Genomic DNA, 72,089 nt, shown 5'->3' on the forward strand with positions numbered 1-72,089 from the left:
GACATTTTAGGGCCTTATAAATGAATAAACAGCCACAATCTGAAATCTCAGGTCAGGTCAATGTACTAACATTTTTCAAAGTCCTTGTGAACATGTGACTTTATAAATTAACTGCACCCAGCATCATCCTCCTTATTTTGATCATTTGGAAATTAGATTTGTTATCTCAGGTGACAGTGCATGGACCAAAGACCCTTTCCTTCATGGCATAAAGACACATAGGCTTCTCCTTGGAATAAAATGCCACTACATGAAAGAAAAATGGATAAATCCTGAAAGATGAGGAATTTACCAAAAAAGAGACTGCATTGACCCTATGTATGATTATTTTAAAATAGAAAAACTAAGATCGTGTTAATGGGCAAGTTTAAATTCCCTGTTTTACTTCCAGCCAATTAGCCAGAGGGTTGAGACATGGAAAACATTACCTTAGTTACAGAAGATTAGAATTTATTATTCCTTTCACATGTCTGACTTTAATGCATGTGTAGTTGACCCTATGGCACCACCACTGAGTAAATACATCCATACTATTACATGCAAGAGATAACTTGGGTATAAATCAAGCTCTGCACTGTGGAGACTGTATTTGTATGACTTTTGATTTAGGGTCATTCTTCACGTTTCTACATATGTTTGGTATGTTTTTCTCAATTGGGGATCAGAGCTTCCTGGATGGGGAACTGAACCTTCCTAGATCTCCTCCCAAGACCCCTTATGGAGCTCGTGTATTAGGTCAAGCTGTCTAAAGCACAAGCTCCAAATTTGAGACAATCCATCTAGCCAAATTTCTTGATGTGGTAGCATGCAACGTGTACTTGTACGTATACAAAGCGTTTCCTCAATGTCATGCAGCACAATGCCTGGTTATCGGAAAAGCTTGATAAATATTTGTGGAAGGAAATTCTTGAAGAAATTATAAAATTTAACATACATGAATAAATGGTATTACATTAAGTATGGTATTATATAATGTTCGTTTTATTTTTTTTTAATGTTTTTTTTAACATTTATTTATTTTTGAGACAGAGAGAGACAGAGCATGAACGGGGGAGGGGCAGAGAGAGAGGGAGACACAGAATCGGAAGCAGGCTCCAGGCTCTGAGCCATCAGCCCAGAGCCCGAGGCGGGGCTCGAACTCACGGACCACGAGATCGTGACCTGAGCTGAAGTCGGACGCTTAACCGACTGAGCCACCCAGGCGCCCCTATAATGTTCGTTTTAAAACAGACTGATCTACATTCAGATTCATGCTCGCTTACTTAAGAGCTTTATAACTAGGATAAAGTAATAGCAGTAGTAGTCGAAGTATAGTAGTATAAAAACCTTTCTATAGCATTTGCTAAGTGTCAGACACTTTTCTAATTATTATATATACATTAGCACATTAATTCTCATAACCCTAAGAGTATGTATTATCATTTTCCCCATTTACAGTTAAGAAAGCCAGGGCACAGAGAGGTTAAGCAAATTGTCCAATGACACACAGAGAAGGCTTGCTACTTCTCTAAGGATATGTTGCTTAACTTTCCTGAGCCTCCATTTCTGTACTGTGGGATATTATGATAGTAGCCTCACATGGTTTTTGTAAAAAAAAAATAACCTAATAACAGAAGCAAAATGCTTGAAAGTATTGGCACAGAATAGGGACTCAATGCATAAGACTTCCTTTTCTCCTTTTTTGGTGGCTCCACCACCAGACAGCTCGGTGAACATTTAGAAACACCAATCAACAACTCCCAGAGACTAATTCCCTCTAGGCTAAACGGCCTTTGGTCCTCTAAAAATTCGTCATAAAAAGAGTCAAAGGAAAGCTTTCTCAAAGATTAATAAACATTTCAATTTCGTATATTGCATAAGTGTGTTAAGGGATAAGAATTTAAGGTACCTTGGCATCACCACCCTGTTTCATCAACAGCATCACCATCCTGACCCTCCTCCCACCCCAACACACACTCTTTTGGGACCACTGCCCTATGACATGAGTGCCACACATTGGCTTGAGGCATGACTAACACAGCTGCATGCAGAATCAGAGGCAAGTTCTTGGCTTTACCTCCAAGTAAGTTCTTGTAACTCATAGCAGGAGTCATTATGAAAGCCAAGGATTCTAATTCAGATCGGGGTATTTTGAAACACAAAAGACTAATCTCTAGAGAAGAACAAATCTAACAAAAAATTTATATCACTCAATCAATAGACTGAAAAGAAAAAAAATATGAAGAGCTGCATAACCTTACCCCTGCAAACAAGATAAAGTTGGTCTGGGATTGGAGGGAGCTCTGTGGAGGATGAAAGATAGCTCAAAAATCTCCAAAGTCCTGAGAGGGGCCTGATACCCTGCACCCTTAGGCTGCATATGACAGATTGGGGGTGGAAGACAACTTTGGATAATCCAGTCAGCCATGTTGGAGGCTACCTGAGGGGACAGGTGAAGTCCAAGGAGATAACAAACACTTTCCAGATGCCATCTGCCCTAGTGTGCACAGCAGCCATTGGTTAGGAATGACCTGTGAACCTCTGACAGTTTTCTGAAATCCCTCGGGTTAGCTAGAAGGGGTTGAGAGTGAACTAATGATACCAGATGGGTCTGGTATACAGGGGGGAAAGGCAGAGCGAGGAAGATTTATAAACCTGATGGTAGGGCCCACAGGACTGCAACAACTCAGTGAATTCAGGGGAAGTATATCCACAAACACACAAGATGATTTCCATCTCAGCCCATGCCAGCACCTGTCAGGGTACAGCTGAAGCCCAAAGGCACCCTCCCTATAGAAGCCTAGATGTCATGTGTGTACCTGAATCCCCAGAGTAGGATGCTGGGTTCTTCTTTGACTAAGTTAAATTCCTGACATGAAAGAAGTCACTACACGGATCAAATTTACTTGAAGATAACTAAAGTTTTCTACCATCAGGTTGAAAGGAGACTTACACTAGAAAGATACCCCATTTACAGGGGCGCCTGGGTGGCGCAGTCGGTTAAGCGTCCGACTTCAGCCAGGTCATGATCTCGCGGTCTGTGAGTTCGAGCCCCGCGTCAGGCTCTGGGCTGATGGCTCGGAGCCTGGAGCCTGTTTCCGATTCTGTGTCTCCCTCTCTCTCTGCCCCTCCCCTGTTCATGCTCTGTCTCTCTCTGTCCCAAAAATAAATAAATAAATAAATAAATAAATAAATAAATAAATAAATAAAAAGATACCCCATTTACAGAAAAATTAATTTTGTAGAAATAAACTATGACCTGTGAAAATATCATACACAGTGCATATGTCTTCTGATATAAAGGTGACAGAGGTGGCAAATGCATTTGTGAAAAGTAGCTACAATTGATTAGCACACAATGATATTGGGAAAGAATTTCTTCTGTCTTCTATCTTCATTCCCTGATACCATCAGCTTATTAATTCTTAGTGACTGTAAACTGCTGCCTCTGGGATCACAAATAACTTCCAAACACTCACACTCACTGCCTACAGGCATCTGCTTCTGCTCTCTGTGGCACTCAGCCCTCTTGACCAGCTCCTTCTCCACTCTTCACTTGTCTCCCATGATGTTCTGCTGACCACTGGCATCCCCTTAACCACTCCCAGATGGCATCTCATCCTCCTCCCACTGGCTTAGTGGAGCTGAGGACTTCAGTCCTCAAGGAACTGAATTCTGCCAACAATCAATGAGCTTAGAAGAGGACCCCGAGCCCCAGATGAAATTCCAGCTCTAGCCAATGCCTTCATTGTGCCCATGTGCAACACTGCGAAGACCCAGCCAAGCCATGCTTGGACTCTGAGGCCATGGAAACTGTGAGATAATAATCTCCTGTTGCTTTAAGGTGATGAGTTTGTGATAATTTGTTATATAGCATTAGGAAACTAATACATGTCTTAACACACTATTCTTTTGTATAAATTATGTGCCTTGGTTCAGTTTCTATATAAATGTTTTACTTTTTACTTGACCTTTAGTAGGTAGCCTAGGTCACCACCTTTGCTAAATGAAAATTTCATATTTTACCGTGCCAGCAGGAACAAATAAAATGGCTTCAACTTCCTGGAAAATTGAACTATTTATCTGTCTCTTGATGCAATCTCTAAAGTCATTTCCTAATCCCAAATATAAACTGACTTAAATGATGCCAAATTGTCTTCCCTGAAAAACTTAAGTGTTAATTCTATTATTTTTACTCGTGGGGAAAAAAACTGAGACATTCCAAAGGGCTTTCTTTGAAAAAAAAAAAATTCTCTCCTGAAGCCACAGTGATTTCAAACTAAATTTCTGAGAATTAACACCACCCATTTTACCAAAAAGAAAAGCTATGCCTTAGGCCAGGCTGCAGTCATTCATTCTTCTACAGAATTCTGAGGTTGACAAGGCTTCTTTATTTTTATTTTTTTAATATATTCAAAAAATTTTGTTAATGTTTATTTTTGAGAGACAGAGAGAGAGAGAGAGAGAGAATGAGAGAGAGTTGGGGGGAGGGGCAGACAGAGAGAGGGAGACACAGAATTCTAAGCAGGATCCAGGCTCCAAGTTGTCAGCACAGAGCACCCCCCCCACCCCCCAGGGCTCAAACTCAGGAAATGTAAGATCATGACCTTTGAGCCGAAGTCGGAGGCTTAACCAACTGAGCCACCCAGGTGTCCCAACAAGGCTTTTTTAAAATGTGGGTTACAGTGCTCTAATTTTTATAAGATTTTCTCACATTTCTCATAACATCCTAAATAAAAAGTTTAGGTCAATTCTTTCATTAAAGCAGAAAGAGAGAGGCCATGCTTAGAACCACAAGGCTGTACAGAATCATAGACTTGACTCAAGAAATACCATGATCCTGGGGCGCCTGAGTGGCTCAGTTGGATGAGCAACCGACTTCAGCTCAGGTCATGATCTCACAGTCTGTGAGTTTGAGCCCCGCGTCGGGCTCTGTGCTGACAGCTCAGAGCCTAGAGCCTACCTCAGATTCTGTGTCTCCCTCTCCCTCTGCCCCTCCCCTGCTCACACTCTATGTCTCTCTGTCTCTCAATAATAAATAAATGTTAAAGAAAAAAAGAAAAGAAATACCACGATCCTAAGGATTTCATCTCTGAAGTATCTGTTCAAATGTTCCTGTTGGCAGAGAATTCACTGCTCTCTGTCAGGCAATCTCTTCTGGCTTTAGACAGCAAATATGAATGTTACTTAAAATTATTCTTTTAAAACTGCTCAGTCTTTCTAATTAAAAACAGTCCCATATTTAGTGAGTACGCATAATGATGGCAAAAATAAGGCATAGAAACTCATTGTCTTATCTATTTCCACAGAAAAAGAGAGTGAAATGTTCAGACTTTTCAAACGCCGCTCCCATCTCCGTTTTCCTACTTAGCATGATGCTCAGACCTTGTGTTGGCCAGTCCCATGCCCACAATGGGAAAATCTAGGAATAGAGTAAACTAATAAGTCATCTAGTAATGTAGCAGACTACTAGTCCAATAGTGGGGTAATTAAGGTCTTTCCCAAGAATCAGTCCAATGGAAGATACATCATCAAGTGCAGGTGTTAACTAATATTTCTAAATTCTGTGATGAAAGCCCTACACAGAATGAAAACATGGGTCACTGAAGGCTACTTTCCATATACCAGCCAACCTAATTTTTTAAAAGATGGTCTAAAACAAGAGGCAAGAGTATTTCTGCCACAATCTCTTGATACGACAATCACTCAAGCAAAAAACACCTATCGAAAATCTATTGTGCTCAGGGGAATATGCTTGGCATCTTACAGAATGTAAGCACTTACAGGCTACATGGGGAGACAGAGGGTGATTACAGAAAATGTTTTATGAAGGCAAAATTGATTTACCAATCAGCACAAGACAGCATTATGGAAAAGGTCACTGTGAGTACATGATTATTTCATTCATTCCACTAATGTTTATTGGGTGCCCACTGTGTCATGCTGACTCCCTCTCTGAGGGGGTTTAAAGATGTCCAAGGCAGTTCAGGTAACATGGTGCAACTCCTGTCATCAGCATTCAGTGGTGCATGTTCCTTCCAGGTAACTCCTTAGCAATGTCTACATGTTATTTTGTATGGCATTCATTTGAGTATGTATCACCTCTCACCTCTCACAATAAAACTGCCCCTACTTTTCTTTTTGGCAGTTTCATTTCTACTATTTGTGAGAGCAAAGGCACTTCTGATTAGCTGGTTTTATTATCATAAACTGAGCTATATATCCCCATTATGTTCAAATTAAGCACATAGCTACTATTTATTGAGTGCCGAACACTTGACACTTATAATATTTATTTCTTACAACAACTCTGAGAGGTGAATATTATGATTCCCATTTTACAGATGCAGAAATAGAAGTTCAGAAAGAGAAATTACCTACCCAAGCATAGGAAAAAGCACTGAATTTGGAACCAGATCCTCTGAGTGAAAGCTGAGCAACTGTGAACAAATGACTTACCTTATCTTTATCTCAATGTCCTCTTACTCGAAAAGGAGATTAAAAGTAGCTATTTAGTTGGGTTGTTATCTGGATGAAATGACACATAGACATGTAATTCTAAAGCATCAATCCAAATGTATGTATGGCTGCTGTAACTTCTAGCACATTCGATTTTTAAATCTATATGATGTATGTTATTTTAAATAACAAGGTTAAAACTATCTCAGTAGCACTTGCAGTGGGCTTAGTACAATGTATAGAGATGTTGAATCATGATGTCGTACACTTGAAACTAATGTAACATTGTGTGTCAACTATATTCAAATAGTTTTTTTAAGGGGTGAAAATCTGAAACTTGCTATAACATGGATGAACCTTAAAAACACTGTGCTAATTTAAGTAAGTCAGATAAAAAAGATAACTATTGTATGATGTCACTTATATAAGATACCTAAATAGGCAAATTCACATAGAGACAGAAAATAGAATACAGGTTACCAGGGGATAGGAGCAGGGAGAGAAATGGGAGCTACTGTTTAATGGGTACAAACTTTTTGTTTAGAAAAATGAAAATAAAAATTGAAAATGAATAATGGTGTTGGTTGTACAACATTGTGAATGTACTTAATGCCACTTAATTGCACACTTAAAAATGGTCAAAATGATAAATTTTAATGCTATGTATATTTTACCACAATAAAAAATTAAATTTAAAAAAAATCAGTACCAACACAGCATTATCCTGTTGAAATTTTAATATATATTTAACCTAATGCTTTAGCTCAATTTACATCTGTGGCTCAAAAAGATAAAAATGGAACAACCTTGTCATAATATTCTATTAGCTGCAAAACAAAAGGAATTGACGTGTTCCTAGAAACAAACAAAAACAACTGACATCTAAATCCAGAATCTTTTGTTTGTATATCTCCTTGCTCTGCCTCAAAGATATAATGGAACTAAGATATATGCAAAAAAGAATATTAAACTTCCACAAACACACATTCAGTGTTTACTATATACAAACACTGAGATAAATAAGGCAGAGTCCCTGACCTTAAGTAGTTTCTAGCTAGAAATAGCCTGCTATCTGAAAGAATGAATATCTGACTGATAAGTCTCAATATACAGTAAGAATAAGAAAATAAGAACATTGGCATTCTGGCTTCTACGCCCACAAGATGATTGTATTATGAGTCGACTTTATGCAATGAATCTTAATTTATAGGATTTATTTCCCTGGTTGGCTATACTTTTTGAAAAATAAACATCACAATAAAAGATGTTAGGCAACTCATAAATAATAAATGAGAATTGGCCCAATAACAGAAAGTAAAACATGTTAGCATAAATCATTTAGCCTTTGAGTGTATTTAGTCATGGAATTTATTCAGGCTCTTCTCCAGGCCCCAGTTCTATTGTCAGTGACAGAACATTGTCCTGGCCAAACTAAAAGAATAGTGATTCTTTTGACTGTATATTAAGTCATCTTTAAAAAAAATGTATATTATCTTTAATCATGAGAGATATTAAAGCGGTTAGATAAAATATTCCTTATCATTCCAAAATTAAAGAGAAGTAGAAAAAGATCCAAAAGTCTTTCTGTATTAAATAGCTTTCCAAAAATATGTCACAAAATAACAGGGCAATAAAGAAGTCATATGGTAAGTGGTATAATTGCCTCTACCTAACACCTGGAGGTACAGGTAGTGTTGAACAAGCTGGGGGTAGAAGGTAAAGGTTAACGGTGGTATATCCTACAAAACAAAAACAGATTTGTTAAGAATTTGCAGAGTGTCTGGGTGGCTCAGTTGGTTAAGCGTCCGACTTTGGCTCAGGTCATGATCTCATGGTTCATGGGTTCAAGCCCCACATTGGGCTCTGTGCTGACAGCTCAGAGCCTAGGGCCTGCTTTGGGCCCCCTCTCTCTCTACCTCTCCTTGCTTGCACTCTGTTTCTCTCTCTCTCAAAAATAAATAAACATTGAATTTTTTTTTAAAAAAAGAAGAGAGTATTTGCATCATGAACTTGCACTTGTAAGCTGCTATCTCTTTGAATGTTACTTTGGCCAATTCTTGGACAGGGCTAGATACTTCCTATGATCAACAGTTTGAACCACTACAATTCCAGGGGGCACCATTTATATACATAGATTCTTATATAAATGTCACCCTCTAGAGTTGCATAACCTAGTAGCCCGATTCTACATGTAAGGGAGTGGGGAAGGGATGAGACGGGGAAGGATTAGGGAGGAAGTCCAGGTGGTGTATGAGGGGAGGAAGGCCAGTAGACACACATGATCCACCACCCCTGACCTGAGCAACTAATCTGGAAATAAACCAGGTGTTTACATATATTCTCTACTAGGGATTCAGAAGTACATGTAAATACCTGGTACAATTTTCAAACATATACTCTCAAATGCCATACTATCATTTTATGTCATTTTCCATTACATTGCATTAGCATCATTTTAAAACCATTTAAAACTGAAGGATTTGATCTTAACATTTCGATTTCTTAGATTCAAATGAATTTGAAAATGTATTTTTCTATATTTTCTATGAAATGTAGAACATATTCAGAAAGTTCTCCAGATGCAGACTGAAAATTCTGTGTTAATGCTGTTCTACTTAGCTTCTGTAACAAATTTTAGGAAGGTTTTTGGCTTTAAAGAAATCTGTCATGCTGGTAATCACACTACATTTATTATATTAGATCATATATGTGTATTTGTGGAAATTCCAAGTATTAAATCAAACACACCTTACTTAAACGAGTCAACAATACCAGTCCCATCTTGACAAGGACATGTATCTGTTGGTTTACTCACAACACACACATGCATACACACACACACGAGTCTTTTCTTTTTTAATAATTTTTTCAATGTTTATTTATTTTTGAGAGACAGAGTATGAGCAGAGGAGGAGCAGAGAGAGATGAAGACAGAATCTGAAGCAGGCTCCAGGCTCTGAGCTGTCAGCACAGAGTCTGACACAGGGCTCAAACTCATGAACTGTAAGATCATGACCTGCGCTGAGGTCAGATGCTTAACCCACTGAGCCAACCAAGCGCCCCCAATGCGAGTCTTAAATTCTATAAAGTAATATGCTATTCTATACAAATAGAATTTGTACAAATTCAAATGAAGAATGCTCAGTTAACAACAGAAGTAAATTATATCATGTATCTATCACATATTTATATGGCTTTTCAATAACAGAAGTGTTCCTTTGTAAATACATGCACATAATCAGCATGAATGGCACCTAGTATATTCATTCAGAACATGACATTCAGTGGTGAAAAAATTAAATTGGTAGCATTATAAATAGAGGTAAAAGTACTCACTGAAAAAAGAATATTTAAATTAATAATGATAGCAAAAATTAAATTAATTATGAATAATTACAATAGCTACTATTTTTAGGCACCTACAACTACTGCTGTGCTTGGCACTTTATCATGCATTATTGCTCATTTATATTTTGACACTGTAAAAATAACGTCAGCTCAGAATGATTAAACAAAATTTCAAGATATTATATCTTGGAGTCAAACCCAAATTATCTAAATCCAAAGCTCTCAAATCTGTACTTTACTGTTTATGGAAAGAACAAAAACTATTTTCTTTTAAAATGTAGTGGTTATAAGACATAAAACCACTTTTGTTTTTTTTTTGTTTTGTTTTGTTTACTTTTCTACATTACATTTGCCTGAAAAATAGTTTTCAGTGCCAGTTCACCTGGATTTAGGAGCCCATTCTAGTCAATATTTAATTTTAAATGGAATTTTATGATAGGAAGCATTTTAGATGGAACTTCACAAGATGCCAGGTTCAATATAAATGCGTTTGTACACTGGAGCCTTGCTACTGTCAACATCTGGATAAGGAAGACACAAAAAAATCATCTTTTAGTTGCTTCAATTTTCCTCTTAGCTTATCACTAAATTAATATTCCTTACAAAGAAAGTTATTTAAATTACAGAAGTCTTTTCCTATTTTAGTATCATAGGTCACTGGGAACAATAGCCAAAGTCAGACACCATTATTAATGTACTTGTTATCTACAAACGAATTCACTCCCCAGATCCCTGATTCACCATCACCACCCCCCACCCCCATACACACAATCATTTAACCTCTGTGGGGTTTAGTTTTATCATCTGGAAAATGGGAATAATGATTTTGGTTTAGGATATTAAAAGTAATTCTTTCAGGGGCACCTGGGTGGCTCAGTCAATTAAGCATCCAACTCTTGATTTGGGCTCAGGTCATGATCTTGCAGTTCGTGAGCTTGAGCCCTGCATCAGGCTCTGTACTGACAGCATGGAGCTTGCTTCGGATTCTCTCTCTCCCTCTCTGTCTGCCCTTTGCCTGCTCATGGTCTCTCTCTGTCTCTCAAAATAAATAATCTTAATGTGGTTTTTTTAATGTTTTATTCATTTTTGAGAGAGACAGACAGAGAATGAGTGGGGGAGGGGCAGAGAGAGAGAGGGAGACACAGAATCCGAAACAGGCTCCAAGCTCTGAGCTGTCAGCACAGAGCCGGAAGCGGGTCTCGAACTCGTGAACCGCGAGATCATGACCTGAGCCAAAGTCAGACGCTTAACCAGCTGAGCCACCCAGGCACCCCTAAACAGATAAACTTAAAAAAAAAAGTAAATCCTACAATAACCTATAATAACTGAGAAAATATCATACTTATGTCAAGTTTTAGGTAATGGAAAGAGAAACTGATGATATGTCTTTATTGTATGAAGCATTTATTCAACAAATATTTTAAAAGCATCTTTTAGATGTAAGGCTCCTTAAAGAGAACAAGAATGAGATGGAAAGAGTGAGAATATATAAAAGTGAAACAAAGAGACCTGTAGCATAGTCTCTTTAAGTAGAAGATGTTAAACTCATGAATTACGCCAAATAAAAGAATAAAAAAATATCAAATATAACCTAGAACACGTTTTAATGTCCAATTTTAAATTACAAATTAAGAGAGTCTATTAATTGCTTTTTTTGTAATTGATGTCATAATGTAATTTTATATTCACTTTGCAAAGCAACAAGAGCCAAAAAAGCCTTGGCAAGATAAACATTCTGACTGTTTAAAAGAGTCGTTTTATTCAGTGTGTTTTAGATTCTTTCGGTTGCTGGGATATGAGAAGCCAAGGAAAGAGTGTTTCCAATGCTATTTGTAACCGCCCCTTCTTTCCTCTTCTCCCTAACAAGGTTAGTCAGATTCGTGCAGACCCGTAGGTTGAAAAAGGTCCTTATCACTGCTTGATGATCACTGTTCCAGCTGGGACAATGAGGGTTCATCCAAAAGCACTGCTTCCTCTCTTCTATTGACAGGAAACCCTGCCTGTGACGAGCTGCACAAGCCTTGCTCAGTGCCTGGCTGGGCAGCAGCTGGAGGCTTGGGAAGAAAAACAATTTCTAAACCTGATGCTTGTGAAATAAAGTATCAGGTGGTGGTGAGATGGGAAGGCTATTTGGGGATTTTGTTAAATACTCATATCATTGTAGTCCCCTCAGAAAGAATTGTGATAGTCAAAAAAAATTTTTTAAGTACAAAATAAAATAAATTTCAGTGTAAGACATCTTGTGAAGAGATGTGGTGAGGCTCCACAATATAATGATAAATGTATTAAATGAAGTAGCTCTTCTAAAGGACTTCCTAGAAATGGGTGTTAAACACTTGAATTCTTATGTTCAGTTTTTTAAAAAGTATGATGGATCCCATTCTGAAAAATTGTTCTTAAAAATTTGTACTAAATACCTTGTTTTCATGTATCAATTTTCATCTATATTGCCTGAAAGAAATGCACTAATTATGAGAATTTGTTTAGACATCTAATTGGAGACATGAAAGGAAGAAATTGAGCCACATTTTCGATGTACTAAAATTGAGAAACTGATGGGAGGACATGGGTAAAAATGTCTATCAGGTAGTTGGGGACTTGAATCTAGAGCTCAAGCAGAAGGTTGGAGCTATTGAAACATGGAAAATTGCCAAAGGAGAGAAAGAAAAATAGAAAACAAATCCTCAAAAAAATGCCCATATTTGGAGAACAAAGAGAGAAGAAAACAAATAATTTTACTGAATGTATATCTAGATAAAAAGAAAAACAAAAAAAAAAGAATATAATAAACCTAGAGGTTGAAAGATGACCAGGACTCAGATAATGCAGAGAGATAAGAAGGGGGAGGGGGAGGAGGGAAGGGAATGGGGAGGAGGAGAGAGAGGGAGTGGGAGGAGAAGGAGACGGAGAAGAAGAGAAGGAGGAGGCGTCAGAGCAGGTCATCAAAATTGGCAAATTGGCAAAGTTTTGACCATGAGAAAACAATTCAGTGGATGATAAGAGCAGAAGCCAGATTGCCAGAAGAACGAGGTTTTGAGTAGTAAGGCTGTGTAGAAAACATGAAGAGATAATTCTTTTTTAAAAACACCAGTGGGAAAAGGAATAGACAGAACCTTTGAAAGGGGAGAAAGCTGGTGAAAAAGGAAAGCTCAGGTGGTGGGAGTAGGAACAGATAAGAAGGATGGAGATCCTTTATCCTCAACAAAACAAAAGTCTGTTAAAAAAAATTAAAGTTCCAAAGAACTAAAACTTAAGATTCCTACTGCTATTTAGCTCACTCACGTAGGCCACCCCAGTCAGCATTTAGGAATTCCCTGTTCTGAAACATCCGTGAGCTTAAGCCCATGATTCAGGCAGTTGGCTGTTTGTTTGCTTTCCTTTGGTTAGAGGATCTGAACATCCTGTGGTAAACCAGAGGCATCCCTGCCCTCTTCTACCCTCTCTTCCCTCCAGTACCCCACACCCTCACCCCACCTCTCCTCCCTTTTTTTCTCAAGCTGAGTTTGTCTTGGAAATTCTAACCTAGAAAATTAAGATTATTAAAACAAGGTAGACAAATATGTCTGGCAATCAGGGAGGAATTCATTCCACTGGAAACAGCAGCCAAATTTTTAAGAAGAAAGAAGAAAAGCTACAGAGGGAATGGAGATAAAACTTGATTACTGAGAGCCTGCCAGGTGGTCCAGTTTCCTGGGTCAACAAGTTGGCCCAAACTTGCAGAGCTGGCTGAGGAATAGAAAGAAGCAGAGGCATTTAGTTAAATCACTGGAGGAGAGAATTCTTCCCAGCTTTACACCAAAGCCTCAAGTGTCATTCACGCCCCTTACTCAAAAATGGAACCCAAACATGGCATGAAATGGGGTCTGAAGAGTGAGGGAAACAATGTTCTTTCTTAGAAGTAACACACACGTTGGGACCTCTGTGCCACGTGCATTCTTCTGTCTTAACTTCAATACTTTTCCCTGCCCTCCCTTCTTGCTGAAAATTTCCTCAACCTTAAAATTCAATAACTACCTCCTCCATCAAATTTTGCAAAATTCACAAACTGGAAACCTTTCCTTAAGTAACAGGAACTTACATCTATTTGGTCAGGACTCAGTGTCAGAAATTGTGCAATGATGCTGGGGGTACTCTTGTTCAGCACTCCCCTTTCTGCCCCAGTCATTGTCTGACTATACCTTGCTTTTTATTTTTAAACTGGATAATGTTTTTCATTTACTGATATTATATTTACCCATTTACTTGTTTACCATATGTCTCTTCCTACAACATAAGATCTGTGAACACTGTAACTTTATTTCATTCACAAATATATCTCCAGAACTTTGAATAGTGTCCAACACATAGTAAGCACTAGGTATATATTTGTTGAGTTAACTGATAAACCAACTAATCCATACTTTCATTTAACCCTCACAGCAATCTGTGAAGTATAACTTAATATGCACATATTTTCAGATAAAAAAAATAATATGAGGAGGGGTTGAGCATCCAACTCTTGATTTTGGCTCAGGTCCCAGGGTCATGGGATTAAGGCCCATGTGCTCCACGCTGAGTATGCAGTTTAAGATTCTCTCTCTCTCCCTGTGCCCCTCCCCTCCTCATGCTCTCACTCTCTCTCTCTCTCTAAAATAAATAAAACGAAAAAAAAAAATTTAAATAACATGAGGAAATCAAGATAACAGAAAACTAATAAATGATACAAATAATTCAAATCCTTCTGATGGCAAAGCCCTATTCTCTCCATTTTATATTACCCACAGCCTTTATCATACACTTCCTTATGTCCTTACCCAGAGGCTGGCTTCATTCTGCATATTTCCTCTCATAACAATTCTTATGACTTGAAGATAGTGATGGTTCACTAAATATTTGATTTGAAATTAAGCTTTCTCATCTCAATGCTAGGCAGTAACTAAATTTGGGACTCAATGCCTGTAGTCTTTGCTCACAGAAGGGGTATGTAGTTTTCCATAGCTAGACAAAGATAGGTGATTTTTCTCTTAGGTAAATGACTATAATGCAGGACAAAGAGACAATGGTGTATTTACAAAACAACCTGCTGGCTGGAAAAGAATCTGAACAGAATAACAAGAGGTCATTCCAGGAGGCAGGGACAGTGAGAGAATCAGCATACAGGCAGGAAGGCATTGAGGATGTGCTGGGATATCAGGGAATAGATGCATTGGGCGGGAACATTGACAGTCACTAGAGTGGCAATGGACGCCAGTTTTACTCTATATTCACAGAGCAAATGAAAATGAGTTCTAATCTCTGAGTTCTCAATAGTGCAGTTTGTGAACCGGTTCCTGTATGTATTCAATTCCCATTGCTGCAAATTACTGCAAAGTTAGTGGCTTAAAACAATACAAATGCACTTTCTTACAGTTCTGGAGATCAGAAGTCCAAAATAGGTTTTTATAGGGGTTAAAATTAAGGAATCAAGAGGGCCATTTTCCTTTTGTTGGTTCTAAGAGAAAATCCTATTTTTATCCTTGACAGCCTCTAGAGGCCAACTGCATTTGTGTCTAGTGGCTCCCTTGCATCTTAAAGTTCCCTTCTACCTTTAAGCAAGCAATTACATCACTCCAGTCTCTGCTTCCGTCCTCACATCTCTTTCTGTCTCTGATTCTCCTACCTCCCTCTTTCCTTTATAAGGATCCTTCTGACCACATTGGGATTTCCCAAGTAATGCAGGATAATCACTCCATCTCAAGACCTTTAACATCCATTTGCATTCATTTAAATCATATCTGCAGTCAAATGTTCTACCCCTGAATATACCTTCACACTTGTTAAGATGTATATTATCAAAAAGACAAAAGTCTGGAGAGGATGTGGAGAAAAGGGAACCCTAGCACACTGTCAGTAGAAATGTAAACTGGTCTACATACTATGAAAAACAGTATGGCGGTTTCTCAAGAAATTAGAAATAGAACTACTGTATGATCCAGCAATCTGGACACGTTACCAAAGGAAACAAAATCACTGTCTCAAAGAGATATATGCACTCCCATGTTCACTGCAGCATTATTGATAAGGTATGGAAACAATCTAACTTTCCATCAATGGATGAATAAAAGAAATGTGGTGTATGTGTATGTGTGTCTACATATATATCCCTATATCTCTCTATATTTATATATCTATATCTGTATATATTCAGTCTTAAATGGAATATTATTTAGCATTAAAAAAGAAGGAAACCCTGCCATTTTGCAACAACATGGATAAATCTGAAGGTCATTAAGCTAAGTGAAATATCAGACAAAGAAAGACAAATAGTGTATGGTATCACTTATATGTGAAATCTAAAAATATTCTAAAAGTCAAACTTACAGAAACAGAGAGTAGAACGGTGGTTGCCAGGAGCTGAGATGAGATGGGGAGGGGTGGCAATGGAGAATAGGGAGAAGCTGGCAAAAGGGTATGTACAAACTTTCACTTATAAGATGAATAAGGTCTGTAATGTAATGGTGACTATAGTTGATAATACTGTATTGTATAATTCAAATTTTCTAAGAAAGTAGACTTTAAGTGTTCTCACCAAAACAAACTAAATATGTCCAGTGATAGGTGTTTTAATTAACTCAAAGGTGGGAATTCTTTCACAACGTGTACATATATGAAATCATCACATTGTATACTTTAAATATATTATAGTGGTAATTGTGGTAATACATGTGTAAATTGTGTAAATACAGTGGTAATATTGTCAGTGGTACATTAATAATGCTGAAAAATAAAATAAATCATTTCCACAGAGTCTCTTCTACTGTTTAGGTTAACATATTTATAGATTCTGGATAAAGACATGGACATCTTTGGGGGAGGGCATTATTCTACCTACCTTACTTATCAGCTCCCATTTGACCAATTATTCATCTTAAATAATATTGCATCTAGCTCTGTGGACTAGCCTCCTGTTTACACCTTCTCACCAAAAAGAAAGGAGGACCTGAAAGATACATCTTAAAAAATAATGACACTGTATTTCTAGAAAGTAAACCTTAAATTAATAAGTATGATGCTATATTTTTATATTTTCCCTTTGCCCCAAATGCATGATTTCTATGATACAGAATGACAAAGGTCCTGAAAATTTTGGGACTCAACTAGTTTGACAAAAACTTTATGGGGGCTTCATGTCTTTATATCTTTATATTTATATGTGATGTTTAGAGAGGTATGTAAATAGAATTAAATATAATAGGTCTCAAAGAGGAATAAAGCTGGAGGAATCAGGCTTCCTGATTTCAAACTACATTACAAAGATACAGTAATCAAAACAGTATGATATTGGTACAAAAACAGACACGGCATAAAAACATAAATCAATAAAATAAAAAGTCCAGAAATAAACACACACATATATGGTCAATTAATTTATGACAAAGCAGCCAAGAACATACAATGGGGTAAAGGACAGGCTTATAGTAAATAGTGGTGGGAAAACTGGACAGTCACATGCAAAAGAAGGAAACTGGACCACTATCTTATGCCATACACAAAAATTAACTCAGAATGGATTAAAAACCTGAACATAAACCTAAAAGCAAAAAAAAGGGTAAAAATGAACAACAAAAACAAAACTAAAACCATAAAACTCTTACAGAAAAGAAGCTGTAAGCTCCTTGACTTTGGTCTTGGTGATGTTTTTTTTAGGTTTGACTCCCACCGCAAAGGAAACAAGAGTGAAAATAAACAAGTGGGACCATGTCAAACTAAAAACCTTCTTCACAGCAAAGAAAATTGTTAGCAAAACAAAAAGGTAACCTACCGAATGGAAGAAAAGATTTGCAAATCACATATCTCATAAAGGGCTAATATCAAAAATATATAAAGAACTCATGTGATTCAATAGCAAAAAAGACTATCAGATTAAAAATGGACAGAGCATTTGAATGGACAATTTTCCAAAGAAGACATACAGATGGCCAACAGATACATCAAAATATACTCAATATCAATAATCATCAGAGAAATGCAAATCAAAACCACAATGAGATGCCATCTCATAGCTGGTAGAAGGGCTATTAAAAAGACAAGAAATAACAAGTGTTGAAGAGGATGTAGAGAAAAGGGAACCCTAATACACTGTTGGTGGAAATGTAAATTGGTGCAGCCACTCTGGAAAACAATATGGAGGTTCTCAAAAAACTAAAAACAGAACTAACATATGGTATCTGTTAACTGGTTTCCAGTTATGGTATCTGGAAAAAATGAAAACACTTATTCACAAAGATATAAGCACCCCATGTTCATTGCAGCATTATTTGCAATTGCCAAGACATGGAAACAACCTAAATGTCCATAGATAGATCAATGAAGAAAATGTGGTAGATAAACATATATATGTATTCAGCCATTAAAAAGAATAAAATCTTGGCATCTGTGACAATGCGGATAAACCTTGAGGGCATTATGCTAAGTGAAATAAGTCAAACAGAGAAAGACAAATACTGGATGATCTCACTTATATAAAGAATCTAAAAACAAAACAAAATAAGCTCACAGATACAGAGAACAGATTGGTGGATTTGTGGTTGCCAGAGGTGGGTGGTGAGGGGCAGACAAACTGGTGAAGGGATCACAAAGTACAAATTTCCAAATTGTTCATGGGAATGTAATGTACAACACGGTGACTACAGTTAATAATACTGTATTTCATATTTGAAAGTTGCTGAGAGAGTAAATTCTTAAAAGTTCTTATCACAAGAAAAAAAATGTATAACTATGTACCATGACAGATGTTAAATAGACATATTGTGGAGATCATTTCACAATATATAAAAATATCAAGTCATTACCTTGTACACCTGAAATGAGTAGCAAAGCAAACCAAAAAAATGCCACATCTTGGACAAACTACTTAGAAATAGATCTAATGACTAATGTAAGGAAAATGCTATAGCCCAAATAACAGAATTTCAGCAGTTCTGGATACTATATAATTTCACTTTTATCCTTGGAATTATTTGAACACTACTGAGAGTGAAAGAAAATCATTTTTAATACAATATAATGTTGTGTTTGGAGAAAGACTTTCGCTGCAGGTAATGATTTTAACTGATAAGGAGTCAGGAAGTTTTCTCTCCTTAAATGGTGATGCTAATTTTCCCCCATCTTTTCAAATTTCTCAGTAAAAAGTGGAAAATCTCTGATCCACACCATCTGTTTGTCTCATCCAGTGGTGCATTCCAATCTCTGCACCAGAAGGCGCATGACAACCTGCCAATAAAATTCCTGAGATTGTCAAGACACGGAGTACTTGTGAAAAAGATTAAGATAAGATTTTTCATGGTTAAATTCCTCCTACACACCCTGTCTCAGACCACCGCTGACTTCGGTAACAGATTTCAGGTAAACCTGGAAAATGCCACACAGAGAGAGCTTTCAATGATTTATTCCATAAACAGGCAATTTGCTGGGTTGGAATCCCTGACTCACTCAGCTGTGGGGTAAAAGTCTGGGCTTCTATTTGCATTCATTTAAATGGCAATTAGCTGGTGCCATGTCACATCCAACTTACTACATTCCATAGAGTGGAGATTCAGGCCTGCTAGAGAACACTGTTCATGTTGAATACATAGTGATCATCCTTTGCGTTGAACTCAAACAGGGTCACAGGAAAAAATGTCTACAATCCTTTGAGTTCTGCAATTGTCATCAGTGTTGAAAAGCTGCTTTCTAAAACAAGAGACCTTATGTAGTAAGGTTTTCTGAGTAGTACTAAAGTGCCAGAGTCTACACTAAGAACTTTAAATACATCATCACAATTAATGCTACAACTACCCTATTACTACATAGGGATTACTACATAGGATTATTACATTATTACATAGGATTACTGCATCTTACTATCTGACTACTTCTCAAATGGAGAAATTAAGGCTGAGAGGTTAAGTAATTTGCCCAGAGTAGAGAGACCCTGGAGCCTAGTGAGCCTGGAGCCAGGATATAGATTCAGATAGCTTGTCTGGAAAGTCCATATGCTCAACCACTGGGCTTTGCAACATTTATACCAAAAGTCTGCTACTCCTTTATGAAGATACTACTCTTGACATATTGGGTATGAGTGGATTTGCCAGGGGGTGGTGAGAATGGATTTGCACTGATCCATCTATCCAAACTCAACCAGTCTCAAGGAACAATTTTGCAAGATGGCTGGCTAAATTTGGGTGGAGTTGTTGGTTCCAAGCCAGAGTAAATTTATTGGCTAACTTGGGGATAAATCTGAAACTTGAGCTCATTAACATGATGCTTTAATGAAAAAAGTTAGTAAGCGATAGACATTGTTACAAATAATTTATTTGATTGCTTGAAGCCACATTCTGCAAAGGAAATGAATAGTTAATTAAAAACAGAAATGTTCTTTTCTGTATGGTATACAAGATCAAACCTCTTAGTTATATTTTCCAAGGTTTTTTTTCCTGGAGCCATCAAATTTCCAATGTTGCTAAATATACCAAGTTCCCCAAATTCACATTATATTGCCTCCAAATGGCTCTAATTCCTTCGAAATGCCTGATAAATAGATCCATGGCTTGCTCTGAGATCAGTCCTGAAGATCAGGAGGAAGTTCTCGAAGTTGCCACAAATGTTGATCTCCTAGAGAAATTTCCTAGAGAATTTCCTAGAGAAAGCTCACAGACAGTTCACCCAAATCGATGAGTTCATTCTCCAAATCAAAGCATTTGATTAAAGATAATAACATACTGCTTTTAAAAAATGCTGATGTATGGTTTCACTCTTATGTGGATCCTGAGAAACTTAACAGAAACCCATGGGGGAGGGGAAGGAAAAAAAAAAAAAAAAAGAGAGGTTAGAGTGGAAGAGAGCCAAAGCATAAGAGACTCTTAAAAACTGAGAACAAACTGAGGGTTGATGGGGGGTGGGAGGGAGGGGGGGGTTGGTGATGGGTATTGAGGAGGGCACCTTTTGGGATGAGCACTGGGTGTTGTATGGAAACCAATTTGACAATAAACTTCATATATTGAATAAATAAATAAATAAATAAATGCTGATGGCTTCCCATAGATAAGAAAAATCAAAAGGATTAGTGGTTGTCACATAACAAAACTTTTTTTTTTTTCTTATTAAAGCATGGAGCAATGGCTCCCCAATGTAACTATTTCTTTCAAAAAACTTTTGTCAGTCATTTTTCAAGGTTTACCTTACATTTGGGAAGATTCAAACAAAGGAGTTTACACTGAAGAGCATGGAACCCTATTGTCCTTTTCAAAGATGTGTGTAACACCGTATTTGTGAGAATACACCACTCTGAAGAAAATGGCAGTCACCTGAAGCCTATGGGTTTCACAATTCCTGAATGTAGAGACTATCTCTTCTTGCAATTCTGATATCTGGAGAACCTTTGCATTTGACTTTGTGGAAGTAGACCATTCATTTACATGAAATAGAAACCAAATAAGTCAAAGGTTTGATTGCTGTGAAAGATCATTTTAGGAGCAAGGGAAATTGAAAAAATATCATTTGCCAAATATAATAGAGATATCATCCAAATGATACAGCCATACTTATAGGATTACAGATAGAAGTGAGAAGAACTGAATCCATTTTTTTTTTGTGGTTGTTGTTTCTGTTTAGTATCAGTGAGCCATACAACTAATAAGAGGTTTTGTGTTTTTTTTCTCATCATAAAAGCAACATTGGTTCAGTGTACAAAAATGGAAAATATAGACATTTATAAAGGACAAAATAATGCATAATTATACCATCATAAGACTTCTAATCACACATGATTATGCAAATAATATTTCTGTGTATTCTCTTTTTTTCTTTTTCTATGTATTTTTTACATGAATTTAATTGCAGTGTATATTTGCTTTGTAAGCAAATATGTGGTGAGCATTTGTGGTGAGATTTGTTGATACCATTAGTCTATTATGAAATCATGTTATTGGATATACAGTAGTCTAACTAGATATGATATCATTTACTACAGTAGTTCCAGGATTGCTGTGTTGCACATACCCAAGGGAAATCTGCCTTGCATTCTTGCATTTGCATTGCATTTTGCATTGTATTTTTAATTTGCATTTACATTGTATTCTGCACATGAAGCACCATTATATGGTCAAACAATTGTGCATGAGGAAACCCAACTATAACCTATCCCTTATTACTGAACTTCTAAGTTGTGTACAATTTTTTCTATTTTAATTATTCCATAACAATCATTCTTTTATGTATACAATAGTTTAATCTTAAGAGTTTTCATTTTTTCCAGAATTTTTATCCTATACCCACAAACCTGCTAATAATAGAGAATTTATGCCATTTCTACTTCCCATCTTTGTTGTTGTTGTCTTTTTCAATTTGGTCTCTTACAAGTGATCTCTTTCCTTATTCCATCTCTTAAGATACCAATGTTTATGATTTCATTGCCTTCTCAGGTACATGTATTAGCCAGTATTTTTAGCAACAATTAAAAAAGGACCCAACTCATAATGTCAACAACATAACGACTTATTATTTCACAACACAAGAACTCCTGAGATACAAACATTTCAGTTGACTCATTTAGCAGTTCAGTGATAACATCAAAGACCTAAGTTCCTTGCCATCTTCATAATGTTAACTTTAAGTTCGTTTTCTTGTGGTTGCAACATGGTTGCAGCAGCTTCCAGTTTCATACCTTCACACAGTATCTAAAGGTCAGGTGAGAGAAAACATTTTCCTTGTATGCTTTGTGTCCCAGATGATCTCTGGAGTAACTACTGAACTCAGCCACGGTAGCAGGAAAGCATCTATAAATCATACCGAATAACTGGGTGTGGTGTCATCTGCAGGTGACAAGATACCAGATTACTATCCCCTGACAGATTAATCAAGATTCATAATCCTGAGGTAGGTAAAAGGTCAGAAGCAATTGACATCCTGACCTGTGAGGAAAACTGAGACTCCAATAATAAGGAAGAAGAAGAGTGGCAGAGCAGAGATAAGAGAGTAGTCTGATATTGGGTAGGCAAACAACAAAGACAGACACGATCGTTAAAAAAAAAAAAAATTACCGCATCGCATTTCTCTTCCAAAAGCCTGTACCATTCCGCTACTCAATGAAGTACCTGAATAGACATTTCAAAATCTTCTGTGCACTTTGCTTAGATTATAAGCAAACATACATTCTCTATCCTTTGTTATTTTCTTTGCTCTTCTATATATCTAGCCTCTAGAACTCACTAACAACCCTTTTTATTATCGTTAGCCTGAAAACTTGCACTTGATTAACCATCCAATGTCTATTAGCTCATATTTGCCTGCTCTGACATTCTCTAACAAATGTCTTCAGTTTCTGTTGTTCTCTAGTTATTTTAATAATTAGGAAGAACATAATATTAAATCTTTAGGAAAGTACAGGGAATTATCCTACAGATGAAAGCTCGCATTATACTCAAAGCCAGTCTGTTATGGTTTGGCTGTAATGAAGGCTGCTTCTCCCAATGCAAATAACCAAGAACTTGCTCTTTTCTTCCGACTTGTTCCTACACTCCATGGGAAGACCAGATACTGTGAAATTAAATCATTTCTTAGCCATAGATGGCTATCATCACTTGGGAACTGACACTATTGTGGTAAGGTTAAATTCCAAAGAGCAGTGTTTTGTTCAGTACAAGGGCAGTCTCTGGGTTCCAGGCATATTCAGTTTAGTCAAGTGGAAAGAATAACCTCAGCGTTTTGTTTTGTTAATATATATTATTGTGAAAAAAATGCAGATGTGCAATTCAGAGTTAGAAATTCAATCATCCAAAAGGCAAATTTACTAATATGAAGCAATTCCTTTGTACATCAGTTTACCAGTTCTCCTTGAGTAGAATATCAGCATATCACTAATATTTTGGGGCTTATTTTTTCAAAGCCATCAAGAAAAATTATGAAAAATAATTCTTTATTGAGTAAAACTCTCCCATTGACCTCTAGAGGGATTTCTCAATCACTGTGCCTGCCCTTTATAATCACTCCCTACATCACATCAAATGTAGAAAAGACTTGACCCAGGGTTTTTCCAACACAAGTTTAGTGTTGACTTTTAAGATATAGGATGTATGTATAGATTGTGTGCCAGCCATCTAGACACAGCTAGAGGAATAACAGTGGACAGAAAAACACAAAGTATTCTCAATTTGCAAATGCTCTCTTCTCCTACAAATAGAGGTATGTGAAGTGTCATAACCTTAACTCTGTTTCATAAATTGCTTGTGAAATTGCTGGCTTCTAGTTTTCTCCTACCCTGCAAAGCCTTTGCTGTCAGCATACTTTTATTAGTGAAATACAACCCATAAAGAGCAAATTCTCCCAGGAAACAATAGCAGATAAGATTTAAGATTGTCTGAATCTGAAGCCAGCCAGAGAGCACTCTACTGCTATAAAATAAAACAGCAACAGCCAAGTGCAAGGCCTTCAAGACTCAATTTCTGAAAACAGATATTGCAAAGGAGCCAACACAGGGGAAGTGATCAACCATGAGCAAGCAACTCATGAAAGGAATACAAGTTGAAATGAATTTTCAAACATATTCAGCTACATTAGTAAAAGGTTCTATTTTCTTTCAAATCCCTGTCTTTGTATTACATATAATCACGAGTTCCATTTGTTATTTTTTCTTATTAATTGAGGAAAAAACTCGAATAATACCTAGGAAAGCTAAATTTACTAAAAATGAAAAGCCAATATGTCATTGTTTCTCTTTCAAGGGAGCTGTTTTATTTCAAGTATATAGTTTGTCTTTTTTTTATATTTCAAATACCAAAAATAGATGAAGTTTCTAAAACTAAAGATAAAAATACTATTACCAAATATTTATTCATCCATTGTCATCCATATTCTTCTGGTGGTGAGTGCTCTTGCAAAGAAAAGAGAAACAGTAAAACATAATAAATTTTAAAGTAATTATGACATTATAAATGCAAGAATTTTAAAATGCTTCCTAAAAAAAATAAAATGCTTCCAAGAAGTGATTTCTCCCCAAAATAAAGTCTTAGTGGGCTCCAGATGGCTGACAAATAATCTACACTTGCACACAATGAAGGCAGCACTAATTCTGGAATCAGACAACTTGGATTCTTACACTAAATTATTCAATTTTGTACAGGTTGCATCATGCATTTAAGGCTCTTCTGCAGAGAGATTCACCATGCACACACCTTGTCAATAAAAACAAGCTCTGAAAATGAGCCAGCATCCAGTGTTTATCTAAGGACTCTAATGAGCCCCTTGTTTATCTCATGATACCCGACTACACATTTTGGTAGAGTCCAGGATGCAAATGCTACAATGCACATGTTTAGTATGAGTAACCTTACTTGAATTAGCAAACACTTTTTATTCAGCGCATCATAAATACTAATGGTGGGAGTGTGCAGACATGCATGCACTCTGGACCAGGAAAAGTGGCCTTTCGAGATGAAGCACCTTGCAGGCAGGTAGAGGTGAGTGGGTGAGTACAGGGACAGTGCTTCAGAATGAACACACCCATGTGCAAACATCACACTCTACATGACTTTGCCGTGGATCGGTTCTATTCAGAGAATCGTGTGACTGTCAATTAGTTGGTAAAAATAAAATATTCAGACTAAAATTTCTTAAAACAATATAAAAATTATTTTCTCATGTAAAAAGAAATCAGTAAGTAGATAGTTCAAGAGTTAGCCAATTCATAGATACAGTGAAGTTATCAAGAATTTCTTCGTATTTCCGTTCTTAATGCTACAGTGTTGCCAATGTTTCCCCTCATAAATCCAAAATGACTTCAGCAATTCCACAAACTCTTAACTGTTTTTACCGATTTAGTAGATTTTATTGAATGAATTTTTTTCCATTTGCTCTTTGTTCTTAGGACAATTTTCAGAGACTATATTTTTTAAGTTTTTATTTAAATTTCCGTTAGTTAACATACAGTGTAATATTAGCTTCAGGTGTACAATATAGTGATCCAATAATCCCATACAACACCCAGTGCTCATCACAAGTGCACTCCTTACTCCCATCACCTATTTAACCCATCCCCCCACTCACCTCCCTTCTGATAACCATCATTTTGTTTTCTATAGTTATATATATAATTATATATGTATATATATATATAGTTATATATTTAGTTATATATAGTTGTATATATATAGTTATAGAGTGTTTCTTGATTTGCTTCTCTCTCTCCCTTTTCCCCCTTTGCTTGTTTGTTTTGTTTCTTAAATCCCACATATGAGTGAAATCATGTGGGCAATTCTCAGAGACTTTAAATAATTATTTAGTTTTTCATTTTCACCAGTTAAATTGCTGCTTTGCTGGGGAAAGAGTCCACCAAGTTCCTTACTCTGCTACTCTGGATGTCTCACCTTTCAAGGTTTCTTGAGGCTAGGCTTCAATATTGTACCCCATTACTTCTGTTACAGTCTGTTGCTGAAACTGGGTCACAAGATTGGTCTAACTTCAAGAAGTGGGGAGACAGACTCTGCCTCTTCACACTGGAAATCGCAAAGTCATGCTGCAAAGGGTTTGGATACAAAGAAGTTTTGATAGCTGAGGCCACAGTCAATTCACCACCAGGAGAAATACCTGAGACCTCCAGGAGAGTTCTCCCTGGACTGCTAGACAGGACTGGACACATGCCTATGCCTCAGCTGCAAGAATAACTGGGATTGCCAGAGTCTGACATTTTCAGGTTCGATACCGACAAGCAAACTGCTAGTGTGGAGGGGTGGGAAGCAAATGGCTGTTTGGTAGGCAACCCACAGTGTCTGTCAAATCGTACAACCTTTTACCTCAATGCGAGAAAGCTATTCTAGTTCTAAGGTCAAAGGGTATGCAACGTAACGGTTCTTTAAAATTTCCTTCCAGAAAGCTCATATATCATTTAAAACACCTACTAACAAGTCAATGGAGAATTTCCTCAATAATTCACTTACATTGCAGCAATTTTTTCTAACACAGGAAGGTAACTTTTGTGAGGAATTTGCTAGAATCTTCTATCAGCTCTTCTACTAATTATTGGTATATCTTAAACTAAATCTATATAACATACCTATCCTTCAGCTTATTTCAAGGATCAAATGTCTTGGAATAGTATATATTTAAAATGTTGTAAAACAAAAGATGATACAAATATAAATTAGATATGAATATAATTTCATATATGTGATATTAGCAATTGTAAACTGTACCAAATCTTACTCTGCCTTTAACATATCTTCCACTGAAATCTTGCTCTTATGATCTTTAATTAGATTTTCACTTTGCTGTACTATCATAGTAGCATTATTCACTTAACAATACAGATGTTTCCTTCTTGTAGTTTTTATTGGCTCAAAATGAATGCAAGTGTTAGTTCAAACAAAGGTGAGAGTGAAATTTAAAGGGGAGGTGGTAGAATGTCCACTAGAAGACAGAAATTCTGATCAACACTGTTGGGAAATTTCTAGCTTCCAAGTGTCAATCCAGGAGAAGAGATGAAACACCTTACAGAAACAAACAAACAAACAAAAACCCCCAAACCACAGCCAGCTGATACTTCCCCGTCCCCTTGGGAATGGCAGCAAGCCAGGGCAGACCACAAAAACCAATGAAAATCCTTCATCCTATTTATACTAGATCACATTTCACCATTTCTGACAGATGGAAACTTTGGAGAAGAATATTAATGACCATTTGGAGATGAACTGGTCATTTACAGAAACAGTAATAAGCAAATGATATTTTACACAGAGACTCCCTAGATTTGTAAAATCTAGAAGCCAGAACCTGGGGCTTCAATAATTTTTTTAAGGTTAATAAAGAGTAATTCTGTAGAACTTCCAGATACAGTAAAATAGTCCACTGGTACCACACTATGGTATTTTTAAAAGTCTCTATTAATTCATTTTTTCTATAAATTCTAGAGTTATGTAACAGGTATTATCTGGATTATAAACATATGATCTGTTTTCACCAATCATAAGCCAAAGTTACTGGTATCTTACAAGGGATTGTGAAAGATGCCTGCTATCAAGAGGCAATGGGTGACATCTTTGAGGAGGCTTCCAAAGCAACCCCCACAGTTGGTAGCAGCCACTGTGCTAGCCAAAGTCCTAGAAGGCACCCCTTGGACAGAGGTAAAAGCACCCCTTATTCATCCTGGCTGGAAGTCCCATTCACCATATTGGTAGGCTAAGGAGAAGAGGGGTAACAAATATCTGCAAAGAAAATGAACTCTATGCTTCCTAAAGTTAGTAAGATTATCCTAATCTTTTTTGCCTCTCCCAAATTTCATGGCTATCAACCTAAATGCTGAAGTACAAGACCAAGATTATTCTGACTGGAACAAAAAGATAAAAGATCATGCATAGCTACATATTTTATTCAAATAACCTTCACATAAATATGATTGCCAAATTCCTTTAAATGTGAATCATAATATCTCTTAATAAAACTGATGATCAAAGGGATTCCCTGGCTATTTTAGGAGCTTCACATTTTCTATGCTAAATTATCTAATATATCAAACTTGAGCTCTCTTAACAGAAACTAGACATTAGAGTAAACAGTCCAAATCTTCCTCCAACAGAGGTTTTTCTGGTAGCCAAGATTTGCAGTCATCTGTAAAGAAGAATAACAAGGACCCCTCAAAGAACTGCCTCAGGATTATCCCTGCACATGTCAAGAGGAAGCCCCAGAAATGATGTGCCTGCAATAGTATGAAATATACAAAACATGCTAAGGGCACAGGGTGTGTTTACTTTGTTGTTTTGGATACAGACAACACATACTACACAATGTTGAATGAACAATACAAACTTTCATCAGACAAAATGAGTTATTTTATTTAAAAAAAAAATTTTTTTTAACGTTTATTTATTTTTGAGACAGAGAGAGAGACAGAGTATGAACGGGGGAGGGTCAGAGAGAGAGGGAGACACAGAATCTGAAACAGGCTCCAGGCTCTGAGCTGTCAGCACAGAGCCCGACGCGGGCTCGAACTCACTGGCCGCAAGATCATGACCTGAGCCGAAGTCGGATGCTCAACCAACTGAGCCCCTCAGGCACCCCGCACCCCAAAATGAGTTATTTTAAAGCACGTAAAGCAAAGTGCTTGGGTTCAGGGGGAATCACAATGAAGGAAATTATTTATTTTTAATTTAAAAAAATTTTTTTAAATATTTATTTATTTTTGAGAGAGAGAGTAAGTGAGGGAAGGAGCAGAGACAGAGGGAGACACAACATTTGAAGCAGGCTCCTGGCTCTGAGTTGTCATCACAGAGCCAGATGCAGGACTCAAACCCATGAACTCTAAGATCATGACCTGAGCCAAAGTCAGACACTTAACCAACTGAGCCACCCAAGTGCCCCGAAATTATTTATTTCTTTTAAGTTTTATTTATTTATTTTGAGAAAGAGAGAGCACTAGCAGGTGGAAGGGCAGAGAGAGAGGGAGAAACAAAATCTCAAGTAGGCTTCATGCTGTTAGCACAGAGCCCCATGAGGGGCTTGATCTCATGAAGTGTGAGATCATGACCTGAGCCCAAATCAAGAGTCAGACACTTAACTGACTGAGAAAACCAGGTGCCCCAGAAGGAAATTATTTAAGAAGAAATGTTGATGAGACTTATTGCAAATCTATGGCTAAATACAATAGTGAATAGTTAATTATATGGAATTCTAGATTTTATTATTGTAGTATAATTACTGTAAAATTAGAACTGTCTAGATAATGCTGGTGACACTGATGCATTCGGTATCTGGTAAAGACAGGATCATATTTAAACAAATGTTCAATGAGCCTTAAAATGTTAGAGGTAGTAAGTTTGAGTGAAGATTAAGAAAATGTGGGGGCGCCTGGGTGGCTCAGTCGGTTAAGCGTCCGACTTCAGCTCAGGTCATGATCTCACGGTCCGTGAGTTCGAGCCCCGCGTCGGGCTCTGGGCTGACGGCTCGGAGCCTGGAGCCTGCTTCACATTCTGTGTCTCCCTCTCTCTCTGGCCCTCCCCCATTCATGCTCTGTCTCTCTCTGTCTCAAAAATAAATAAACATTTAAAAAAATTAAAAAAAAAAGAAAATGTGTAATTTCACAGAATGGCAACTTCACAAGAAATAGAAAAACAGCATAAATGCCTCTAAAATGAGGAATCACTTAAGGTGGCCCATGGAGGGATGTTAGCAAGGAACGGTGATTGGAAACTTTGAAAAGGAAAATAGAAAAATAAACACAAGAAAATTTCCTGACAGTCAACCCTTTTCAGTCTCCAGGGAGTCAATGGAAAATCCATCATTTAGGTCATATTAAACTGTATTATTCAGAATATTAATGAAACTTTGTATTTCCACTTCTCAACTTTGCACTCTGGGAAAATATGTGTGTTGCCCTCAACAGCAGAATTCTTCAGTTTTGGTTTATTTTCTTTTTAACTCCTCCTTCATCAACTGTCAGTGATAGCTGGAAATAAAGATAACACGGAGCAAACGTGGAAATGAGTAGTTCCCAATTCTATTTCCCAATGTAAGTGAATATATTAATCCACTTAATTGTCTCAGAAAAGGATATTGATGGTTAATAAATGATTTGTAAATAATTCCCAAAATACTATCGAAATTACAGTTTCTATGACAGAGTCAAAATCCATATATGTAATCATTTCAATTGTCTAAAATATATGGATTAGATTCAAATTTTCATAATTCATAGAGAAAATCTGATCTCCAACTCAGACCATAGGGACTCTTATTAATTTTTTAAAGTGAAGTGACATATCCTTGATATTAAGAAGGTTCACTTCAGGGGCACCTGAATGGCTCAGTTAGTTAAGCATCCAACTCTTGATTTCTACTCAGGTCATGATTTCATGGAGTTGTGAGATCAAGCTCCATGTCAGGATCCACACTGGCCATGGAGCCTGCTTAAGATTCTCTCTCTTCCTCTCTCCCTGCGCCTCACCCACACTCTCTCTCTCTCAAAATAAATAAATAAACTTAAAAAAAAAATAAAGTTCACTTTAAGTGTGTTTGAAAGTTAAATGAAGTAAACTAGATGTTCTATATTAATATTTTTAGGTACCATTTTATTTTAGCACAAATAATATGTCAGATATAATTTAATATTAATTGATACCTAAATAATTCTGTCTGTCCTATGGTAACAGTGGTCTCTGTTATATATTTCACAATTTTTACAGAGCAGCACTCAGAAGACTATGGAAAATGTTTTCTTACCCCTTTGAAGATGACATGTGGATATTGTGAAGGTCAGGTGTCTACACCAAGTACTATTTTTCATTCAACATTATTCTTCCTTTTGCAGACTGAACTAGTAGTCCAGATATTGTCCATTAATATTTGCAAGGTCTCTTGCAGATTTGAAGATTCTACCAATTAAGTCTTCCATAGAATATCTCCATAAGTAGTTACATATCTATTGTGGCTCAGGTTTCACCTGTACATGTACATGACCAGTTACTTTCACCACTAATGTAATCTGAGTGACTAGGAAAGAAAATGATGCCAGAATAATCTTCCACACTTTCTTCTCTCTTTTTTTCTGAATATCTCCTATTTTCTCGCCAAAAATAATTATTCCATATAAATTTTCTCAGCTATTTTTATGGATTACCCACTACATATAAGCCACTCTGTAGCTCATTTCCTTTATTATGCATGTTCACAACAAGCTTGGAGTCCCCTTTCTACTGTTGATCTCAAGTTGAGTGTCACTCCTTATAGTTGTGATGCTGAACTCCATTCCCACATTTCCTGCTTTATGTAGTGGGAGTGGAAGAAGCATAGAGGTGACTACAGAAACTCTCTCTCTCTCTTTCTCTCTCTCTCTCTCTCTTTCTCTCTCTCTCTCACACACACACACACAGTAGAGTTCCTTACGCAGAGAAAACATGAGCTATTTGTCTTTCTGATTGTCCTGTGGATGAGGAAGGAAAAAAGATGCAGAAGAAGGAACATGCTGAATTCTGGGACCCTAGTCTGCTTCTGCTTAGGACAGAGAACTTATGTTTTTGAGGCCAGCCTTTTACCACACAGGATGCCAGAGTGATCTCCTCAAGCATGTGTTTCTGTCTGCAAAGATGCCCTGAGAGGGGATTCTATTTGTTCATGAAAAGTAGGATAAGAGGCCTGAAGCAAAATATGTTTCACCTCACGGTGGAATCAGAGTGCATAATGTGGAAACACAGCATAGAATTTGCTTCTCTGGAAGGTGTATTAGGATGCATTTATCTACAAGAAAGCAAAAAACTGGTTAATAAGAGTTTAAACAAATGGGAAATTATTTTATTATAAGTTTAAAGGTAAATGGCTGGTGACATGGGTTTATTGGTTCTGTGATGTGATGGTTGTTATCTGATTCATTCACCTTTCCCTCACGGTCATTAGATAATTGCCAGAACTGTAGGGAACATGTCCCCATTCGAGAAGAAAGAACAAGGGGATAAGGGAAGATCTCAGCAGATGTCTGCTTCATTAGCCACACAGCCACGCTCAGTTCTATGGGTGGCTGGAAAAGCAAGAGTTTTACTTTTTCAGCCTCTGTAATTGGGATTGGAAAGGAAGAAAAGTTAAAATTAAATGCTGAGCAAGCCAACCAACAGTGTCTGCCACAGAAGGGGTCCTGGGCTCAAATGTATCCATTTATTTTTATTTCTCTTGGAAATACCCAGGAAGCACATCACACCTGTTGAGTAACACTCAAATTCTAATGTCACTGTGCACCTATAAGTTAGGGAGTTCTTCCTTGCTTCATTGAATTTGAGCATGTTGTGTGTTTTGGGGGTCTGCAATTTCTTTAATACCCTAACCACGCTGCTCGCTATGATCCAACTATTATCAAGGTTATAGACTCTATACTCTGGTTTTACACCCCATGCTCATATTTAAATGCTAAACTGCAGAGAAGAAGACTGAATAGAAAAAAATATGTTCCCTCTTAAATCATCATGTTCATTCATTCATTCATATTTTGTTCAATACACACAATATGACTATCCTAATCACATCCCAGGCTCAATTGTTTTTTCCTTTTGCAATTTCAGATGGCGCCTGCAAGCCTGAATGTCTAGTTAAAAACTCTTATTTGTCCTTGGTTTTTTCCTCTTGCTTCAATTCTTCCTCTAATTCCGGCTCTACCCACCCAGTCTTTGATTTTTCTCACAGAACCCTTTGCTTTTCTAGTTATTAATCTCTCTTAAAGAAAGAGCTTCCTCCCTTGGATGCTATGTAATCTTTCTCAAGACCACACAATGTGCCTTTTTGTGTGATGATGGTGGACAGATGTGATTTTCCAATGGCTTCTATTTTACTTGCTTATTTATATATTCTTGAGACTTCAGTCATTAGTCTGGAACAAAATAAATCAGGATATTTATTTTTCCTATTTATATTGAGATGAATTTTCATTAATTTGGAATGATTTTGTGGCTTTTTATTAATTTGAAATGATTTGTTAATTATACAAAGTTCTTAAACCCCTTATTGAAAATCATAAACAATACTAGGCAAGGTTAAAAGGCACAAGTTTGTCTTTCAAAGGGGATTTTTAAAAGCAAGGCTTCTATTATTGAACAGTAGCTTATTTTCCACAGAACTGTTTTCACAATATTTATGCAAAATGAACAAGTAAGTGCTCCACAACACATGCATTAAAAGATTTACAATTATATTTCTTTTCTTTGAAATGAGTATTTCATGTTAACAGAAAATATTTGATCCAGAAGAGAGTTTATTCGTCACTTAGGATTAAATCTTGTTTTACAGATAAAGATATGTAAACAACAGAAGCTGAACAAAGCAACCAAGGGTTCATGGTTTGAGTGGCAAAGCCAGATTGTAAACCAGGTTCCTGATGCCCAGTTCTGGGCTCTTTCAAGATTACCTATCTCTCAAGGGCTCACCCCTACAATAAGCAACTATGAATATCATCCCTGCATCTGAAAGGTCATGTGGTAAAAGGCCCAGACAGTGGATATAGCTGTTTGGCAGGGCCATATTATGGCCATGTCAGGAACCAACTATTGGGTGGTGGGCAAGGAAGGAAAAGAGGGAATGGAGATGAGACCATGACTGTGGACTTGCTACACCTGGCTTGGTGGGACTCTGGCACCTATCACCTATGTTCTCCACATTCACTGAGTCAGACTGGGACAAGAGTGGTAGGGAAAAGGCTACAGGGTCTAAAAGAGAGAGAAGGAATCATTTCCAAAGACAGATTTCTCTTGGATTCAGAAAATTAGATAAGCATCGCCTGGTAGAGGTTAATTGTAGTTTCCTTCCTTCCTTAGCTGGTTTAAAACATGTTGATCAACTGACTTTCAGGCAATTTTACTTAAGAAGTGTGGTGAGGTGGAATAGAGAAAAGGAAAACATCAATCCCCACAGCAACTTCAGCTGAACATTTTCAGAGGACTTGTACGAGCGGCATAACTACCAACCCTTTTAAAAGCACACTTTCTGAAAGAAAATCCTTTTTTTAACTCAGTCCACTCCTTAGTGTCTCTAATTTATACATCCATTCAGGCATCAAATTTAGAAACTACCTACTATAGCCAAACAACTTAATCATTGTCAATATTTACAATAAAAAGATGGCTTTTTTTTTTTTTAATGCAATGAAGGCTTGGAAAACACGAAATCCTTCTTTTTAAGGTGTTTGTAAACATTCATTCCACCAATTTGAAATAAGTTATTGTGTTTGTGTTTGGAGCAAACAATTCCAATGTCCCATACTAGAAAAGCAATTCATCCTATTATCTTGAATGTTAAAACAACAAATAAAACACTCCTAATAGAATTGGCCAAGAAAGAATGGGGTGCATTCAGGGTATACCAGTTCAGAGGGTATGTCTTATTTAAACCATGTCATCATGTTATATAAAACTTGCTCCCAATCAAGAACAGCACTTAAATAAGTTGGAGAGTTAAAATGGTGGCATTAACTAATATATATTTTTAAACTTCAGAGCAATTTCCTCGCCATTATGGACAAAGATATTTGATGTACATTAATTATGTATAAGGAGTTGATTTTCTCCCTGTCTCCCCAATCCCAATCCCATTCCTGGTCTTCAATAAAGTAGATTGAAGAGAAAGAAGTTTTGTTAGCATAATGCACACACAAAAGAACACATGAACCATAGTAAATATGTGTCTCCATGTGTACCAGCCATCCTCCTAGTAACACCAATGTCTGAATTACTCCACTCTGCTCTCCTCCTAGATCCCTTTCTCTATTTGGAGGAGTAGAATCATAATCTGCAGATCCCTCATATCCCTGGAAGGGACTTTAGAACCACATAATTTTCAGGGGGAAACATAGACAAGAAACAGATATTCCTCTTATAAATATTACTGCCTTGTAGCATAACTTGGAATTGCTATTTTATTTTACTGGTAAGTTTATATTCCATCCTACCAAATGATGGCATGTTGCAGTAGAGAAAAAGCCATGTCTTACTACATAGTTACATGTATAATTACCCTACACACAAATTTCCCAAACAATTAAATTGTATATGCAGTTCCGTATCCATTTAGCACATATTATTGTCATTGTTTTGCCTTCCATTGTGCCTTCAGTAAAGATTGTTAATGTGTCTTAAGCCACAAGCCATGTGAAAGCAGAGAAAAATATGTTTTACACAGTCTTCAACAGATTCTATTGCCCAATCTGTTGCCCTCTCCATCTCTAAACCACTTCTACAGTCTAATACAAAGGATTGCCTGATTTATCATTCCTGGGGATTTAGGCAGAGTGCCACTAAAGAAACCATCAGCCCAGGAAACAAATACCATTAAAAAACAAAAAACCAAAAAACAGCTTCCTCCAGATCAGATGCTGCTGACAAGCTTGTAGAAAAGACATCAGCAAAGAAAAAAATTCAAAAGATAATGTATTTCATCCAGCACCTGGCACATTATAACACTCATGAAAAGAAAATAATCCCTGTATTTAAATGAGAGGACTAACCTGAACAGTCCACATTTAACTTTGATACAATCAGTAAAGGAAAGTATCATCAGTGAACACTGTCACCCAAGTATTCTCCAAAGAGGGAGGGGTCAAGAAAGGTCTTGTGAAAATTACCAAAATAAGATCAAAATCAACTAAATCATTAAAAAATGTAATTGTGAAATGGGAAGGATTGAAAATTTTAATAATAAGATCCTATCATTAGGAAAGATTAGAATGATTGTCTAAACATATTTCACTTCATATTAGAAGGAAAGATGGTAGGCATTCTTTATACTTTTTCATTATCATCCCATTGCCCAGAAGTTAGCCATCTTTTGGCAGATTTGCCAAATTAGTCTAACCAATGATTATTAACATATGCTTTAATGTCCCAAACCTAAGAACTGATGCTATGCCAAAGAAAACAGGGTGGAAACAAAAGAAATGTAAGGAATTCAGCCTCACCTTTTCAAGTTTTTATGAGAAGCTATTTCATAAAAAATAAAAATACTTGTATTAATATAGAAAGTTTATTTTAACTTAAGAGTGTGTGGGTAGTAGATGAAACAATGGAAGGTAGCCGAGCCCAGGATACAGAGCGAAACATTAAGTGCAGAAGGAAGTACAAATTTGTCTGTGAATCTGGTTCCTCCATTTTCTGTTGGATTCTACGTAGGCTCCCACTGAGTGAGTGACTGAGTGTAGAACCAAAGACTAGACAAGAGTTAACCAACTTCCGAATTCTCTTCCTTCTCCACCTACCACATCTCTTTTCAAAATACAACCTCCACCCACCCACCTCCAAAAAGTTTTCTTCAGTTTAAAGTAGCCCCTTAAATATGCAGATAATGGTGTTCCCAATGTCTTTTTCTTAGATAGTTTGTTTATTTGCACAGATGTTAGCTAGTCTCTTTATTATTTCTCACATCACGCCTTCCCTCCATGTTTACTTCTCCGGTTTTACACCAGCGGTGTGGTATTATTTCTCCAAATAAAGCAAATGTGCCAAAGTATCATCTTACAGTGGTCTCTGCTAACTTGCTTCTTTGCCCCCAACTATGTCACTTCTAGGTTTTTCTGCAGTCCATGGGAACTTCTCAAAGATTTTGAATAATAGCTGACATTTCGTGTGTTACACCTGGCACAATGCGCTGTTTTTCATGCATTATCTTATTTGGTCTCTAAAATACTCTATGAGACATGCACTACTATTATCCCCATTTTTAAGATGAGGAAACTGAAGCTTGGAAAGATTAACTCACTTGCCAAAGGTGAATCATAGAGCTAGGATCTGAGTTTGAAGAGGCTAACTCTAAAACCCACACTCTTAAGCAGTGTGATAAACCTGTGACCTCCTAAGAAAATATCAAATCTGTCTAAATTGCCTTCTAAAATACAAATAGAGAAAGAAAGAGAAAAGGAGAGCAGAAGACACATTCTCTCATCCTGTCACCTTTCCTCCCAAAACCCATGTGGAAAACACCCCTACTTAAAACTTTATTCAAAAATGACCATTGTGCCAGTGTCCATGCACTTTTCTTAAATTCATTATAATAACCGAGAGAATCTTTAGCTTTTCAAAAAAGAACTGTTATTGGGGCTCCTGGGTGGCTCAGTTGGTTAAGCATCTGACTTTGACTCGGGTCATGATCTCATGGTTCATTAGCTGGTGCCCTGCATCAGGCTCTGTCCTGACAGCTCAGAGTCCAGAGCCTGCTTCAGATTCTGTGTCACCCTCTCTCTCTGCTCCACCCCCAACTCACACTCTGTCTCTCTCTCTCAAAAAAAATAATAAACATTTTTTTAAAAAAGGAAAAGTAGGCGATAAATATATCAAGAGCTCCTGAAATGAACCTCTTATAATACTGCACTAAGACAAAAAAAAAAAAAAAAAAAAAGAATAAATTAAATAATTAATTGTTTTGGAGACCCTTGACCAAAACAGGGAAATGCCTCTTGAGAATGGCTCTCATCTTCTGAGGATGCATCTGCATATGAAGCAGGGCAAGGATGTATGACTCAGAAATTCCATTCACTGGAAGTCAAAGGCATTTTTTTTCTATCTGGGCTTAAAGCCAATGTCACCATAGCCTCTACAGATCCAGTGTAGCTCTGAGTTATTTGACCTTAGAAGTATAATCATAAAGATAAATTTAAAACAGCATTCCAGGAGTTGACATTCTATTATAAAGTGAATAAATATGGCTGAGGCATAGAACTAAAAAAAAGGCATCACTATATACATGAAATTATTATTAAAAAGTTTGAAATCTTCACCAACATTTATCCCCTTATGACATACACACACAAAACTAAGTTATGTGATTCCTAGATCTGGCTTACTGAAAAAGGAGACCATACAATTTAGGTTAAATTCAATTCGATTCAAGAAATAGTTACTGTACTTACTAAGAATAAGGTAATTAGCTAGGATACAATAGTGAACAAGATAAAGTCTGTCCCATGGTGTAGAATAGTATGTGAAGAATTAATTTAGAACAAAGGATGAAATGGAAAGTGATGTTAAATTAATGTATTTCTTAGATTATATTGTACCTAATATTAGCATTCCTACACTTCATTTTGTTAGTCATTGATACAAATTTTGATTCTAATATTTTTAATTTTTTAAAAAATTTATTCTTGGAACTTCCTGTTCTTTTTCATTTTTTTTTCTATTGATGATTTTTATTTGATGTATCTTTTTACATTTTTCAAAATTTCTACAATAAAAATATTTTATAACTGGGAAAACCATTTTATTTAACAAGTTGTTTAAGCAACTTATTTAAGGAACAGTGCTTGGGAAGTAAGAAAATAGAAGTAGTGTCACCTATTCTTTTGGGGACCATGTCTGGGACAGGAGATGACAGGTGATGTGTCACTAGTAAAGAATGAAGAATTGCAGGATTTTTTTTTACATCCAAGTTAGTTAGCATATAGCACAACAATGATTTCAGGAGTAGATTCCAGTGATTCATCCCCTATGTATATCACCCAATGCTCATCCCAACAAGTGTCTTCCTTAATGCTCTTTACCCATGTAGCCCATCCCTCCTCCCACAACCCTCCAGCAACCCTCTGTTTGTTCTCTATATGTAAGAGTCTCTTATGTTTTGTCCCCCTCCCTGTTTTTATATTATTTTTGCTTCCCTTCCCTTATGTTTATCTGTTTTGTACCTTAAAGTCCTCATATGAGTGAAGTCATAACGATATTTGTCTTTTTCTGACTAATTCCGCTTAGCATATACCCTCTAGTTCCATCCACGTAGTTGCAAATGGCAAGACTTCATTCTTTTTGACTGCTGAGTAATACTCCATTGTATGTACATACCGCCTCTTTATCCATTCATCTATCAATGGACATTTGGGCTCTTTTCATATTTTGCCTACTATAGATAGCGCTGCTATAAACATTGGGGTGCATGTGCTCCTTTGAAACAGCATACCTGTATCCCTTGGATAAATACCTTAGTAGTGCAATTGCTGGGTCATAGGGTAATTCTATTTTTAATTTTTTTAGGAATCTCCATACTGTTTTCCAGAGTGGCTGCACCAGTTTGCATTCCCACCAGCAGTGCAAAAGAGATCCTCTTTCTCCACAACTTCACCAACATCTGTTGTTGCCTGAGTTGTTAATTTTAGCCATTCTGACAGGTATGAGGTGGATCGCATTGTGGTTTTAATCTGTATTTCCCTGATGATGAGTGATATTGAGCATTTTTTCATGTGTCTGTTAGGCACCTGGATGTCTTCTTTGGAGAAGTGTCTATTCACTCTTTTTCCCATTTCTTCACTGGATTATTTGTTTTTTTGGGTGTCGAGTTTGACAAGTTCTTTATAGATTTTGGATTCTAACCCTTTATCTGATATGTCGTTTGCAAATATGTTCTCCCATTCTGTCAATTGCCTTTTAGTTTTGCTGATTGTTCCCTTCATTTTGCAGAAGCTTTTTATTTTGATGAGGTCCCAATAGTCATTTTTGCTTTTGTTGTCCTTGCCTCTGGAGACATGTTGAGTAAGAAGTTGCTGCGGCCGAGATCAAAGAGGTTTTTGCCTGCTTTCTCCTTTAGGATTTTGATGGCCTCCTGTCTTATGTTTAGGTCTTCCATCCATTTTGAGTTTATTTTTGTGTATGGTGTAACAAAGTGGTCCAGAGTCATTTTTCTGCATGTTGCTGTCCAGTTTTCCCAGCACCATTTGCTGAAGAGACTATCTTTATTCCACTGGACATTCTTTCCTGCTTTGTCAAAGATTAGTTGGCCATATGTTTGTGGGTCCATTTCTGGGTCCTCTATTCTGTTCCACTGATCCGAGTATCTGTTTTTGTGCCAGTACCATGCTGTCTTAATGATTACAGCCTTGTAATATGTCTTGAAATCTGGGATTGTGATGCCTCCAGCTTTGGTTTTCTTTTTCAGGATTGCTTTGGCTATTCAGGGTCTTTTCTGGTTCCACACAAATTTTAGGATTGCTTGTTCTAGCCTTTCTGTTCTTTTTAAAAAAATTGTTTTGCAACATTTCAGTTTTATGTTTATTTAAGAGAAAGGAAGCAAGTGCAAATGGAGGAGGGGCAAAGAGAGAGAATCCCAAGCAGGTTCCACACTGTCAACACAGAGCCCAATGCAGGACTCAACCCCCCGAACCCTGAAATCATGACTTGAGTGGAAATCAAGAGTCAGACTCTTAAGAGACTGAGCCACCCAGGTGCCTCAGAACTTCTTCTTCCTGTTTTGTTGATACACTATCTCTTGACTGTTTCTGAAGATATTAATGATTTTTTTAAGTTTTCTGTTTTCTCCATGAGTTACATTTCCTCAATTTTATTTTTCTCAGTTATTTGGTGATTCCTCATATGTTAGAATGCCTTTTTTGTTTCTCTGTGATTTCAGGCATTTTTCATAGAATTTTGGAATCAGTTATCATAGAAGAAGGGTGGCTTATGCTACCAGGCAGAGAGCAGAGTGCTAGCAGCATGTCTTCTGGATTTGGGGGCTTCCTGCTGCTCCTAGGACCTCTCTATTCCCCTCTGTCTCTGTCTTTCAATCTGCCTCTCTGTCTCATCAGGGCCAACACATATGCTCACTACCCTTCATTGCAAGGAAAAACATTGCTAAAAAACTCTCACATTTCAGTAGAAACATGGGAAAGGAAAAGAGATAACTGCTTCAGTTATGACAAATACAGTATTATAATCATGCACCTTAAGAATGTCCAGATTAATCCAATCCTAACAACATTCCTGACATGAATTTCACAAAACTCTTGCTTTCTACAGTCAGTTATTCTGGACACACACACACACACACACACACACGCACTCTACCATCTTGCTCCCTGCTGATTATTCTACCTGTGTACCGTACATTTTTCACACAATGGTCCACAAGTTTCTCAGTTTTGTGAAAATATAATTTTATTTCATGTAACAAATTTATTATCTATCATGAGCTCCTAATATGATGATATTAAAAATCTCAATTTATTCAAATTCCATTTCTCTTAGTCCAATTCAGTGATTCCTTTAAACCAATCCCAATTTTTTTCATTTACATTTAACATATATGTGTTCTTATTTTACCCCTAACCCATATTCCTTATTCAAGGGGGTATGTAGTCATTAAGGAACTGCCACCCTACAGTGGTGGTGGGAACAAAAAGTCTTTTAGTCTCCCTTTTTCTTCATCCTGTGCTGAGATCCTTTTTAATGATATGACTTGACTCATGTAGAAGTGAGGAGCATGTGTGAAGTGTATTTTACACTTGGAGAATAATTGTCTTTGGGTGAGTCACCTGGTACTTTAGCATTGTTAATCTCACCCATTGCTGGTATGGTCCACTCACATTTCTGCTTACTACTTTCCCAGTTCCAAGACCTTTTGGTCAACTTGTCCCTTCTCCCAAATATGAATACACCATTTCACTGTTCCTAGTAGAGTGTTCCACATCTATGAGGATGCTACCTTTCAAGATTTTCAATGGGCAGTGGGATACAAGACCATTTATTCTCATATTCTTACTTAAAGCTAATTATATCATCTCCTCTTTCTGCCACACTCCTCCACACACCAGACTCCTAATGGGGAGTAGCAGAACACATGGTCACTGCAATACTAATTTACTTATTTTCTAAACTCTCCTCTTGCTATGAAGTTTCATCTGCTATGAAAAGCAGAAAGACATCTGTTCACCCTGCTAGTGGACCGACATCAAATCCTTTTGCTCTTAAACTGAGATGTCTATTGACTTGTAAAAGCTTAAAATATAGCTTAGAATACAAAATGTAGAAGTGCTTTGTTCTTACCTGGGGGCTCTTCCTTCCCTGAGCAGCAGGGGCTCCCTTAACTCATTGCCCAATAGGAAGAAGGTGGCAGTTCAATAGGGAAAACAAGAAAGTTCACATCAGTTATATTTAATGATCACTCCACCACAAATTAATACTTCCTATGCCATCTTGCCATACATTTCTTGTCTCTGCAATAAGACTGAGTAGGATTGTCTTGAATGTGTCTTTAGCTTGAGTCTGAATGAGGCTGGAATCATAAACTTCAGTCTGCATGGTGTTTGTCTGTAGTTTGTCTTCATGTAAGGACAGTAGAGCTAGTACTTTGAGTAGGCCAATGGGTCAGCTCAAGAGAGGCTGAGATAGTCTGCGATGAGCCTGACTGGCGAAATGTTAAATTCTTTTTCCTATCTTTCCTGGAAGGATCTTTCCTTTGTCCAGATATCTTTTCTTTTTTACTGTATTAGTTTCTTGCAGGTATCTTAAGGAAAAATTGACAAACCTAATTGCACGTATTTAAAGTGTACAATGTGATGATTTGACATACATATACATTGTGAAATGATTACCAAGGTCAAGATAATCAATACAACCATATCCTCACATAGTTAACTCTTTTTGTGTGTGTGGTGAGATAATTAGTCCAATTCTTAGAGACACAGGTGCTCTAAGGCCTGTTAGCAACAATTGGCAGGGCCAAATAAAAGCAATCATGCCTGTCACACTGTATTTCATTGTCTTGATGCTCTACTTTGTACCACAAGACTACATTTCTCAAGGCTTGGCAGAGAGAGAGACAGAGAGGGAGAGAGAGAGAGAGCTAAAAAGACACACCCTAGTGCTCTAACATCCAGGACTAATGAACACAAAACTCAGTGGGCACTGTATTACCAATCTATTTACAGAGGAATAGGAAGATTAAATTCTCTCTAATGACTGCTCAGCATTAACCTAACTTTGGATCATTTTTAAATCCCAATTTTTCCAAAAGCCTGTTAAGCGTTGTCCTAATTTTATTTGATACAATAATTATTTGGTAAGGATAGCATTTCTTTATGCTTCAATGGACTATATTATCTTGTAGGCAAAGAACCAGTGATAGTAAAGAAGGAAGAATCAAAACTCTATTTGCAAGAAGTTCAGTTACAAAAAGTACTTCTTGAAAATTTAAAAAGAAAGTCCAATTCCACTTTTAAAATCATTAATTGGAAGGAAGATGAATATATTCCATCGTAACTAGAAAATTATACAACTAATTTTAAAATATCATCTAACAATTTTTCAATGTAGTACTCATAATTAACCCTTCTTATAATAGAGAGATGACCGAAGCTTTTCACACTTTGTCCATTTTAAAAATAAAAATATGCATGAGCAGAAACAGCATGCCTTGATGGATTCAGAATTAGAAGCCGAAGGCTTGTTCTTCAATGGAACTTTGTTAAATTTTTTTTTAATTTTATTTATTTATTTTGGGAGAGAGAGAGAGACAGAGTGCGAGCAAGGGAGGGGCAGAGAGGGAGACACAGAATCCGAAGCAGGCTTCAGGCTCTGAACTGTCAACACAGAGCTGTCAGCACAGAACCCGACGCAGGGCTTGAACCCACAAAGCATGAGATCATGACCTGAGCCTAAGTCGGCAGCTTAACTAACTCAGCCACCCAGGTGTCCCCAGTGGAATTTTTTTTACATTTTTTAATCTTTATTTATTTTTGAGAAAGAGAGAGAGGGAGAGGGACAGAACAGGAGCTGGGAGGAACCGGGAGAGAGGGAGACACAGAATCTGAGCAGGCTCCAGGCTCCAAGCTGTCAGCGCAGAGCCTGACATGGGGCTCGAACTCACGAACTGCCAGTTCATGATCTGAGCTGAAGTCAGATGCCCAACCGACTGGGCCACTCAGGCGCCCCTGGAACTTTTTTTAAAAAATCACTAAAGTGTACCACAATTTTTCTTTCATGGAATACATTTTTCAGCTTCATGTATCAATCAGAGAACTCTAGACTGATTCATTAAAGCTTCTAATAAAATTTTATGATCTGAAGACTGATTAAGAGTCTTAATTCAAAACAAAGACAGTTTCTTTCTTTCCCCCTGGAACTTTTGCAGTCCATAATCTACAGCTAGAAATATGAAAAATTAAAACTTTGTTATATTCAACTGTATGAGAGGTATAAGAATTACCTAAGAGAGGAGAGAAATGCCAACTATTTTAATATTTATTTGCCATCACCATAAATAGTATGTTGGAAGAATATCAAGTCACACTTATCTTACCAGGACATGTTTATATACAGGGGGAAAAAAATTATACTACACAGTCAACTTCTGGAAATGGTGTTTCTCACTCTGATACAGCTTGGATGATCACCAAAGCCAAAGTAAACATCAAACTGTCCAAAAAGCACCTGGATTATTAACAATAAAATGAAGTCTTTGTGCCATATTTTGGAGCTAAATATGAATTCAGTGAGTAGCCTAGAAAAAGGACTTAGAGAATATGTTTTAGAAACAATAAAGTGCTCACTGGTCAATGTATTGGTCAGATTGGTGCATTGATAAATGGTAACTCAGGGTTACAAAGACCAACATTATCTCTTGTCTCACAAGAAAGATATGTAAAAAAAATTACAATGTGATCTATTAAATAGAACAATAGAGCCACATCAGGTTTTATGGGAATATGATAAAGGATAAGTAATTCTGCCTACAGAGTTTGCACAAGCAGGCACAGAATGAGTAATATTTGAGCTGGTTCTTGAAGCATGAATAAGATTTAGGTAGATGGAGAAGAGCAGGAGAGGATCTCCCAGATGGGCCAACATATAGGAAAGCACAGTATTTTTAAAAAATCTCTATTTAAAGCAAAGTGGGCAGGTTTGGCAGTGTTATGTGTGAAAAAGTGACACAAGATGTGCCTGGGAAGTCAGGCCCAGGGTATCTTGTGAAAACATTTTTAAGTTGTCCTAAGGATTTTGAATATTTTCCTCTAGGTCTCATGAATCTATGAAGTTATTTAAGTAGAAATAAGGTATATTTGAAATGGTGCTAGGAAAACTGGACAGCTACATGCAAACGAATGAAACTGGACCACTTTCTCACACCGTACACAAGACTAAACGCAAAATGTATTAAAGACCTAAATGTGGGACCTGAAACCATAAAAATTCTAGGAGACAGCACAGGCAGTAATATCTCTGACATTGGCTATAGCAACATTTTTTCTAGATAGTGTCTCCTGAGGCAAAGGAAACAAAAGCAAAAATAAACTATTGGGATTTTATCAAAATAAAAAGCTTCTGAACGGCAAGGAAAAAACAAAAGAAAAAGACAACCTACTGAATGGGGAAGATATTTGCAAATGTTATATCCAAAAAGGGGTTAAGATCCAAAATATATAAAGAACTTATATAACTCAACACCAAAAAAAAAAAAAAACCCAAATAATCCAATTAAAAAATGGGCAAAAGACATGAACAGACATTTCTCCAAAGAAGATACATAGGTGGCCAACAGACACATGAAGAGTCACTCAACATCCCTCATCATTAGGGAAATGCAAATCAAAACCACAATGAGATATCCCCTCACACCTGTCAGAATGGCTAAAATCAAAAACATAAGAAACAAGTGTTGGTGAGGATGTAGAGAAAAAGGAACCCTTGTGCACTATTGGTGGGAATGCAAACTGGTGCAGCCACTGTGGAAAACAGTATGAAGGTTCCTCAAAAAATTAAAAATAGAATCATTATATGGTCCAGTAATTCCACTACTGGGTATTTACTCAAAGAATATGAAAACACTAATTTAAAAAGATGTATGTTTATTGCAACATTATTTAAACTAGCCAAAATATGGAAGCAACCCAAGTGTCCATATATAGATGAATAAAGAAGTTATTTTTACTCAATAATTTACTCAATAAGTTATTATTACTCAGTAATACCTCATTGTGGTTTTGATTTGCATTTCCCTCATGATGAAAAAGAATGAAATCTTGCCATTTCAACAACATGGATGGATCCAGAGTGTATAATGCTAACTGAAATAAGTCAGTCAGGAAAATATAAATACCATATGATTTCACTCATGTGGAATTTAAGAAACAAAACAAATGAACAAAGAAACAACAACAACAAAAAAAAACAGTTTCAACTATAGAGAGCAAACTGAGGTTACCAGAGGGGAAATTGGGTGGGGGAATGGGTGAAATAGGTGAAGAGGATTAAGAGTACACTTATCGTGATGGGCACTGAGTAGTGCAGAGTTGTTGAATCACTATATTGTACATCTGAAACTGATATAACACTGTATGTTAATTCTACTGAGGCAAAAACAAAAAACATATAAGGTATAATTGAATTTGAGTTTTACAGTGTTTGCTCTGATGGCAGGCTGTAAGAAGGCTTGGTAAGGGTGGGAGGCACAAATTAGGGGAAAGCCTCTCAGAAAAGAAATCTTGAGAATCCACAGAGAATTCACATACAACTGACAAGTACCCACCAACCTATGCCCAAGTGCTTGGCCCTCAATAACTACAGAACTCATTAAATAAATGAATATATGAATACATGTCTATTGGAGTTAGCTTTGAGATAGTTTTAAACACAGCACAAACAGGGAAGAAGTGAGATTTCAATGGGCTGATGAGCAGATACTCTGTGTTATATCCTAACCACCTACTTTTCAGAAATATTTTTAGTCACAGTTAGTTGCATAGGGGACTCACGGAAAACTTGAAAATGAAATCTAAAGTGGTAAGCTATGATGTTTAAATTTTTTTAATGTTTATTTATTTTGAGAGAGAGAGAGCCAGAGTACAAGCAGGGGAGGGGCAGAAAGAGAGAGAGACACAGAATTCGAAGCAGGCTTCAGGCTCTGAGCTGTCAGTACATAGCCTGAGACAGGGCTTGAACTCAAGAACCAAGAGATCATGACCTAAGCCGAAGTCAGATGCTTAACTGACTAAGCCATCTAGATGCCTCTAAAGTAGTAAGCTATGTTGAAGATTTTACTACATAGGAATATATATACTGTTTTTATAATTATAAATATTACTAACTACATGATGAGAATTATATAACATACAGTTTATTTTCAAACTGTTTTCTCTTTCATATTTAACTAAAAAATCCAATTTCTTGGTAGTTTTAATTATTTCATATTGTGTAAAAATTATGTAAAAAAATAGAAATTCTATTTTGCCTGAAAAGTTTTTAAAAGACGTGATTTTTAAAGACCCCCCTGAAGAGACTGTTGGAAGTTACACGTTTACAGCTCAACAATAAATAAGTCTTTAGCCAACTTTGTGGTAAGTCACCATATCTCTGAGGGACAGCATCCTCAGACGGAGGAATGTAGTAAGCACTGGGGTTCCCTACCTACTGTCCACTCTCCCATCTCTTGGTAACAACCACCTTCAGTTTGCTTCTTCACACGTCCCATAAGACATTCACGTACTTCAGGGAAAGCTGACTTCATCACTGGATCTAGAGGTGAAGCAGGAAGTTCAGGCATACACTGATCTGTATAAGCCCATCCACTGGCTATTGGTACCGGAGGGTATAAGACCTACTTTCTCACTGTGAGGCTAGAAAAACTATTTATAGGTGTGAAAGTTTTCTCTTCTGGAGAACAATTGGAGACAATGTCTCCTCCTCTGGATGATAGCTCCTAAAACAACTATAGTCAACTCCTTACCATTTCTTCCACCTAGTTGAGGATGAGGCTGACATGAAATACAGGCTGTGAGAATAATAGGGAACCAAACTAGAGATCAGGTAAACAACTATAGAGTCTGACCTATCTGTGAACATTTTGGTTACATGAGCCAATAAATCCTCCACATAATGTAAGCCATTTCAAAACGGGTTTTCTGCAATTTACAACTAAAGCATCACCAAGGGTAGAAGTGGTTAACATAGAAAATGACTACAAAGACATTAAAAAGAAGCAATTAATATGGAGATGAAGAGAAGGGACTCTGAAACCACACTGCCAGGCTGACTCCCAGCCTGTATTCCTTACAGAATCATGTAGACTTGCTGTGCCTCAGTTCCATCATCTGTTAAATGGGGATAATAATACTTATATCACAATATTATGAGTTAGTAACAATGAATTAATAAAAATTAATTAGTACATGTAAAATAATTAGAACAGTAGCTAATACATTGGCAATGCTTCATTAAAAGGTAGCCTTTATTAAAGTCTTTCTTGACTGAAGAATCTGTGGTTCAGTCATTTATAATTATGCTATCTAAATCTAAAGAATATGGTATAGTATTTTCACTTGCAAATTTTAGTGCAAACTTCACAGCCAGATTAACTCTTAAAATCAAGCATGGACTGCTAGTACATCCAGGACAGAGCCTGGAACTTCTGAACCATTCAGTCATTCAGCAAATAATTAAGTCTCTCTATTATAAAAGATATTGGATGTATAGATACATTCATTTAACAACTGCAGTGGACCAGATATTGTTCTAAGCTCTTGGGTTACAATAGTAAGCAAAACAGACCCAGTCTCTACTTTCACAACATTTCCATTGGAGTGGCCATCTGAGCTCCATAACTAAGTTATGTTCCCTACCCTTAATTTATTCACAGCCTGCGAGTACAGATGGAGTCCCATACAGGAAAAATTTTAAGATTGCAGGACACTGATAAGTGTTATCATATAGTGAAATATATAGTATGGGGGGGGGCAAGAAAACAAGGGAGGATTAGAGATAAAGATGTGCTTCTATAATAAAATGGAAATTGTCAGAAATATTGGTATTAGGCAGAGGGGAATAAAGGGCTCTCAATGAAGAGAAAAGGGATTGTAACATGTATAGAAAAAGAGGTGTGACACAGCACGGCACACATTCAGAAAATACAAGGTGCCTCAGTATGGACCCACCTATAGGCAAAGTTAGAGTGACCGACAGGAGTTCAGATCAGGGAGGGCTGTGTAATCAATGCTAACAAGTTTAGACCTGACATGATAGGAGATATGGAAGAGATTTGTCTAATTAGTGTTGGTACTACCATGTAGATGAGGAAAAATGAGAGCATTGGTGACTTCTAACAGACAAGAGTGGATAAAGGTATGAAAGAAGTGTTAAAGAGGATGAAATGTATCCCAAGGCAACATTCCCTCACTAATCTCCTTTTAACTGATCCAGATTGTGAGAAATACCTCATTCATTTCTTAGAGGGTTTTGAAAAATAATAGAGTAAAACACTGAACTTCATAACATCAGAATCTGTTGATTCACTTTGATGAAAACATAATGCTTTATTAAAGTCAACTAACATGTTTATGTTAATTTTTAAAAGATCAAACAATACCTACATCATTATAGCAAATAATGCTTAGAGTCCTAAGAAATTACATTAGCTTCATATCCAGACATTTTGTCTATAACTAAAATATCAAGTCATGAAATCATGTCACCTCAGAGTGGGAAGATGTAAAAGGTCATCTAGTCCAACATCCAGACCAATGTATGAGGACATCCCCTCTCTGACATCCAATTTCTTTTTAAAAGCCTTTTTATTTATTCATCTAATGAAAATTTGTAGAGTATCGACAACATGTAAGGGTCTGCACCAGGTATTGGACATATGGGAGTTAACCAAACATAACCTCTTTCTTCATGAAACTTAATTTTTTAAATGATTAGACTGGCAATTGCCAATTTGAACTGCTTTTTCTCTTCCCATCAACACCATCCACCCTCCTCTCAACACCAAAAAATGCAAACCACTCTACTGGTCAAATATGTCAAAATATGTCCTGGAACAATGTAACATGAATTGCCCTTGGGAGCGCCATGAATTCTATTCATAGCCTGGTCCATTCCTCAAGCCTTCAGCCAGTCTCAAATGTTGAACCCTTATCTCTCTCTGATTTTTTGCCTTATGATTTACAAAACCCCACTGCACTTACCAGAAATAAGAATAATGATTAAAGGTTCACTACTCATAAATTCAAAGTCCTAATTGTTTTAATGATACTAGTTTACACTTACGTATACCTCCCTCCCTAGTGACACCCATTAAAACCAAGGTCATTCTTGCTATACATCTCAAACTATTCATGCAGGGTCAGGTCCCACAAATAGGAATTTCAGCAATCTCTGTCCTGCCTACTCCTATCTTATTTCTTTCCCCTACTACTAGATTATTGAGGGTCTAACATATTTTAACATGTACCTATGCTTTTATGAATTTTTAGAATCAAGGACAATGGCTTGTGGCTCTCTTAAAAACTTTAAGGATTATTGTAACATTTCATTTTAATTCTGACCTGCCTTATTTTTTTTTAAGTAAATTTTACATCCAGCATGCGGCTTGAACTCACAAACCTGAGATCAAGAGAGTCACATGCTCTACCAACTGAGACAGCCAGGCACCCCAACTGACCTGCATTATGTCTTATTCTTACTTTCTCCTGTAACTAATAGTTTTATAACAAGATTTTAGTTTACTTTTAATAAATATGGACTTCCATTTTATAGGCTCATATAATCATTTATAGAGAAAATAAACATTCAAAGAACTGGGTACAAATAAATGCAGGTTTGTGTAATCACAAACAGTGCTACAATACTTTTTAGATGCTTATGACTGATTTTTGTTTTGGATATATCTAAGTCTGAACTGTCCAATATGGAAGCCATTAGCTATACCTGGCTACACCAATTTTAATTAATTAAATTTAAATAAATTTAAATATTTAGTTCCTTAATCACAATAGCTATATTGTAGGTGCTCAGTAGCCACTAGCCACATGTGGCTAGAGTACTAGGCAACATATACACAGGATGTCTCCACCACCACAAAGTTTTTTTGGACAACACTTATCTAGATGGTTCCAGTTGTGAAATACATCTATCAGAGAAAATTATATGCTGAAGACTAAAATCCTTTAGGTTGTGAAATCCCGTCTTCTTTGTCTCATGAGGAAAATAGAAAAGGTAAATGCTTCATTTTCTTGTTCTTTCTTCTCTTTTATCACACAAATAACAAGTATTAATTATTGACAAAACTAAAATATAAAGAAGCAAAAGAAAAAGAAGTAAATCATAAATCACCCTAAATTAGATGATGCTACCATGATATAGAAATTCATTTCTAAATACAGTAATGATTGATTCTTCCAATTTTCTGCTTAAGGTACCTTTTCCTTTGATTCTTTCAATAGGTAATACATTGATTTGCTGTGAGCCTTGCAAAAATCTACCACAATTATACATATTCATCAAGTAATCATAATGTCTTTAAATTAAAAAAAAAAATGAGTTACCAAAACACAGGTGTTCCACCCCAGGGGAAAAACATAACACTTTAAGGAAGAGTAGCTAATTTCAACTATTAGGAAACCCAGGGAATCCCATCCTTTCATAAAAATATTTTCACACTCCCTTTGAAGAGCAGAGTGGGAAAATGTTGAGGAAATGAGACCTTCCTGTTTCTGCCACACGTGAATAATAATCCAGCTCCATCTCCAAAATAAGCATGGCTGGAAAGTTCTTTCAAAGATCTTGCAGCTGAATATCAAAGGGGAAATTTGTATGTTTCTAAAACTATTGTTCTTGTGGTTCCTGATGGAATTATGAGGGATCTCCTGTTTTTGTCTCTAAATACAAATAAATAAAGTTCAATAATTTGAACCTACTGGATCACCCTGCAGACTTTTTTTTTCTTTTTTCTTCTTTTTTTATATGATGGCTATATAATCAGCAAAGAATGCTTTTATGAGAACAAGTTCCTTTCACTTACATGAAGCCAAAGACCACTATAAAATCTGTTCTACTCAATAATCAGATTTTTTGGTGTTTTTGGTGGCTTTTGTTGTTAAATCTTACTAAATACTCTTTACTAGTATCTTTTTAATTTTTAGAACATTCTTCTTCTATTCACATCTAAGAAAATGTATGTCACAATAATAATGTCATGCTTTCCTTTACTGGGAAAAATATATTTTATAGATGCTACTCTTTTATTACAGACATAGATCTATATGAACTTTAGACAATCAATTCACTCTACTGTTTCCAAAGAGAGCTGATGAGGCCTGAGCTGGTGATACCACCAAGTCACATTTTATAGTAGCAAGAAGGGTTATAGTCTTTGAGAAATAACAAACAGAGCAAAAAGTAGTTTTGTGCTCCCGCTTCAGCATTGTGACCACGGTGCTTCTTCTCTTGGATAGGTCGTTTCCCTAGAAAAGGAAACTTTTACCCCAATGTTAAATTTTAAGAGTTCAAAATCATTGAAACATTTCTCATATAATGTTAAGGAGTGCAAGAAAGGGCAGTGGTGGAAAAGCAATGAGTGAAAAAATAAAATTAATACATACTAATAAAAAAGATGAAACCTTCTGAATGAAAGTAAATTAATTTAGCCAAGAAATCTTTTCATGTAGAAGGGAGAAGTTTAAAACATGGAAATGCATATTTTATATGAGATATTAAAACGTGAATCATCTTTAAATAGAAAATTAAAACTAAGCAAACAAAAAAAGATACTGTTATAAAAGTATAAAATAGGGTGGAGGGGTCCCGGGTCTGGAGAGTGATGTGGGGCAGAATCAGAAGGATGTACTATGATTTCAAAGCTAGTAATTTGAAAGAAGTTTGGCATCTGAGAGAGGTGAAAGAGGGAGAGCAGTATAAATATTTTCCCACAAACACTCCTAGATCAGGAATTTATGTAACTGACTAAAGCATGATACATAACAAGCTTTGGATATGAGTCTAAAAAGATATGACTAATTTCTGTGCAATTCTTTTGTGCTGTATTTCTCTTCATGAAAATAAAACAGTGTTGTCTCCAAGTTTTAGTATTTGGACAGTTTCCCACAGGGAATATCCAAAATATATATTCTTCCACTTCCCTTATTCTTCCACAATTAAATTCTGGCTTCATTCCTCACTTATTACAGGACGGTGAGCAAGTTACCTAATTCTGTGTCTTGGCTTCCCCATCTATAAAATGAAGACACTAATAACACTTATGACATATAGTCATTATAATGATTACACGAGATAATGCAGATAAAGTGCTGAGCACAGTGCCTAGAATACAGTTAGGTCTTAATAAATAGAAACCATTAAAACTACAGAGATATTTCACAGGAACAAAGCATTGATTTATATAGTTTGTCAACCCACAAAGGAGAAAAATAACCAATGTGACAAAAGAGAGTAAACATTGGTGTCCACAGAGGCTCTAGTTGGTAATGGATTCTATACCTGTGGATTTCAGATGACCAACTGAACACATACAATTCCCAATAAGTACACTTTTCTGCTTGACAGAGCAGCATTCTGTTGAACAATGTTGTCCAGTAGAAATTTCACTGATCATGGAAATATTCTTTTTTCTGTATCCAAGACAGTATCCCCTAGCCACATGTAGTTATTGAGTAACTAGAATCTGGGTAGTATAAGTGAGGAACTGAATTTTATTTTACTTTATTTAAATTTAAGTAGCTACATGTAGCGTGACTGCCATTGTGGACAACGTAACACAGACACAAATAAACAGCATACCGAAGTCATATACTTAAGACAAACTTCTCTTTTCATCACTTTACATTACTCTAAAAATAAACTTTTAAAGGGTGACTTCAAGTAGCTTGCATCATCCTTAAGTTACAGTGTACTACAACACCCAGCATAGACATATATAAATGTTTAAATCAACTACCCCTAAACCTTGGCATAGCTGCATTTCCTAAATTGAAGATTGCCTTTCTGGTAATGGCTGAGGGAGCTCTTACTGGACAATCCTCCTGTATTAACAATAATACACCCTGGACAAAATACAAAAAACAATTACCTAAAACTACTGAAGAACAATCCAAAACAGGTAGGATCTGGATATGGGAGAGAATCTATACAAAGAAAGGATCAGCACTGGGTGAGCTCCTGATTTTTTATTGCCTTTTGTTCTAGGACAAGGCCCAGTTTGGCTCAGTGCTGAGCATCTAGAACTCTGATAGAATTCAACAGTCTTTCTGGTATAAAGAGTGACAGAACAGGGTGCAGATGACCACAGCAGCTGGAAAGTGAGTGATAAATCCCAATATGGAGAGAGCAAGAGAGTAAGTGTTTCAAATGCTGTGCATAAACTCTACCCAAATTTCTGGCAAACCTTGCACTACACACACTTAGGGTAGACAGCTAGCAGCCCACTTAGGATTAAAAGAACCAAACAGGTACTTTACAGGAAAGACAGAGCTGGGAGTGTGAATATAGCCAAGTTTATTGCCTGCTAAAATAAAAACTGAACACTCTTCTGAGGAATATAAGAAGATCCCAGAGTCTCTAGAACTATCACTTGTAAAGTCCAGCATGTAACAAAAAATTCCTAAAAAATAAGAAACAGAAAAGTAGGACCCATATTTAGAAAAGAGGCAATCAATAGAAAGAAACCCTGAGATGATCCAGATTTTGGAGTTAGCAGACAAGTACTTTAAAGCAGATATTATGGGGCGCCTGGGTGGCTCAGTTCATTAAGCATCTGACTTCAGCTCAGGTCATGATCGCACAGTTCACAAGTTCGAGCCCTGAATTGGGCTCTGTGCTGACAACTCAGAACCTGGAGACTGCTTCAGATTCTGTGTCTCCCTCTCTGTCTGCCCCCTCCTCTACTCATGCTGTCTCTCTTGCAAAAATAAATAACTATTTAAAAAATAAAGCAGATATTATAACTATGTTCAATTAAAGAAAATATGCTCATGATGAATGAACAAATGTAATTAATCTCAGCAGAGAAATAGAAACTATAAAAAAGTAGCAAGTGGAAATTCTAGAAGTGAAAACTACATATATAAAACTTGAGTGTATCAGTTTATGAGAAAATTAGAGATGACAAATGAACTTCAATGGTTTTTAATTTTTATTTTATTTCATTATATATGTATATATATATATATTTTTTTTTTGAAAGAGAGAGAAGGCACAAGTTAAGTGAAGGGCAGAGAGAGAGAGCTCACCCAAAGAAGGGCTCGTGTCTTACCCAAAGCAAGGTTCGTGTTCACCTGAAGCAGGGCATAGGCTCACAAGATATGGTACTCGAACTCACGAACCGTGAGATTGTGACCTGAGCCAAAGTCAGATGCTTAAAGACTGAGCCATTCAGGTGCCCTTTATTTAATATTTTTTAACTATAGATGTTAGTGAACTTTAATATAAAGTTGTAATAGAAAAAAGAAGAAAAAGAGAAAAAAACATTTTAAAAATTTAACAGAGCTTTAAGTACCTGTGGGAAAATAGCAAAAAATTTCTTTCATATAAGTGCATGCATATATATGTACACATATATTTGTAATCCCAGAAGGGGTTCTTTGTTCTCTATAATTAAGAGTCTGTTTCTTGGTTTGTCTCTCTCTTTCTCTCTCTCTTCCCCTTTGCTCATTTTTTTTTGTTTGTTTCTTAAATGCCCCATATGAGTGAAAGCATATGGTTATTTTTCTTTCTCTGATCGGCTTATTTCACTTAGCATTATACTGTCTAGTTCCATCTATGTTGTTGCAAATGGCAAGATTTCATTCTTTTTAATGGCTGAATAATATTCCATTGTGCATATATATGTATGTATACATATGTATATATATGTATATATATGTATATATGTATATATATGTATGTATGTATATATATGTATGTATGTATATGTATATGTATATATGTATATATGTGTGTATATATATATATATATATATATATATATCACATCTTCTTTACTCATCAATGGATGGACACTTTGGCTGTTTCCATATCTTGGTTATTATAAATAATGTTGCTATAAATATAAGGGTGCATGTATCCCTTTGAATTAGTGTTTTTGTATTCTTTGGGTAAATACCCAGTCGTATGATTGCTGAATCATAGAATCATAGAATTTTTAACTCAAAGATACAAATTTAAAGATTCCAGAAACTTAACAAATATCAAGGAGAATATATACACACAAAAATATAAATGAAAAAACTAATAAAATATAGTAAGATAGATTTCATAGTACACACATTATACCACATACATTCACACACATCATATATGCATACATGTCATTCAGTGATGTATATGTATTGTCATACTGTGTATGCATTGTCACATGCATTGTATTGTACTTGGTCTGCTTTCCAAACCAAACAATGTGTTTCCTAAGGAAAGGGATTTTATTTGTCTCTCTATTCTAGTTTCTGGAACACAGTACAGGATAAATATGCATAAATTGATGAATGAATAAAGAGTCTTGACTTAAGTCACAAAGAAAGTCAGTGGTACAGCCAGAATTAAATCAAGTCTTTAGTATTTCCCCCCAGTGCCTCCCACCACCACCGCAGGGTTCATCTTCTCTCCTTTACCTAGTTAAGGACACACAAACTTCTGCTTAGAAATTTGGGGATGTAGGGGCTTCTAGGTGGTTCAAACAGTTAACCGTCTGATTCTTGATATTGGCTCAGGTCATGATCTCACAGTCCTGGGACTGAGCCCCAAGTCAGACTCTGCACTGAGCATGGAGCCTGCTTGGGATCCTCTCTCTCCTTCTCTCTGTCCCTCCCCCATTCTCTCTCTCTCTCTCTCTCTCTCTCTCTCTCTCTCAAAGTAAATAAATAGAAAAAAAGAATGAAAAGAAATTTAGGGATTTGTTTGCTATGTCAAGTGAAAGTTAAATAGGTTTTATAACACCAACTCCATGTTAAGCCACTGAAGTCACCTTAATAAAAACAAGGACTTACATATAAATAAACTATATACAAACTTGATCTCCTAACTGAGGGAGACATTAAGGTTGGACTTAATACTTGTATCAGCACATCGTGCAAGCAATTCCCAAAATTTGAATCACTCCCATAATGAGAAAGAGAAGTTCCTATCCACAGAATCTATCCTCAGAATGTATTTTAGATCCTCAAAAACTTAAGAAGAAATTAATGTGTAGATATTTCTGCGTGCTCAAATAGGATTAATACTTTTGAATAATTAACAAGTCAAATAGTAAGAATGAAAATAACTAACACTTAATGTGTATTTAATAAGTGCAAGCATTTTGTTATGTTTTACATGAATTGTTTTATATTAGCCTCTTGGCAGCTACCTAAGGTTAAAAACTATTATTATTCCCATTCACAAGCTTTGAAAGAGTAAGTCAAGTGTCTAAGTCCACCCAGTCAGTAAGAGGAAGAGCCTGGACTGGCACCCACTTCCCAGTCTCCAAGCCAGGCCCCTTTACCACTAAGGTACACTACCTATCTTTTTTTGAAGTCATATTTTGAAAGGCCACCTTCAGTCCAGGACAAAGCAGTCTATCCTGCTGCCACATCAAGATATTCCCCAAGCTGCATAAAGTGGTAAAAAAAAAAGAAAAGAAAGAAAAACATCCCAAAAAATATACTAAAAAATTTTTTTTAATCTTCATTTTTGAGAGAGTGAGAGACAGAGTGTGAGTGGGGGAGGGGTAGAGAGAGAGGAAAACAGCATTCGAAGTAGTTTCCAGGCTCTGAGCTGTCAGCACAGAGCCCAACGCAGGGCTCAAACTCACAAACCATGAGATCATGACCTGAGCCAAAGTCAGACATTTAACCGACTGAGCCACCCAGGTGCACCATATACTTTTAAGAAACAACAAGAAAACAGGGGACATAAATTTAACATACGTAAAATATGAATCGTGCAGCATTGCCTTATGGTAGACCACTGTTTCAGGCAAGATGATTTGGTGAAACAAAATTCTTGGGACTTTAGGTTGTGTACATATTGTAGTTAAGTTGACCTCTTGGTTTTAATTTATGAGTATATTTTATTTAGAATCACAATTGTTTTCATAATACAATAATAACAAAATTGTCACTCTGAATAAACAGGAATATATGTTTATGTTATACAGCAACTTGTTCCAAGGAGTTATTAAAACTGTAAACCAGGCTTTACAGAAGGCAGAGGAAAGAGGAAAATATGTTACTATCTCATCCTGCAGTGCAGATGAAGATATCAAAACGGGCAATTGCCTGCCAGGCATATTATAAACTGTAATTGGAGGAAACTAAATAAGGAATCAAGATATCATGCCAATTCTTTAAAAAAAATGTTTTTTGTTTTTGATATATTCTTAAGAATGTCAGAAGAAAAAGACAATTAAAATCAATGGTTGGTTTATACATGTTTCTTTCCATTTTCCAGAGTGTGTTTTGCCTTTCTCATTTGCCATGTCAGGGTGTTTTCCTTCCTAAATTTAAAGCAATAATGAAATTTTAAACTGCAGAAGTAAAAAGATAGTATGTACCCAATAGTGGATTACTGAAAATATGGGAGTCTAGTTAGATTACTGTTGGTATCACACTTTTCTTTTGTTACATATGTATTGGCAGGGGTAGGGGGCAGGGATCCAAGTTAAAAAGGAGCTTCCAGAGAAAGATAGTGTGGACTGAGCACATTTTTTTCTCCTCTTTCCTTCTCTAGACCTTATCAAAAGTAAAGATATACAGAAGGCATTAAACTACAAGAACCCCAAACCATCAGCATATAAGATTTTTCAATGAATTTTCAGGAGATAAAAACTAGAATGTTATGAGATAACTAGCAAAGTTGGCCAGAAAAAAAAGTCACAGCCCAGAATATGTTGATTTTCAATTTTAAAATCAACCTATATATATCAGATTGGTGTTAACTATGAGTACAGAACACAATGCAAATGCTTTTAAACTTGACATGTGTAAGTGGAAGTACAAAGAATGTGAATTGGGAGATGCAGACCTGTAGCACTAATGTCTTTTCTATGAAGTGAGGAGTCTGGAGATACTGTTTAAAATCAGGAGATAACACAAATAACCAATAGAAATCATAAAATAGTGCCATAACCAACTGGAAGTTGGTGATGGTGGTGGTACCAAGGGTGTAGAGGAGATAACTGACCTAAATCTGCACTTATCAGAAAGTCAATAAACAATGTCCATGGACAATTAAGAAATAGTGTCATAGTATACACAACACATAGATATATAAAGTTAACTAACAAAGAAGTTAAAAATTGAAACACTTAAAAGAGAAAACCGTTGTCTCAGGGGGTCCAGAATTACACGTAGGAGAAGATGAGGTGGGACTGATGACTTTTAGTTATAAATTTTTCTATTTTTTTTTAACATGGACATATATCATGTTTACAAGAAATTTAAATGTATGTTAAAAAAAATAAAAGGTTTTGATAAACTCCATATGTTCAGCATAGCAATTTAAGCCTCATAAGCAAAGAGGCCAAGTAAGGTAACTGCTTCAAAAATTTGGAATCTTCAAATGCTGCAATAGAAAACCCAGAAGCTCCTGTTTAGGACTGTTGTGACATAGTGATGTCCGTTTCTGTTCTAGCCAAAAAAGCCTGAAAGTTTGTTAACTGTTATCTTGTTAAAAGCGCTGGAGTGGAAGAATGAATTAATTGCGTTTTTCAAAAAAGACTGAAACAAACAAGAGAAAGGCTCCCCTGGCAACTCTAGTGCACAGTCTTCCCCTTCTTCGGTCAACATAGATGTTGGCAGTGGGCTACCACATGGCCTCTAAAATTCTTCACTTCACTCTCCGGACACAAACCCCTGCAGTGTAGGAATGCTCTGGATAATTCTGTTATTCTGTGATTACTAGTATTCTTGGAAAATCTTTAGAACTATAGCAAAAAAGCAGCTTGATTTTCCTGAATGTGGCAGCTTCATGATATAATCTGCTAATCCAAGAGAAAATCATTTTTATAGGTCCAAAAAGTTAGAAAAATTCCAATGATTCATGGAATTATTTGGTCAATTATTGCCAATTTGAATTAATAAGGAAAACACACACACACATACATGCACACACACACACACACACACACACACACACACACCAGAACATATCTCTGCATTGTTTAGTTTTGTTCCAAAAGGGAATAATAATCCCTAAGGCAACAGAAGGGTCAACAGCCTGTCAGGTTCCTAGGGAGCACTCTGGGCCTGAGAGAGTTCATTTTATCCCATATTAGGAAGGTATTAATTATTATTGCAGAACAGAATATAAACGTTTTCAAGTAAACAGATAAATGATGTAATTTAGGAGGTACATTTCTGCTAAATGTAGCCCTCTGATTCCCAAATCTTTGACCCCTTTGACCCTAAATGGCTGCGGCTTGCTTGCATGTGACACATACAAATGAAGGCCATGCAACTGAGTTAATATGGTAACTATTGGCTACAGATTAATTTATGAGCTAACACAGCTATATCAACACAAGCTAGCAGCAGAGGTATAAATCTTTACCCATTCAATTCCTAATTCATCTTTCCATAGAAATATTTTAGGATAATCCTGTCTCTTCCTGTTCATCTAGTGAACATTATCTCTGGAAAGGTGAATGGTCCAGAAAGCCTGCAGCATACTCGGGTACTGTGAAGAGCCTCTAATTAGGGTCCATCTTCTTTCAGATGAGCCTGGTCTGTTGTATTCCTGTTGGATGCTTTCTTGGCAGTTTTTACCATTGCTCAGCTATTAAAAGCCAACAGTAGATTGATTAATAATCACTTATATTTGAGATTAATAATAACTTATATTTTCCTATTACTTTGGAGCTTATTTCATTTCATGTTCATGCCAAACCCAAGGCAAAACTTTCAAAGACACTTGCACACAAGCTTTACAGAGACTCTCATCACCACATCTCACTCTCCAATTCTGCCTCCATGCTTGTCCTTAGCCAATCAATTCCCCCACTTTTGCAGTGGACACATCTTCCAAAAAGTGACACTTCTAAAAGTGTCACTTTCACCCCTATCTCCTTCATCAGTGCTTCCCTCCCCATCTATTAGCATACACATGTGCTATTTTTTTTCGTTAAAAAAAGTGTTTTTGATCTCTCTTCTTTTTCACTGACACTCCATTTATTTCACCCTTTGTATTATATTTTTCTCAAAAGAGTTACCTAACTGTGCAATCTCCAATTCCTCTCCTCCAGCTCTCCCTTAAATCCACTCCAACAGGTTGTCATCAGGCCTCCAAAACATGGAGGACACCAATGAGCTCCACTTTGCAAATGCAATGGTCAATTCTCAGTTCTCACCTCACTGGAAATATCAGTAGCTTTGTCATAGTCCATCACCCTCCGTTTTCTTTGCTACCCTTTCTTCACTTGAATTCCAGGGTGCCCTGGCTTTCTTCCTACCTCATTATAGGGTCCTTGTCAGTCTCCTTTGCTTGTTTTCTTCCTCTCTCAGATCTTTCAACATTGGAGCATGCCAGGGCTTAATCCTTCTTCCTCTTCTCTCCTCTAACTTTGTTCCATCCCTGGTGATTTCACAATCTTCTGGATTTAAATAATATTCACATGGCCAGTCACTCTCAAATTTATATCACAGAACAGACCTCTTGCCTGAATGCCTGCTCACATATCAAAGTCTGTATTTCCCACCCCTTTACAATTAGATGGTGCCATATGACTAGCTCTGGTCAGTGGGTTGTAGGAGAAAGTGAGTGGTGTCACTTCTGGGCAGACATATTAAGAGCCAGAACAACTCTCTAGTTCTTCTCTTCCCTTGTTTCATGATCCTGGAAGCCATATGTTTCCAAATGCAGTTACAATAAGGCAGTCTTTCCATCAGCTTTGGTCCCTTTGTCTATGTGTGTAAAGCATGTGTTATGTATAACATGAGGGAGAAGTAATCTTTTCATATGGTAAGCCACTGACATTTTGAGATTTTGTTTTAACTATAGCATAGTTTAAATTATCCTAAAATAGATGTCAAATAGATATCTCAATCTTAACATAACTAAAATGGATTTCTGATATTCCTCCTGAAAATTTAGTCCACCTGCAGGTTCCTAATGTGAGTTGATGTCAACTCCATACTTTCAGTTGCTCAGGTCAAATTATTTGAGCACCCTGACTACTCACTTCTTCTCACATCCCATATCCAGTCTATCAGGAGATGCTGTTGGCTCTACCTTCAAAAGATATCTACAAATCAAGCACTTCACCTCACCTTCAGTCCTAGCACCTTGGCCAACATCATCTCTCTCAGATCACTCTGACAGCCTCCTCATGGTCTCTTTTCTCACACTCCTTTTCTCTTTAATATAATCTCAAGACAGTAGTTACAGTGATACTTTTAACACCCAATTCAAATCATATCATTCCCCATCAAATCCTCATAACTTCTCTCATCTTCCCCAAAATCGAAGCAAACTGCCTACCATGGCTTACAAGACTTTACATGATCAACCTGTACCCTTGTTCTCCTTACCTCTCTGATTTCTATTACTTTCCCACTTACTCTATTTTAAGTCACACTGGCCTCCTTGCTGTCTGCCAACTCACCAAACATGCCTCAGGCCTTTGCCCTAGTGAATCCCTAAACCTGGAATGCTCCTTGGTGGCTGACTCCCTTATATCTCTTGAGTCTTTTCTCGGATGTCAGTTTCTCAATGGAGCCTACCTTGATAATTCTATTTTAAATGGCAATGAGCTCATCCCTTCCACCAGTGACTTTCTGCATTTACCTTGCTCTATTTTTTTCCATACCACTTCCAGTCTTCTAACTTGCTGTATGTTTTATTGATTTATTGTGTTTATTATGTATCTTCCTACTCATTTCTGTCTATTCTGTTATATAACATAAATATCTAGAACAGGAATTATGCCCCATAATTGGAACTTAATAAATATTTACTGGATCAACTAAGGTAGGTGAGGCAGACATGTTTTTACATTTCAAAGGTAAAAATACAGACTCAGAGACAATGTAGAGACTTGCCCCAAATCATTCAACTAATAAGTGTATCCAAAAAAAAGAAATGATGTCAAAGCATAATTTTCCAAATATGACAGAGGTGTCTATGTTCTCTACATTTATCAGATATTTTAAGTCTTATAGTCTCATCTTGTATTGGGTATAAACCTACTTAATTTGCCTGTTTACACTCTGGATTAATATGCCAGAATGACATATGCTAGGGGTTCCATTTTGCTGCCTTTACCAATTGAACTTATCAAAGAGGATTTTGATGTAGATAGAAAAAGTTTCAAGATAAATATAGTATAGCAGTATGTCTTAAATATATTTGTCTATTTATTTTTTGTACCATGATACAAGCTGCTTATTCTCAAGAACGCTACAATTGGCTCATGATGTAACTTTCTGTTCATCAGAGTTTCCACAAGGGATGGAAATAATAAACAAGTTGGCATTAGTCATTAGTGATCTGTGTTCATAAACCACATGTGAAGATCATGCATCTGCTAGGATTCTGCTTTTATGATGTCTTTCTTATACCCAAGATTAAAGTAAAAAGCAAATGAAATTTTTAAATATGTTGGCCATATGCAAAATGTACTTCAAATTGCTCATTAAAATTTTTCTCCACCCATACAAAAAACCTTGATTTAACTTACTTCATACAGTTATTGTAAGATAAAATTTCAAAAAATAAGGAAAATAATATTTTCTCTCATCAAAATTAAGTCAATAATAGCAAACAATTAAAAAATGGTAGCATACCAAAATCAGATACCTGAAGGGGATAGAAAAACCAAAAGATATATTGGCTTTGTTGGCAAGACATGAGCATTATGTCATAAAACTTCAGCAAAAAAAAAAAAAAAAAATTACTTCAATATAAACAACTACCAAGGTCTAACTAATACAAATATAGTTTTTTTTTCATATTCTTACATTTGTATTTCTAACAATGACATATATTTAATCCATGAAACTCTGGATTTGAGGGGCAGGGAGGAAGAGAAAAACCAGAATTCCCAAAGCTGGCTTTGTATAATATTTATGTTTGTAATAGCTCCATGTCTATACTCTTACTTTTAGTCTTGGCATAATTTGATTCATATTTATTATGTCATATCTTTTTTTTTTATTTTAGAGAGAGAGAGCACATAAGTAGGGGAGAGGAGCAGAGAGAGAGAAAGTTTTAAGCAGGCTCCATGCTCAGCACTGAGCCCCACATGGGGGTCCATCCCACAAGCCCCGGATCATGACCTGAGCCAAAATCAAGTTGGATGCTCAACTGACTAAGGCCACCCAGGCACCCCTAATATGTCACATCTTTGAGCCAGACTCTCCATGGACACTGTTATGATCTTGCCTCAAAAACTTCAACCTTCTGTAGAAATGTATGTATACATAAAATTAACTGCAAAGCCAGGCAGAGTTTAAAGGCACTTTCAGAGCACAAGAAAAGAATGGATAATTTAGAACTAGGGTATGGAATTAGGAAGGAAGAGACATTTGAGCTAAAATGTCAATTCCAATAGAGACTAATTTTCCATGTGAATATGATTAAGATGAGTTTTCCATTAGGAAAATGGGCCTTTTTGCCTCACACAAATTAAAATATATTTAGAGCCAAATAAATGTGAATAACTTGACAATTTTTTTAATTGAGTATGTAACTACTGGCCCACACAATAGTAGGATTAAGACAGTACCCATCATCTTAGCTATGCTAATCTAAGTGTTTAATTCTTAGTTGTGCTATAGTTGGGGAAATGTTGGCTAGGGTATTGCACACAGTTGTGATAGTTTTTCACCTTGCTAAGTTATATGGAATTCATTTTCAGCTCAAGCCCATTCTGGACATTTCTTTAATAGAGAACAGATATTGAAGAATTTAGTAACTGTATTAATGAGTTCATGTGTTCTTTTAAAGACAAAAAAAAGAGACATTAAATACTTTTAAGCAGAAAAGGCAAATTTACTTTTCAGAAATATCAAACTAGTAGCAATGTAAAGGATAGTTGGCAGTGGCAACAGAAGCCACTTAGAGTATGGTTGCAGTAATCCAGGAGTGGTATGGTGAGCATCTGAAAGCAGTTATAAGGAGGATACAGAAAATAAGGGGGCACTGAGGAATATTTAAGATATATAATTGGGAATATTTGGTTATGGATCAAAAATAGAGAATGACAGAGAGAGAACCACATTTTTCTGATTTGGGTGGTTAAATGTATGGAGTTGCTAATAGCAGAAAATACTGGAGATGATTGTGTCTGAGGAAAGGGATGCAAACAGTTAAGGTATTTGTGTAACAACCCAAATGAAAATCTCTTATATCAAAAGAAAAAAAAGAGGGGTGCCTGGGTGGCTCAGTTGGTTGAGCAACCAAGTAAGTTTCGGCTCAGGTCATGATCCCACAGTTAGTGAGTTTGAGCCCCTCATTGGGCTCCAAACTGACAGTGCAGAGCCTGCTTGGGATTCAATCTCTCTCTAAAAATAAATAAGCTTAAAAAAATTTTTTTAAAGGAAAGAAAACATCTGTTACCTTGTATAAAAGTTACTATGGACACTACACCTAAATAAATCATAAATCAAAGGTACAGAGAATGGTTTGAGATATGTAAAGTAAAGATCTTCATTCTTAATATAAACGCTGAACAAATACATTGATAGAGATTGTGGATTTTTTGCAACTGGTAATAAGGAAAGAAAAATCAATGCAACATCCTAGCATTAAACTCTGGGCAGGCAATAGGGAGAAGACATAGAATCTGCAGTGAAAAGAAAATGGAACAATCTGGTATAGATCAGAATTTGGATTAGGCAAAATAAGATAAAGGACACTACAGTAAACTGTGAAAGCTCAACCTCAAAATTAACAGAATATCATCCTTCATGAAGAGAGAAGCAAAATTGTTTAGCAAATATAAGTCAATCTGATACAGTAAAATATAATAAAGATATCACATTATGACTAAGTGGGTTTTATTCCAGGAATGCAAGGTTGACTCAAAATTCAAAGATCAATTAATGGAAAATAACCATACTAACAGAATAAAGAAAAAAAAATCACATGATTATTTCAATAGTTGAAGAAAAAATATCTGACAAAAATTAAATGCGATTCATGATAAAAAACACTCAGCAAATTAGGAATAGAAGGGAACTTCCTCAATTTAATAAAGCGTATCTAAGGAAAAGCCACAACTAACATTATACTAAAGAGCTCCCTTTAAGATAAATAACATGGCAAAGATGACCACTCTCATCAACTCCTATTAACACAGTACTGGAAGTACTATATGGCAAAAATAAAATAAAATAAAATAAAATAAAAATAAAAGATATACACATTGTAAAGAAAGGACTAGAACTGTTGCTATTTGCGGATGTCATCTTTGACTACATTAATTACCCTAAAGGAATCAACAAAACAATTATTAGAAGTAATGCTATATTTACCAAAGTCTCAAAATCCAAGGTTGATTAACAAAAATTAATTATATTTCTATATACTCAAAACAATTGGAAAATCAAAGTTTTAACATTATCATGTATAAGCATCAAAAACATAAAATACTTAAACAAAAGATGTGCCAGATCTTTAACACTGCAAAACACTGATGAGTAAATGTAAACACCTAAATAAATGAAGAGATATGCCATTTGTCTTGTTTGAAAGACTCCATATTATTAGGATGTTCATTCTCCATAAACCAATCTATAAGTTCAACACAGTTGCATTCAAGAATCCCAAAGGCTTTTTTAGAGAAACTGACAAGCTGATTCTAACACACACACACACACACACACACACACACGACTCTAACATACACATATATTTGTACATCTATATGTACAAAAGATGTAGAATAGCCAAAAATTTTTTGAAAAAAAATTAAGGGGCTTATATAAACTTATTTCAAGACTTGAAGCTACCTTTCTCATGACAGTGAAGAGTCAAAATATACTACATATAACAACACCCCATGTTGTTATGGATATTTTAAATATTTTAAATAGCTCTTGATTCATTTTTTTAATGCTTATTCATTCATTTTTGAGAGAGAGAGAGTGCACACATGAGCTAGGGAGGGGCAGAGAGAGAGGGAGAGAGAATCCCAAGCAGGTCCCACACTTTCAGCACAGAGCCTGACAGGGAGCTAAATCTCATGAACTGTGAGATCATGACCTGTGCTGAAATCAAGAGTCTGACACTTAACCGATTGAGCCACCCAGGCACCCCTAACTTGCTTTTGATTCTCATTGCAGTGAGGAACACTGTGAACACTTGTAGATTTAAACATTCTTCTTATTTTATGTAATAGAAGATTTTCTGCAAGTCCCCTTCTTCAATACAAATCAAAACATGATGTGTCCACAAGCTTCAGACAGTAATGTACATTTTAGTGAATATTCCAGCAACTCATTCAAATATTTCTTGTTAGTCATATCTTGTTTCCGTGCTCTTCAACTGTCAGCAGCCAGCACTTCTTTCAGCCTCAGTCCCCCACTATCCCAGTCACCTGTCTGCTCTCTCTCTCAGTATCCCCCATACAGAGCCATTTAATTCCCACTAAACTTCAATCTTGAACTTGAAGATCTCACCCTCTACTTGATAATGCATATTATCTGCATCCTTCACTGACTCGTACCTCTGAATTCGGAATGTTTTTCCTTCTTAGAAAGGAGCCACAGAGAATGTTGAAGTATGGAGCTATCATGTCCTCCCTTCCTTCGCTCCCTCCCTCTCTTCAAGAAGTAATATAATACAGGGGGGCCTGGGTGGCTCAGTCATTTGAGCATCCAAGTTTGGCTCAAGTCATGATCTCGAAGTCTGTGGGTCCGAGCCCCACGTCGGGCTCTGTGCTGACAGCTCGGAGCCTGGAGCCTGCTTCAGCTTCTGTGCCTCCCTCTCTCTCTGCCCCTCCCCTGCTCATGCTTTCTCTCTCCGTTTCTCTCTCTCAAATATAAATAAACATTAAAAAAAGAAGTGACATAATACAAAAGAGATAAAAGATGTGCTATGTACCTTCACAGGAGATGAGACATGCCTATGTAAGTCTAAAGAATTCTAAATTAATTTGTGTACAAAAGACATCTACAGGAGAAAAAAAATGTACTAATTAAGGTCTGGTTTCCATTGTCCTATGAACAATAGCAACTTGTTAAGAAAGACTTTGTGTTTTCCTGTGAAATTTTTTTTAATAAAAGCATTGACTGAGGATGTCTTTGATAAGAAAATCAATTGTGCAGTTCAAGCATGGCTATTCAACTTAAGGGTGTTTTTCTTACAGTCATAAAGAAATGCCTATTATCAGACCTTGTAGACCTCAGGTCAAACCAACAAATAATTCTAGTTTGCTACAGAAGTGTCCATAGACCTAAACAATGAATTTTCTAAAAGCATTATTTTATATATACCTTATGATATAACTGCCTATAAAAAAACAAAAGTAAAACATAATAAATTACAAAATAGATACTAAGGATAGAGGAAACACTAACTATGGGTTAGAAATATTTCCTTGGAGTAGATGGATCTAAGAAAGTACTCAAAGGGAATTGTATTAGCCTGTTAGGATCACCATAGCAAAATACCACAGACTGGGTGGCTTGAACAGACACTTATTTTCTCATAGATCAGAAGTCGTAAAGTCAAAGATCAAAGTCCTGACAAGGTTGTCTTCTCCTGAGGCCTCTCTCCTTGGCTTGCAGATGGCTGCCTTCCTACTCTGTCCTCACATGACCTTTTCTCCCTGTGTGTGTATTCCTGGTGTCTGTTCCTCTTATTATAAGGACACCAGTCCTATTTAATTAGGGCCCCAACATTAAAACTGTATTTAACCTTAATCAGCTATTTCAAGGTCTGGGAGGGTTAGGGCTTCAACATATACATTTTTGGGGAACACAATTCAGTCCATGACACGAATAACAGACATAAGGATTGACGTAAACATGATACAGGTGAATGTATTTTATCAAATATATCATCATATTTTTCTTAAGAAACAGAAACACAGGGGCATCTGGGTGGCTAAGTTGGTTAAGCGGCCAACTCTTGATTTCAGCTCAGGTCATGATATCACAGTTCATGAGATCAAGCCCCATGTTCTGTGCTAACAATGCAGAACCTGCTTGGGATACTCTCTCTCCCCTCTCTCTCTGCCCCTCCCTTGCTCTCTCTCTCTCAAAATAGGTAAATAAACTTTTTTAAAATTAAAAAAAAAAAAAAGAAAGAAACAGAAACACATTGTGGTACTCTAACATCATGGCAACTTTCCCTGACCATCTGTATTTGCTGAAAATTAAAAGGACATTCCAGATAAGGGAGTAATATGAGCAAAGGCACAGAGATGGGAACAGGAAAAACAGGCATGAGAAAGGCAAAAAGTTCCATCTAGGAAGATATAAGGCAGAATGGAGAAGACAAGAGTAACAAAAAGCGTCTGGGTGGCTCAGTCGGTTGAGTGTCCGACTTTGGCTCAGGTCATGATCTCATGGTTCATGCGTTCAAGTCCTGCATCAGGCTCTGTGCTGACAGCTCAGAGCCTGGAGCCTGCTTTGGATTCTGTGTCTCCCTCTCTCTCTACCTCTCACCCACTCACTCTCTCTCTCTCTCAAAAATAAACATTAAAAAAATTTTTTTAAATAAAATATCAATTAAAAGCAGAAATTTCAGCTTAAAAATCAAGACTTTGCCAGTCACTAGTTTTGTGACATAGGGCAGTAATTTCATCTTCCTTGGCCTCAGATACTGGGGAAATTTCTAGGTGTTTACCATTCTAAGATTTTATTACTTATTCTACTACATCTATGCTTATGTTCATGTACTATTTTTATTTCACAGAAGAATTCTTTTAATTTTAGTTGCAATAGACACTTAAGTTACCATAGACTACAAGAGACTGGACTTGTTTCTAAGATGAGCAAGAATGATGATGACAAAATAATTCAAAAATGCTTTCACTTTGAACCAGAAACAAATAATATTAGCATATACAAGGTCAAAGATACAAATTAGCAAATGAATGCAATTGCTTTCTTGCTATAGTTATGTATTCTTTTTCTTGCAGTTAACAAGGTTAAAGCAGGCCTTTAAGGACACAGGACTCTTCAAAATGTGTCCACTCTTCAGCCAAATAGAATTAATTTCCTTTCTGTTTGATCGATGACTTATGTTTAATCAACTCTAATGAAGTATAATTTACATATGTAAAACATCCATTTTAGGCATACATTTCAATGAGTTTTTCAAATCTATATACCACATAACCACTGCAATCAGAATACAGCATATGTCCAACACCTCCAAAGGTACTTTATGTCCTTTCTAAGTCAATAAACACCCTTGCCCCATGTGCCTTGTTCCCTGGTAACCAGTGACCTTTATTCTGTTGTTCTGAATAAATGTTGTCTTTTCTGTAATTCCATATAAATGGAATCATACAGTATAGACTGTTTGGAATCTGGTTCCTTGTACTCAGCATAATATTTGTGAGTTTCATCTATATTGCTGCATGCACTGGTATTTCGTTCCTTTTTATTGATAAATAACATTCTGTGTTATAAATATACCACCATTTGTTTATACATCACCTCTTGATACACCTGTGGGTTGTTTTCATTTTCTGGGTATTATGACCAAAGTTGCTATGAACATTCATGTATAAGTCTGTGCAAACTTAACTTTTCATTTCTCCTAGGTAAAAACAGGGGTCTGATTTTTCATTTGCATTGCAAATCTACGTTTAACTTTAAAAGAAACTCTCAAACTGTTTTCCAAAGTGATTATACCATTTATATTGCCAAAATCAATCTATGACAGTTCTAATTGTGCTAAATCCTGGCCAGTACTTGGTATGGTCAGTCTTTTTAAAAGTAGACAATGTTGGAGTGCTTGACTGGCTCATTCAGTTAGGCATCCAATTCTAGATTTCAGCTCAGGTCATGATCTCACAGTTCGTGAGATCAAGCCCTACATCAGGCTCTGCCCTGACAGAGTGGAGCCTGCTTGGGATTCTCTCTCTCCCTCTCTCTCTGCCCCTCCCCCACCTGCATGTGTTCTCTCTCTCTCTCTCTCTCTCTCTCTCTCAAAAATAAATAAATAAATTTTAAAAAACAAAATAAAATTAGACAATCTGGTAGATGTGTGGTGGTGATTCATAGTGGCTTTAATTTGCATTTCCCTGATGACTAATGATGGTGAGCATATTTTCATGTGTTTCTCATTTGTACATCTTCTTTTACGTCTCCCTCCTCTCCTTTATTCTACTGTGTTCAGGTTTTTTGAAATTTTTTTTTTCATTTTTTTCTTTAAAAATATCTTTATTTGGCTCTATTTGCAGGAGCAGTACTGCTGTTCATTGACTTTTAGATTGATAACTTCATTTTCCTTTTAATACTTTAAAAATGTCATTCCACTGTCCCCTGACTTATATTAAGAGATGAGAAATCTGCTGTAATTTTTATCTTTCTCTGTAAATAATGTGACTTTTTCCTTTAGCTTTCTTTAAAATATGCTTTTTCAGTGGTTTTCAGAATTGATTATGGTATACCTTGATGTATCTGTGTTAGCATGTGAGTGTTCACCCTGTTTTCAGTCCATTGTGCTATAAACCTGTGGGTTTATAATTTTCATGAAACTTGGAAAATTTGGGGCCATCACTTCTTTTTCTTTTTCTTTTTTTGTATGTAGTATTTTCATTCCTATAAATTCTAATTGGTCTTTTTTTTTTTAATTTTTTTTTTTAACGTTTATTTATTTTTGAGACAGAGAGAGACAGAGCATGAACAGGGGAGGGTCACAGAGAGAGGGAGACACAGAATCTGAAACAGGCTCCAGGCTCTGAGCTGTCAGCACAGAGCCCGACGCGGGGCTCGAACCCACGGACCGTGAGATCATGACCTGAGCCGAAGTCGGACGCTTAACCGACCGAGCCACCCAGGCGCCCCTCTAATTGGTCTTTATTAATAGTTTACATTTCTCTCTCTACTATGTTCATGTTTTTAACATCTTTGCTAATTCTAACAAAACTATCATTTCTGTGTTTTTCCTATTGACTAATTTATTTCCTGATTATGGGTCACATTTTCCTTCTTCTCAGCTTGTTTATTAATCTGTTGTGAATGTTATGTTTTAAGTGTTTGGATGTTGTCTTCTTCCTTTATAGAGCTGAGTAACTTGCAGTTCCATTTCATCACTTTGAAGCTTATTTTTACATTTTGCTAGGGTGGATCTACAATATCCTACACTCCAGTGTTGTTCACTCCTACTTCTGAATCAGAACTCCTAGGGTCTTCATCAAATTTCTCAGATGATCAACCAGGATTC

Source organism: Panthera uncia, chromosome A2, assembly GCF_023721935.1.
Source record: "Panthera uncia isolate 11264 chromosome A2, Puncia_PCG_1.0, whole genome shotgun sequence".
Lineage (NCBI taxonomy): Eukaryota > Metazoa > Chordata > Mammalia > Carnivora > Felidae > Panthera > Panthera uncia.